The 69540-nt window shown below is 27.2% G+C and overlaps 2 protein-coding genes across 2 annotated transcripts; both read right to left on the bottom strand.

Moving 5' to 3' along the window:
* Positions 1 to 11845: 11845 nt before the first annotated feature.
* LOC135927388 (bifunctional 3'-phosphoadenosine 5'-phosphosulfate synthase-like) lies at positions 11846 to 21169 on the bottom strand. The gene is made up of 14 exons (XM_065463352.1): positions 20994 to 21169; positions 20637 to 20763; positions 18843 to 18947; positions 17811 to 17941; positions 17213 to 17351; positions 16516 to 16634; positions 16280 to 16393; positions 15555 to 15666; positions 15061 to 15284; positions 14665 to 14796; positions 13842 to 13971; positions 13243 to 13385; positions 12602 to 12727; positions 11846 to 12328 (listed from the first exon to the last, which is right to left on the bottom strand). Exons 1-14 carry the CDS (start codon positions 21051 to 21053, stop codon positions 12089 to 12091), a joined length of 1902 nt encoding a protein of 633 aa, XP_065319424.1. The 5' UTR covers positions 21054 to 21169; the 3' UTR covers positions 11846 to 12088.
* Positions 21170 to 31725: 10556 nt separating this feature from the next.
* On the bottom strand, positions 31726 to 50513 carry LOC135927021 (protein HID1-like). The gene is made up of 20 exons (XM_065462957.1): positions 50417 to 50513; positions 50167 to 50377; positions 50016 to 50125; positions 49834 to 49875; positions 47852 to 47902; positions 47442 to 47712; positions 46794 to 47045; positions 46527 to 46636; positions 45697 to 46029; positions 44959 to 45049; positions 43956 to 44122; positions 43501 to 43579; positions 42833 to 42894; positions 42412 to 42514; positions 41874 to 41972; positions 40757 to 40806; positions 40195 to 40293; positions 39720 to 39811; positions 39181 to 39339; positions 31726 to 32089 (listed from the first exon to the last, which is right to left on the bottom strand). The coding sequence occupies exons 1-20, from the start codon at positions 50480 to 50482 to the stop codon at positions 31726 to 31728; spliced, it is 2811 nt and encodes a 936-aa protein (XP_065319029.1). The 5' UTR covers positions 50483 to 50513.
* Positions 50514 to 69540: the final 19027 nt, after the last annotated feature.

Below are 69540 nucleotides of genomic sequence, written 5' to 3'. Positions count from 1 at the left end.
TAATGACTACTAAACTCTCAATTTCTCCAACGCATAGGAATAGCAAGAAACTTATGGCCAGAACTATAAAGGAGCGAAGAGAATAATGGAACCGGTTAATTGCATTCTGGATAGGAGTTATTCAACGCAACTTACAATTATAAGCCCACTATATCCTTCTTATTTGTTTGAAAGAGGGTGATTAGTAATAATTTGGGATTTCCAATTGATAATATCACTATCATAAGAAGGATCAGGTTCTATAAGGTGAACAACTGAATATGAAAGCAGTTAAGTAAGGAAGGAGATTTCATACATAATCCACCAAGGTAAATAGGCTTGTGTCCAAGCTTTCATTGAAAATAAGGTTTACAATATTTTCAATCAGAACTTTGATTCCATTCTCAAAAACACCAAGGGGTATGGGATAGGAAGAAATATTAAAAATTTTCCAAGAGAAAAAAAGCTTTATGAGCGAAGTAGGGAAAATCAATTAGCAACTCAAAAGCGTTTCAAGAGTAGTATGAAGGAAGGAAGAGATTGCTGTGTTACCGCTAACAGGGGAGATTGAAATTGTGTAAATTTGGTTCAATTGACTTGAGAGAAGTAAATTCGGATTCCTCAGGGTTGATAGAGAGTATAATAACAGTCCCAGCCTCTATGATCAAATTCACAGGTTTATTGACTTTTCCATTGGATCAACCAATGATACCATTATCAATATACCGGGAGTGTGAGGATGAGTAACACGTCGAGTTAATGGATTTACTTTGTCAATGAATATCCAAACAGAAAAATAATGATCCAGGAAGATTCCCTGTAAATAGAATTTATAAATATCGAATTGCAGGATACAAGGCTGATGATAACAAGAATGGGAAATTTAGTGTAACCCAGAAAAAGGATACATGAGAAACTCAGGAAAAAATTCTGAGAAAGTGTATTATAAAAACATTGGAGAAGTGAATTTTGATCAACGAATCGTTGATAGGCACATTTTATAAGTGTAATCCAGTTAAATGTACAACTTCATAGTAACCAGAGATATTAATACCTAGTTGAAAAGAGCTGAGAAGAGATGAAGCTTCATGCTTTATTTGAGAAGATATAAATTTAACAACTAGGCGTCGAAAGGTAGAACCTATTGCAATTGGTCGAGCATCATTATTGGGCTTTTGAAATGCAATTAGCCTAGCACCAAATTGGATTGGAAAATAGAAGTTACCTTTTAAAATTTTATTGCAAAGGTCAGTTATTTTCGTAATAATGGGAATTTATGAAGCATATTAAAGGGAAGTGATGCCCTGGTTGAATATATAATGGATATCATCAAGACCATGGGCTGAATCTCTGAAAGGAAATAGCCTTCCTCACTTCTTTGTAAATTGAATGGCACATAAGATTGAGGTTGACACGATATTGGGATAATGGTTGTTATAGGGCGTTTATGGTAGAGTTTAATAGTATCGAGAGAAAGTTCGGCTAGAGAGTTATGAGCGTATACAATCTGATAGCACCTTTTATATTAAGATTGTCAATTTTCTTGGAAATCAAATTGGCTTTAAACTCAATAGGTTAGGTTTTTTTGTTTCTGATAAGCATAGACTTCTTGTTTTCTTGCATATAAGTGGCAACAATAGATGGGCATCCTTTGGTGAGTTAGGGATTTATGTGAAGTTTTGTCGGGGTGAAGCTGTTATATACATAGAAAGGGAATTTAGGCCGTTTATTTTCATTACTAAAGTAATAAGGTAGATACACAATCAGCAAAATATTTAGCAATTCAATCTTGCATCTCTATGGTCCTTAAATTGATATTGGCTTGGAGTAGTCGAGAAAAAGCCTGAGAAGCAGGAATTTAATGTGAGGAAGAGGAACAAAAATTTTCGGAGGAGTAATTGATTGACAAGGAACAATAAAGCACCAGAATGTGGATAAATAGTTGTGATTTATGAACTTGAAAACAAACCATCATATCTAATATGTACTATTTTCATATATGAAGGACGGATTTGTGAAGAAGGCATAAAGAATCAAGGGTGATAACAACAAGTTATAGAGCAGCAATTATAACGACCCGAACGATGGTGGCTTACACCAAAAAAGAACTTATGTCGGCATAAAAAAACAAAAATAATAAAATGACGCATATTCAGTAAAGAGGGAAAGATTAAAAAAATAATATAAAACCGCGCGATAATTTAAAAAAAAATAAAAGCCAAATATAATAACACGATAGTTAAATCACAGAGTAAATCTGATAATAAATACAATTAGAATCGAGTGAATAGAAATGGAATAATATGCCACAAATAATTGATATATGTCTATGGGATATATAACAAGACACTATTGAATAAACTACATTTTACCAGTTAGACATTCAATATTCGATGTATTTAGTATAAAATAAGAAGCGAGTTGATAAAATATAATGTAATATTGTTATAATTTTAGCAGAGTGAAAGGCTAATGCGAAATGTTATAGCACAATTATTAAAACAATCTAAGTGAAAAACCAAGGCAAAATATTTCCAAAATCTAATAAGAATCGAATGATTTGAAAAGAGATAATAGCCGACGAATAATTAATATATGAAATACCCAACGGATTACAAATTAATAACTCTAAGTTTAATCAGAAAGACATTTAATATGAGCAAGTTCTACTATATGTAATTAGTAATGAATGGATAAAGAATAATGTTGTGCGATAAATAAAGCAGAATGGTCAATACGAAATATAAAAGAAGGAAGTGAGGAAAAACACAATATCTCCAACAAGAATGCAATATTATAATATGCCTAAAATATGCAAAGAATATTAATCAAAGAAATATCAAGCAAAGCGCAAGCAAGACGCTCAGAATAAGAGATTTCTAGATATAAATTTTTTTTTAAAATGTAAACTTTGAACTATTTCAACGGCTAATTTAAATATTTGCTAAACATTTTTTTTTCTTCTAAAGTTTATTTAAAATATTTTTTATTTCAATTTATATAATATTAAACTTAATTAACTTATAATTAAACTTGTATCTAAGATACTATATTTTCAAAGGAATCTCCTAAATTCTATTTCTATCTTTAGTGCCCTCCCCTTTATTATTCACCGCTGGCTAGAAAGGTTTTGTCGACTTTCTTTGCAAAAAAAGCAGAGTTCTTAGAGAACTAGTCGTGCAAAAATGAATAAATAAAAAAATTATTAAAAAAAGCAAACTAGTTGGCATTTTTAAAATGGTTTTATAGCTAAGCGGTAATTGACCCATTTACAAGATACCATTTTGAAATTTATTATTTGTGTTTACAATTAATTTGTGCCCACTATAACAATAAAAACCATAAAATTTTATTTAAGAAAAATAATTTGGTTTTGGATAACTAACTAAAGAACTAAGTGTTATCGCATTTTTAAATGTATTTAAAAAAAGAAAAATAACATTATATAATCTATGAAAAATATTTTATAAAATTTGTGTCCATTTTTTTTTAGAATGGATAAACAAAAAATTATCGATTTACGATAGCATAATGATTTTTCTGTCTGGTTTACGAAAATAATAATAATAATAAAGAATTTGTTCCTAAATGATTAAATAATGGACTAGACTTTTATAATTTGCTCGATGAATAAATTTAGTCTTCTTTTTTTTTAATATTTATATTCAAGACCAGAAGAAGCTAGGCCTTGAAGGGGCAGCAGGTGCCTCGTGGGAGAATGATTTTAAATTTTTGAGGGCGGCAAATTTGAAAATCTAAATTATTAACTATTCACTTTTATTTTATTAACTCGTATTTTTGTAGGGCATGTTTATATTATAGTATATAAATATAAAAAAATACAATTCATTCTTCAACGGATATTACTAACAGATGAGGGAAGGGGGGAGGGGGGCGGCTCTAATTGATTTATAAAAAAGTTTCTATAATTTTTTAATCTATATATAATGCTCTCATACCCCCTTTTACCCGGCCATTAGCCGGGATATGTCCATTGATTTATATATTAACTATAATTAAGAATACTACCTGAATACTGCAATCAACAGAATATTTAGAAATGTGGAATCTTATTCAAATGCTTTACTTTCATAATCAATAAAAAATCCTTAAATAACCCCAATCTAAAAACTTTCTTTCAGATTTTCTTATCTTAAATTTTAGAATAATATTTATTTATCAATTTTGTCCTTTTAGTTTGCATTTTTGCCAAAAATGGGACTGATTTTATTGGTAAATAAGCACAACATTTTATATACTCATCTGCCCAATAATGGGTATACCTTGAATTTAAACAACATCAGCATAAGTTTTTGTTTTATTTTGATATGTTGGATCTTTTAATAATTATACTATTTTTTTCATATAATGTTTTGATTTTGCGCCACTTTTGCTGCGAATTAGCGCTGTGAATACAGGCTAAGGCGAATGTAAGGAGATTGTAATATAAAATATTTTAATACCACTAGAAAATATTATTTATTTAAAATAAGCCATAAAATTTATAAGGAAGCTTTAAATAAAATATTAATGTATTTGTTTGAAAAGGTGCTAATTATTTAAAAATTGGGTAGGAATATTTTTAAAAAAGTTGCTAATCCTTTTTCAAAATTCGCAAATTTTGTAAAGGGGGTGCTTTAGCCCTATAAACACCTAGATAACGACACCCCTGGTTTGTGAGTAGATGAGGACGGGGGGATTATTTAGTCAGAGTTATTTTTTTTAATTTTCATTCATTTTTAAAAGCAGGAGATCCAATAGAAATAGGGAATGGACATTATTTCATTTATAGTGGATTTCAATTGAATTTGTTTTCTAATTCTTTCAATGCCATAAATAGTGTAATAATTTAATTTTTGTAACAAATTCATTGCTACAATCATAAAATGACAGCGATAAAATTTATTAATATATGCATGAATGATACAAATTATCTAGTTTGTTTTATGTCTGTTTAAAACATTATTTTAAGGCAGGGTTCTGTACAAGAATTCGGGTTCAGAAATTAAAATAGTTTGGTTGGGCATTTTGAGACACAGACCAAACAGAAAACGATTTATTGGCAACCCATCGAACCCGGGGTAATATAAACCGGGGCTGATTCTCTTTAAAAAAATCGGTTTTTGATAAGTTCCTGTTATCAAAATTTTTGCTGAATAGATTTTTAAATTCTTGAGCCCGAATTCGGGTCTAGAACCCTGTTTTAATTCATTTTAATTTGAGTTCGTTTAATAAAATTTTTTTTTTATAGAATATCAACTTTATTGTAATATTAAATAATAAGTATCCATTAATTTAAAATATAACATATTTATATAATATATATATTAAAAAATTATATTAAAGTAATATTAAAAAAAAAAGAAAAACAAACTATTATATAAAAAGTAAAAAATTAATAAGTATTTCCTGGGTACAAGGTTAGTTAGCATGCTTGTAAAAAAAACTGGCATGGCTATGCGAAGATGGACCTCTGAAAATTTATAATGAACTTCCAATAAGGCGGGTCATGGACTAATGCTTAAATTAAGTAAATGTAAAGTTAAATGTAAGGTTAAAGTAAGATAAAAGTAAAAGCAAAAATTAATATTTAGATTGGCTAATTAGGAAGGGCGTTCCTATGACGCTAATATAATTTGTTAAGCATATGTCTATTGCTAGCCTTTGCTCAAGATTGGAACCTTCCTAGAGTTCGTTGGTAGATTTGTGTGAGCCTAATTAGCCTAAGGATAATGCAAGACCACCATATATGGCTAAAGTAGTGGAGATGATTAATATAAATATTATCGTCGTTTTTTATATATGGCAATTTTTAACTATGCTTTATGATTTAAGATTGTAGGTTAGATTGAAATTAGATAAAAGATTTATACAGGAGGAGTTTAATATTACGAATTTACCCCATTTCTTTAAGATTTTTATTAATGGCATCAGAGTGTTTTCCTTCAAATCTGAAGATACCAGGTGATTCTAAACCGATGGAATCTTTAAAATTTAAGGCACCTTCTTTAATTTGCATTGTGTCTTTAGATTCGTCCTTTGCAAGAATGGCAGTGTGGGTTGTGCCGTTTATCTCGATGTGAGGACTACAAGCAGAGCGGGTAATTGAGTAATTGAGACGGCTACAAGTGGCATGTCTTAGCTCATATTTTGTGAGCTCAAGGTTATTTTAAATGTGATAGTTCATGTTGATTAATGAGCTTTAAATTGCGTGTTTTAGGTTCGGAAAGGTTTGGTTAGATAAAATCTTATTTCACATGTTGAGAATGAGACCTAATAATGAATCGATCTCTTCAATGGCTTTATAGAGATCCTCGGATTTCCCACTGATAATACTGTCATTATTATACCAGAGAACTGGAGAGAACGGGAACATGGGGCATTTCATATGATTGATTTCAAGGTAAAATATAAACAGTCATCCCCTGTTGTATCACTACAGAGAGAATTTTATAAGGATTCAATTGTAAGGTGGAAAGATATTGATAGCAAGAATGGAAGGTTCTTCGAAAAATGCATTGGTAAGTTCGATTTTAATTATGATTTCATCCGTGTAAATATTTTTCTATATGAATTCGGGTCAAGTGAACCGAACCACGAACAGCCTACTACTACTTACATGAGCAATTAAAAAAAAACTCCAAATTGTTGCTTTATATCCTTATTAGGTTTTTGCAGGGCAACGAGTCATGCTCCGAGAAAATTGGAAGACAAAGTTTAGTATATGCTCTTTTAGGATTTTAATCAATGACTCCTCGAAATTAGGTAAATAATTTTTACGGACACTTTCGATAAGATAGGAGGGTCGGTTGCGTTTTATTTTAGGTAATTTTAAGTACAACTTTTTGGTGCAGCTAATAACATTATAAAATTAATATAAAAGAAATAAAAAATTAAATCCCTCCCTCATATAATCAATATATCTGATCTGATAATCTTAACAACTTTGCCTAATTATATTATATTGAATATTAATCTAATCCACATTAACTAATTATACTCGCCCCTTGACAGTAAAATGCTTAGGATTGGGGGAGGGTCAGTTTTTTAATAAAAAACCGTAATTTACAATAGGCCAGCAGAAGTATAACAGAAATTCCCTGTAATTTGAAGCCTCTCTAAAATTGACTTGGCCTATCTGTATGTCTATTAGAAGTCGTCTTTTAGACATCCTAAAAGGAGTTTTTGGCCTAGCTCAAAAATATTATTGCGATACTCGGTACGTTTGAAAAAAGAACGCTTTACCGTCATTCATTATCTTGTAAAGAAAAGGAATGTATTACTCGATATTCAAAAAGTGAAGCGTTACTCTAAAATGCTAAAAAAAATAAATTTTATTTTTATTATTCCCTCCCCCCATAGATAATTGAGAATAAGAGTGACTACGATTTCCAAAGAGATCAGGAGAGCGGTTAGGAATTCTATGACTAGAATGCATTTAGAATCTAGGTCTAGAGGAAGATATCAGGGAGCCAAATGATATCAAGAGCATGGTGAAAGTAGAAACTATACATTCGGGTGAATCATCTGGAATACAAGAAGAGATTAATTTAATGGGCAGATCTAAGAGTAGCTATGAGACCGCGAAACCCAAACAGGACTCTAATGCACATCGTAAGTCTCTTGTAAAATATGATACTTTTACCAAGAAACCTCAGATCATGTATGACAACCGCCAAGAACAACGTTTCGAAGGAGGCTACGACAATTGCCGTGACAATCGTTTCGATGAATTCTACTATATACACGACAACTGCCGTGACAAACAGTACCAAGAACGCTACAATATTCGTCACGGCAACCGCTACGACATCAGTTTCGATCAACGCTACGATAATCGTCATGATAACCGCAACCGTGTTGACAATCGCCACTACAACAATCGCGGGAATAACTACTATGACAACCGCAACGACTGTCGTTATGACCATCGTCAAAGCGATGATTACTATAGAAGCGATAATCGAAACAACTATCCACATCGTGGTTAACTAAGATATAACGCTCAAAAAAACAATTTTTTACCCCGAAATATTCGCCAAGGCTCAACCATTACAACAATGACAACTATACCTATAACAGATCTAATGATTATAAACGTCCTTTTCAATCGAACACCAACAATACTATGAAAATCGAAGAAATCGACGATGAGAATGACACAAACACCAATGTCAAAGAGTACAACCTTCAGAGTCTGGAGGTAAAAAATCTGGGGGTCAATGACGCCAGATAAAATGCATACAGTATCAAAGTGAGCATCAACAATATACCCACTTTGATATAAGTGGACACCGGCACCAGGTATACGTTACCGAGGCACACAGCTAAAACTGTAGGCATAGCTACGACATACAAGACTGATATGAGTCTGACAGAGTACGACGGCAGCGCTATCAAGATTATAGGACTAGTCAATGTTAACGTGAAGTTTGTTGGAAACATACAAACGCTCATAGTGGTGGATAGTGTTAAGTGCCCCCTGCTAGGGCGTATATGGCTTCACGCCTTTAATAATATATTAAAAAGATTCATTGTGGGTAACGTAGAATATGATCTCGAGAATGTGATTTTGACAACGAAAATAGACTTTGAGTCAACAAACCCAAAATGATCAGGCAAGCGAAGATTAATTTAAAGCATGATGGTGTGCCTAGAATCATATCTCCTAGGAAAATGCCATAAGCCAGGATCGACGCAATGTCTCGAGAGTTGAACGTCTGGCTAAAGAATAATATCATAAAGCCTGTATCTCAAGTAAGATGGGGAAATCCACTGACACTTGTTTTTAAGAGAGACGGCACCTTGAGGTTGAGCGCTGGCTTTAAAACCTTAAACCCTAATGAATATCAATGGCATATTGCGTGGCAATAAAACCAGTGAGCAGAGTACAAACCAGAGAAATAGTCGTTGCAAAAACAAAAATTTTGTCAAGGGACCAGTATGAACAATGATTTAACAGGTTGTTAGTCCACTCTACATGTCCAAGGAAAACCTAGGCGGGATTTCTTTGGAGGGTGGAATGTTAATATATATTTTACTTTACAGTCTAATTTTTTATTATTTATTTTTCATTATCCATTAACTATATAGTTTCTTTTATTATATTGATAACACTTCGAGCTATTAACTTAAAATTATTAACATTGATAAATGATTGTTTTATTATTTTATATTAACATATTAAATAAATATCATATATAAAGGATGGTAAAAAGAAACAGAGGGAGCAAAAAAAAATATGTCGCTCAATTATTATAATACTTGAATTAAATATTGTCGATCAAATAAAACATATACATATTCCAGTATATTCTCACCTTATATTTCATTAAAGATTATATAAATCCGTGATTACATTACACGATTACATGGAGTATATATTTTTTTAATATGGGTTATTCATATTTATGATTAAACCTTTATATAATTTACTATATTACATGCTTTTTGTTTATGTCAGTATACGAAAGTTTTTTAAATTATCTTAGCTAAATTTTGGGGTTTGAAGGGCCACACAATCGGTTTTTGCCCTGGGACGTCAAATGTCTATGCACCGCTGGATTTATGACTAAGAACAATACGCAATTTTGAATAATACTACTTATACCTCTTTTTAATTATTAAATGTAAACTCTTATCAAAACGAATAGAGGATGTTTTTTAATATTTTACTTGTAGATAAAAATACCATAGCTTAATTTAAAATCCATCCAAAGGTATTGAAACTTATAAACTATTAAAACCTAGGGTATATTCATATCCTATATATATATACATATACTATATGTGAAGTATTGCGGAGACCCCTCTAAAATCTATCCAAGGATCTTGTAAATATTTTCAGCTATCAAAAATTCTTACTGAATATTAATTTTTTTTTTATTAAATTTTTTTCTGTGCAAAACTGATGGCGGGATTTACTTAAAATACTAGCCAAAGGTCTTGTAATCATATTCTACTATTAAAAACATTTAAATCGACCGAGAACAGGGTGTCCACATTTTATTTATATTTTCTTCAAGATGGTACAGTGCGTAATACTAATCCTGATTATGCTTTACATGTGATCAGCGATGGTTCTTGCCTCGACCTGTCAAACTCGAGCAACGTGTGAGTTAATGTATCTAAACTTCTTTTGTAGGTTTCTTTATATCTTAAATAATAATAAAAATACTTTTCATTAATACATTTTATATTAATATTTAACAATTTAATTATATAAATATAATTTTTTTTTCTCAAATAAAGTAAGAAAATAATATTAAAAAATATTTTAGTTTAAAAAATTTCTCAGGGTAATGTAATATTAAAAATATCTTTTTTTTTACCTCTTAGGTTAAAATATTTCTTGGAAATTCAAAATTTCGCAAAACAATAAAATAATAAATATAACAATGTAGTTCACATGACGTATAATGAAAATAAAACAAAACTACAATATTTTTTAATTTGAATTTAACTTCGCTTTGAATTTTAAATAAAATTTATATATTTTTTATAAATTTAAATAAAAATGAATAAATATTTATCCATTATTCTTCTTTTGGCGAGTCATTCTGCCAATTCGATGGTGAGTAAAATATTTATTTTTTTCAAATTTTACTATATTGTTACGATTCGTAACAATAATTTTTTTTTTAAATATTGAATATCAAGCTTAAAACCTCCCCATTTGGGTTCATTATAATTAGAGCGTAAATGGGTTGATTTTTCTCTTTAAATTTAATATCTTTGTAGAAAAACATATTTTTCGATAATTTTAATCTATTATATGGCTTTAATGTGTATACTGAACAGGTTTTTAAAAATAATATATTACATCCCACGGTTTAAAGCGAATTTACCATTTAACCCTGCTATCAGTTAGCTCGAATTTCACGGTCAATTATAGAAAATATCATAATTTTACATTAATTTTTGTATAATACACCTCGGCGCTAACAGTGAATGCAGGGTAAGCGATGATATATTAAGATTAAGGATTAAAACATCCGTTTTCCATAATAAGACAAGAAATTTTTTTCACCCTTTTTTTTGTTTTTTATTTAATACTTCCTTTTGGAAAATGTAATCTACCAACATTTTATTGCAAATTTTTTATTAATTACCTCATTAGTGTTGTTAAACGGCTTGATTTAAGCCTATTTATAAAAACGGATAACTCAATATTTTATCGAGATTTCACTAATAAATGTCCAAACTTTCTGCAGAATTTTATTTATATTTTCCTCAGGATCGTACAGTTTATAATACTAGATAATTTGATATTTGACTTTACATGTGACCTGAGATGATTCATGACTTGACCTATTAAACTCGAGTCATACAACGTCTCAATTAATGTATCAAAAATATAATAGAATTATACAATACAAAATAATCAAAAATAAATAATATAGGATCGGATCAATTTTTTTTTAGAAAAATCGGTAATATAGGCACACCTCTAAAAATAAACACTAAAATTAATAGGAAAAGAATTTTTTTAAACCTAAAATTGACGCAAAAAAGATTTCTTACTAAAAAATAAACCATTTTTTTTGCTGTTGTTTGGTTTAAAAATTAGTAATTAATAATGAAATTTAACCAGGATGGTAAATGCAAATAAATAACTCGAATTTCATTTTTATATACTTTATTCCAATATTAAAATAAAATAATATATTATTATTATTAATTTATTCGATTTGTATTTGATTAGAATAAATTTTGATTAATCATAATCATTAGGGTGTTCACATTAGTAAAAATCATTGTATTAATAAAACATTATATTTTATATAAATAACAAAGAGAAGAAAAACCTCTCCAAAAAAAGAATATATTATATAAAATACACATTTATACTATAGGAAAGTTATCAATTTATAAAAAAAACACCCAAAACCGTTTTTTAAAAAAAATATATATATATCTTTAAAAATTGTATACAGAATCAGCTTCTCTTATATAATTTACAATATATAAAAAATTAGTTATCTTATCTATTTTATTTAAAAAAAAAAAATTAAGCGCGTAATATTTTAATTAGCTATAATTACTATTTTTTAAATTATTATATATATAGTTTCAGCAATTTTTCCAAAAGAATTTATCTCTTAGTTCTTTATTGATTCGGGCTATTATAATAATCGGCCAAAATTTGCCAAGCTTTCGGGACCATGAATCCCTGTGGTGGTTGAGCCCCGGTTCTCGCCAGGTGTCTCATTTTGGTGCCCGATATGAACTCAAAATCGGTCGCGCGTTCGGTGTCGTAAAAGGCCATAGAGTTTGAGGTTGTATCGTATGCCGCTACTTTGAAAGGGATTATTTCGAGCTGGGTTAAGCCCATGGCCATTTGGAGTACCTGAATAATTAATTTTAGTCCAACGTGTTAAAAAAAGAATAATTTTTATTGTAAAGAATAATTTTTATTGTAAAGCATATTCTTTTTTTTTTTAAAAATGCAAAAAATATGTGTCCTGCAGTCCTGGAGAACGGCCGGTTCGATTTATCGTTCAGGGTAGGTCCGATATATTATAAAAAAAAAGCATGTTCAAGTCTATCAAAACCGACATCTGAAGGGCGGACTTGTATCTTTGATATGATTTGAAATGTAACGTAAAAAAATGTATCTTACCTTTTTGCCATGAGTAGCGTCGTATATATCCTTTTTGGTTTCTGGGTGAGGCATTCCAGCGGGGTCTCGACCAACAATATAAAAATTAGCACCAGCTGACATCCTAGCTTTAGCGTGCCATTGAACCTTTCATATTGGTAAAAATATAATAATATAAAAATAGTGGAATTTTTTTATGTATATGGATACAAGGAAACAAAAACGTGGCTGGAAAAATCGCTACCAGATAGTATCAGTCCAAATTCACATTGGGCGATATTTTTATTATTAATATAACCCTGAAATTATTAATGGAATTTGCGAGTTTAAACAATTTTAAAACAAATTTATTTGAATCATGACTTGATTAGATATATAGATCGAATTAATAAAACGTTTCTAATCTTATTTTAACTTAAAGAAGGTTGGGCAGTATCAGTGATATGTAATAAAGTGGACAAATTTTGATATCGTGCATCCTTTAAAACAAGTATCTTGTATTTTGTAATTAAGATATTTGTTTTTGAATAGTGTCTGTTACTCAATAACATTTTTGAGAGAAATTTCCCAACCCTGATATTTAATTAATTTTTTTTCTCTATCGTAATGTACCAATCTCTTATTATCCTGAAAAATGGTTTCTATTCTCATATGACAAAAACCTCGGTAGGTCCGGCATACATCATAGGAGATGGAAATATGGCTAGGACCGTAGAATCCGGATCCAGCATTTTAGATTCAAGAACGGCAATGTGCTGTTTAATTCTGACGGGCAATGGTACGTCGTCATCCTTCGTCCAACCCCCTATTTTATGAGAAAAAATAAAATAGGTTTTATTGTACTGTTAACCGTAGGTAATGATTCGTGTTGTTAAAACGGCTCGATTTGAGCCGATTTTTCAAAAACAGTTAACTTAATTTTTTTATTGTAATGTATTTTTAGTATTAATAAAATATCGAAATCTTTTGTAATGTATTTTTAGTAGTTATATTCTTTCATTTTTTTAGCCTAAATATTTTGCTCATAGATGGGACTAAGGTTTGGATTAACAAAATCTCGAGGCATAGGCAATCTTTCTCTGGCTATATTAAGTTTGACGTTTATAGCTCAAATCGAGCCCCCTAACACTAGTAAATGATCAAATCATGTAATTAAAAATTTGGGTAAAATATTTTAATCCTTTATTAACAACATCTATTAATATTTTTTATTCATCTTTTCTAATTGATATTAAGAAGTATGAATTAAATTAAAACTTACCCAATGGGTGTAACAATAATATAGGCTTTTTATAGCCCCTTTCTCTCAATTGTCGGTCCGTATCTCTCATTAGTAGAGCGTGCCCATTATGAATAGGATTTCGCAATTGAAAAGCGAAAACTGCATCGGCCTGTAGTAAAAAAATATAAATATAGTTGAATAGTTATAACAAAACGATACAATTTAGCAGGGATCCAAACCGAACCTGAACCGTTAAACCGGTATTTTCTATCGAACCGGAACCTAAACCGCTAAAAAATTCCAGCCAAAACCGCTATGCCTCCGAACCGGTTCGAGTCTCATGATTTTATGCTTATAAAATAATATGTAAGTTGTTATTAGATTTCAATTATATTCGAATTATTTTAATTATCATCAATCACATTTGATTGATAAGTGTCGGTCATAATTTTTATAAACTTTAGTATATTGTCATTTTACAATATTTTTTAAATATTTTAAGCTTATAAATTATAATGCTTTTTTATATTTATAAATTAAATATTATTTTATGCGCAATTAAATAAAAATGAAGGTATTATACATGTGTTTTTTAAATTAATGATAAAATAAAAAAATATTTTCCCTAAACAATTCGAATGTAGGTTTGAATATAAAAGTGTTCAACCCGGTTTTTAGAAGTTCGAACCGATATTTTAATTTTTTACGAACCGTTATTTTTATCCGAACCTGAACCGATATTCGTTTCGGTTTGATCCCTGCAATTTAGATATATATATATATTTTTTAAATAATTAAATATTAAATTTAGACATTGAAAAGATTGTTAAGTTTCAATATTTAAAAAAAAAATTGAATAAACTTTCATTTGCTTGAATTTCTGTCGCAGCTGATTAGGAGTTTGTCTGTAATGATCTAAACCATCATTCCATTTTACCTTTTCAAAAACTTCCAACTCTCCACCCACGAGCCAATCCCCGCTCTCGTATATCATCTAAAATAAAGAAATATTCGAAATTTAATATTTATCACATCATAATAAATATTTTTGGCATCCCTGTCGCTAAAAAAAGGAAAATATAATACATTCTGATCCCCAAAGGGTACCTGGCACTAGGATATAAATGATTATATTAGCAGGTAAAACAACCCTAAAGTGATTTCAAACAAAAAAATGATAAACAGAACGCAATATTTAAGTAAAAGTTTTAATCAGCCTAGCTTATAATATAACACTAATGTATTATACATGACAAACCTTGATATAAGGATGTTCCTTGGATGTTATACCGAACTGTTTACCGCAACGAACCTCTTTAGGATTATGGAAAAATTCAATATCATTTAAAATGGCAACAATTTTGCCGTCATATTTTAAAGCTAAGCTTTTACGATCTTTGCCCGCGTTACTAGCCTCTACCCTTTCTTTGTCAGGTGTGTGCACCGGTAATACTATGGGTATAGATTGGTTTGTGATTCCACCTAATATTCAAAAATTAGTTTCATTCAGAAAACCATTAGTGGTAGATAAATAACGAGTATATATCTTATTATTCTATTTTACGAGAATGTTGATAGATACATTTAAATGAATCATATTTTTTTTTGTTAAGCACGCAAATTTAATAAGGCATAATTAGATGCGTCTTATATACATATTAAATAAAATAAGAATATCTTATTTGACCAATTAGCTAGTAGAAAAAAAATTTTAGGAAATAAATAAATATTCAATCATTTTTTTAAAAATACCATCAATTAAGCACCCGAAGAACAAGGATTGAAGAAATTGTTTTTCTTTCATAAAACCGGTTAAAGGAAATGCCCAACCTTCCGATAGAACTTGCAGCCATTGAAGATCTAACTAATTTATTAAATAAAAAATAATATTATTAATATAAAAATAAATAAAATCTTAATCGCAATAAACTGTCTGCTCCTAATTGATTTGATTAAAAATATTAGGAGAATTAGTGCCGGCATCTTTGATTTCAAGTAAATTAGGTATAATATTAAAGTTTAGAAAAAAAATTTGAGCAAAAATTTTTGACGATTTTTTCTTGAATTGATCAAATTTTACCTAAAAAATGCCAAAATATTTTTAAAAACATCTTTGCATAAAAAATTTTACAAAGAAAATATATTCTTTTCTTAACTCGGATATATCTATGTATTTTTATTTTTCTGAGCGGGATTTTAATAAATATCATTTTTTATAAAAAGCTAAACTTAAAGCATATTTATATATTATAACAATTCTATATGAATTTTTTATTATTGATTATTTATTATAAAATATTATAATCGTGCCATAATATCTACGAATAAATTATCTTCTAGGTATTTTCATTTGTTCTCTTTAAAAATCCCTTCTTATAGCAACTACAATCTTGAATGAAATGAGTTTTATTTTTTAAAAAAAGCAATAATATAGTCAAAATACTGAACACAAATAAATCACAAATATAAAATTATACTTGGGTTATGTCTATAGATTGGAGACTTTGAGCAAACGCCATTTTTGAGTGAATTAATTCGGTTGGAATGAATAGTTCTTTGACTGTTTCGATAGCTGATAACGGTAACACTTTCTAAAACAAAAAAAAATAGTATTTTTGTAAATTTTGATTCTTAAATTCATTCATGTATAATGTATTTTCTAAAAAAACCGTTGGTAAAATTTTCTCAAAAAACGGGCCTTAAATATTTTCACCTCTTTAACCATCATCAAAATGAGCGATTGCAAACAATCATAAACCGTCGTTTCCCCGGCCTTCAGGGTTATGTTAGGAGATGTAGGAATTTCGTAGTCAGAATCGATACCCGTAAATCCTAATTAGTTTTTTAAAATAAGAAGACCATAAAATTGAATATAAATATGAAGTAAATTATGAAATAGTAAATATAATCTTAGCGTCAATGTGTTATTTTTTAAATTTTAAATCAATTTTTTTGAGAGCGTTTTTAATAAATGTTTTTCCAAAAAATCTGATTTAACTAAAAATGTATGCTGTCGTATATTTGGAATACTTAGAATTTCAGATAATTTTGCCATGTTGAACTTAATTTAATATATATATTAGTTTTTTATGACTTAAAAGGTTAACGATAAAATTATCTGCAATTCATAAGATAGGTATTCTAAATACGCTGAAGTACATTTCCGGTAAAACCAAATTTTTAAATTTAAAAAAAAAGGCGCTCAAAAATGATTTAAAGTTGAAAAAACAACACATTGCCAATAACATATATATTTTTTTTTTCGATATGTTGTTAAACTTAAATAATGATTATTTGTTTTAAAAAAATTATTTTATTTTTCAAAAACTATTTTTTATTGGAAATACATTTTCATTCTCCCTTCCTCCCTTTTCTACTTTCTCGCTTCTCTCAAATACCTTAGAATTTACCTTTAATTTCGCCGGCTCGAGCACGTCTGTACAATCCTTTAACGTCTCTTTGTTCGCAGATTTCGAGTGACGTGTCGACAAAACATTCGAAAAAGGGTAGATTTTTTTCATTGAACATTTGTCGGGCTATCATTCTATCCTAAAAAATAAATAATCATTTTATTTTAATATACAAGTTTCTCATAATAAATATAGGGATTTTAATGTAACTTTATAAATAATATTAATTCACAAATTTGGTTAGAAAATTCCTTATAGCGAATTTCACTGAGTAAGGAAGGTGACATAATAATTGAAGGTTTTTTTAAAGGTACAGTATTAAATTTTAAAAAAAATTAAGTTTTTCTAGTATATAAAATCTGTCGCGAAAATAAAGATTTAAAACTTATACAATAGAATTGAATAGGTAAATTTAAAAATATAGCAAAATCCGACATTTTTGTTAAAAAAAAATTGGTACAAATTTAAATATCATCAACTCTTATTATCTTTCATTAACACACTAGTTTTAATCGAATTTCTTGAATTTAAATAAGAATCGTCATATAGCGATTAAAAAAAATTATTTTTTTAAAGGTTTTTTATTCGTAAATCAAACTTTGGTAAATGGGCTAATAAAAGCGGTGATACAAATGATACCCCCATCGGCGAACAATTTAGCCACTTCGGATATCCTCCTGATGTTTTCTTCCCTGTCTTTGTAAGTAAATCCAAGGTCTTTGTTTAAACCTTAAAAAACATGAAAATACAATAAATAATCAAGCCATTTCCAATTTTCTTTTTATTAAAAAAGGCAAATTCTAACCAGTCACGTCGTGACCCATCGTGTCACGCGTAATTTCACAGCCCACGCTCACATATTTATCGTTCAGTTAAAAATTAAAAGTCTAATTCCGATCCAATCAATTTTTCAAAATTCCATGGTAAATTATCTAATACGTTTTCCGGTTTATGATAGATAAATGCCTAAGGCAGTATCTTAGCACTGGCCAAATTTGGTTATAATATATATCATAAAATTCATGATTTTTCGATAATTGTGCCGCATGCCAATCCGATGGTTTAGGATTCGAATCCAGCAAGGATCATCTTTTATTTCTGAAACCAACTTAGTGGTTTCGTCCTTGGGGAGGGGGGGGGGGAGTGATATATAGTAAGTCAGACTCGATCACGTTATTCCATTAATATATATTAAATAATAAGTGCGTCTTTTAACATTTTAATAAATTTTGGTCGGTGTTTAGCAAATTAGGTTGTGTTATTTAGAAAATTGGTATTAAGCACGTTTTTCATTGTTTTGTTTGTTTTGGGGGAAATCAATATTTTAATATAAATATGCAACACCTACCCTACCCCTCTTTCCCATCAAACATTTGTTGTATTTGTAATAGATTAAACATAAAAAAAATATGATTAAATGTGAGTGTTTTTTTTCAAAATAAAATTCCAAATAAATTATAAAAATAAAGGATAGAAGGAAAAAAACATTTAGGAGTTATAATTTATATTTGATATTATCAATCCCCTAGGGATAAGAAAAATGTGAAGTCCGCGATTTACAAAAATAAAAATGGTGGTGGGGAATGTAAAGTAAATCAAATTGTAAACACATGATATAATAAATTAATACCTTGTCTAACATTGTCACCATCTAGAACGTATGCCGGAAATCCTTTTGAACACAAATAATCCTCCAGGGCAAAAGCGAGGGTAGATTTACCGGCTCCAGAATAACCTTTAGGGAAATAGAAAGTTTTGCATTTTTTTAAAAAATAAATAAATGTTAGTTTGGCCCAAATCTACCATTTTTTCAAAATCAAATAAATTTAGAATTTGTGTTTTTTCCTGTTGAACCATATTCAAAGCTTGAGGGTGATTCTAACGCCAGAGTCCGGAGTAGAACTTGAAATAAATTTTAACCGCAATAAGCTTTGGAATAACGAATTAAAGTTGTGGGCAGCTGTTAGAATCAGGAAGTAACAGTTAAAACGATAATTTAATTATCCCTGAGGGAGGATTTTGAATGATATTTAATACAGCTTATCTAAAATACTTTCAACAGTCAAATTTCATCACAAGTGTGTGTGCGTGGTTTTCTAGCCCTCGATTTTTACAGATAAAAATTTCAAAAAAAGGAGTCAACGGTAAAGAGAGACTATTTAATTTAATTTATACGAGTATTCATCGAAAAATAATTTGTTAATGGAATGGTCAAAATGGAGTAGTTAGTTCAACAGCATCTCCTGTGTACTGGGGCAAAAGGTAATCAACTTTTTAATTGTCTCGCATAAGTCTGCTTAGAAATAAATGGCTCTCCTTAGAATTTGATTGCACATTTAAGGTTAAATTTGTTAAACATAAAAAAAAAATTTGCAAAGAGCAAGAATATAATATTTAAGCTATAAATTTTAAATAGAACAATTTTTTTTGTTGTTTATATTTATAAAAAGCTAATGCATGCTGTCATTTCAAGTGGCTAGGGTTCAAATAATCTTAGGCTTACCTGAGAAAAAGTAAGACTCCCACTGTTTGTAAAAAATTCAATGATTTTATTTACTCTTGACCTAACAACAGGAACCTCCAAAGGAATGGGAAGGGGGTTACAATCCAAGATTGTTATTGAAATTGTAAGGGGGTATGTAGTTATGATGACACTGGTCATTTGAAAAAAAAATTGTAGGAGGATAGTGAATGTGATTTAGATTTATTAATTTTGATGCTTTTGCTTATTTAGTAGCATGGAATATTGGGGGAAGGCAGAAAAATCGTTGTTGGTGTGGGGCATCTATTTTGGCTTGCCCAAAAACAATTGTAGAATCTCTTATCAACAGTTATGATATATGCTGAGGTTTTATTTAAATAAAAGAATTCTAAAAAAACATTTTAGTATACAAAAAATGTCTATTATAAAGGAGTAAAGTTCTTGCCAATTATTAAAGTGTCTCTCATTCCTTGATAACCCATCATCATTACCTTACAAAAAATTAAATGCCATTAGTGGGTATATTTAAATTTAAAAGGAGGATAGCTAGGCTAATTGTTGCATTCAAAAATTAGATTAGATATATTTTTAGGTTCCCATTCTAAATCACTAAAGCAAAAATCATTAAAAATTGGGAGCTTATAACTTCTTAGAAAAATTTAAAAATAAATTTACACCATTATTTTTTATTTGTTTGTAAAATGATCAAAAATCTGATTATGTTCAATGCAAAAATCTAAAGGTAAATTAAATAAATTCAGGCCAGTCTGGGTGAACAAATTTGTTTATGTTCAATGCTAAAATCTAAAGCTACATTAAATAAATTCAGGCCAGTCTAGGTGAACAAATATTATTAAAAGATTAAATTCAAATAATAAACAAATTAATTTGGATATTTAAAAAAATAAATAAACATTTTATAATATAAATCACATAAGTTACCTGTTAGCCAAATACAACAGCCCCTAAAACCACCACGCAATCCCATGATTTGGCCTCTTCTATTTCTAGAAACATGATGTTGCTGAGAAAATAGGTTAGCATTTCCTATTAGAGAGACCTTGTCTGACTAATTTAAACATAAAAATTAATGTTATAAATTTAATTAATAAAAAATTATGAGTTTTTATAAAAATATAACTCAGTTTTTATTAAGTGAACAATATATTAATTTTTCAAATATTTTAGATTATTGAGCAAATTTTAATAAAGTAAAATTTAATATAAATTCTAAATATATTTTATTTAATATAATAGGCTTGTTAATTTATTAAACAAGATTAAATTGTTATATAATACATTTTTGTGATTATGTATTGTTGAGTCCCCATTGCTATATGTTTCATATGGACAGAACATAAAGGATGGATATTGAATATATATTTACGTCATTGTGATTTTAGATAAAATTTTCAACAAATTTAACATTTATGGAATAAATTTAACATTATCTAAAATGAAAACATAATTCACAATTCCACCGAAATCATCATTTTTATGACTGATATTCGGGTGTCAATAATTATTTGAGGTTCATGATGTAATACATAAGATTTGTGTGAAATGAATATGTTTAATTTAAATATTTAATTTAATTGCCTAAGATACATAGTCTAAAATTATATACGCAAAATTGTAAATGATTAGTTCTTATTATAATTATTATTAAATTAAGTTGTGAAAAATTAATTATTATTAATATTATTATAATTAGTTGGGAACCTCCTCCCCCAGGGGCGTCGTTAGCCTTCACAATCTCAGGGGGCTCAACTAAAAAAAAATTATGGGGGCTTTGCCCCCCCATACCCCTTAATTTTATATATATTATACTTTTTTAAAATTTGTTAACTCTGAACAATTATTCTGATTTTAATATTTGGTCATTTATTATATTATGCATACAAAATAAACTAGCATAATAAAAAATCACATAATGCTATAATATAATTCTTAGCAACTTACATTGACAAAAGTTATCAAACTAGTATAATTCTCTCCATTTTAGACAATGTTTTATAGAATAGACTAATAAGGAAAAATTTATAGGCCTAAACCAAATCAACAATTTTTGTAGGAGAGAGTATAAACGAACAATCCAAATCATAAAACTATAGGTGGTTAAAGCTTCCTCTTAGATAGATGACATTATAAAGCTAGATAAGTAATCGAGAAAATATTGTGAGATATTAAATTTCTAAAAGATTATCTTCCATTTTAAATGGTATATAAACGACTACACAGTTGACCATTATTGTTTATCTAAAATATGCAATTATATACTCTCAGCCGTTATAGTAATAATCTTAAATTACTTAGCAACACAAATAATAGATGCTGGATAATTTGGCAGCAATAGCCATGACACTCACGATGTAAACTAATATCAGAATTTATTATGTTGGAGAAATTCATAAAATAAAAACACTAAAAATCTTGGGAAGAAATAATTATGCAAATATATTGAAGCCTGGTTACACGGCAATGCCATATTAGAAGTGAAACATTTTTTAACTATAAAATAAGGACCAGAATGATATGATGAAACAATTAAGGTTTTATATATTGTCGCACCACCTTGGTATATTATATCTTAAAATAAGAGTAGTTTGTAATAATATCAAAAATATACTTGTATTTAAAATTTAACTCAAAACTTTTTTTCGAAAAAGAAAAAATAGCTTTCAATACATAAAAAAATAGAAGAAAAGATATCAAATTTATTACATCTATTGCAGGATGAATAATAAAATGTTTAATTTTCAAAATTATATATAACTAAATAGATGGCGTTAAATAGTTAAATGCAATTTGTTATTATATTTATTATCAAAACCATTTATTAGTAAAATTTATTATAATATTAACTGTAATATATTATATAACTGTCAAATCTCAAATACGTCTATAAAAGTGTCATTATATCTAATATTTTATAAACAACTGTATATAGTAGAGGATTATAAACTATATGTTTACTAACTTTTTATAAAAATCTCTTATACTTATTTGAACCTTGAAAATATTTTTAAGGTATGATAATAAAATTTCAAAATAAATATACAGTTGATAAGTCATTTTGAAATCGGCTAATTACAATATTAAATTTGTTAATTTTCAAATAATATATGTTTATATTTATTTAATTAGGGTTAAATAATAATTTAAATAATAAAAGTCAATTAAACTTCAACTGTTAAAGCTAAATTAATATTTAGTGAGTTATTGATATTATATTTTTAATACAGAATTTGATTGCTAGCAGACATAGTGAAAATATAATTTATATGTATTAATCTAATCTAATAATTAAAATAATATTCATTTAATAAAAATTTAAATAGTCTTGTTAATTTCTAAATAATAAAATTATATCTATATATTACTTAATGGAATTATAAAAGAAATCATTCAGTGGGGAATCAAAAAAATTTATTTTTTAGTTCAAGGGGATATTAAGGAGCCATTAAAAAAAAAATTTTGCTTTAGGGGGGCTATTCAAATTTTTCAGGGAGCTCAAGCCCCTGCGCCCCCCCCCCAGCGACGCCACTGCCCCCCCCCATCCCCACTTGATATATGTATCTCTTTACCATATCTCTTTCTCTTAGCTAACGCATCTAATAGGTTAAAAAAAATATTCTCACAAGGCGGAAAATTAAGCTCCAATTTTATGACGTTAGTCATAATGTGAAATAATCTGAGCCACGGCTATCATTTAGACACACAGGGATAATTTACAACTATCATTATTTATGAACAGGTGCTTTGCATCAATCATAAGCTACATCGGGATTTGTAAAAACCAGAGTGGAAAGTGGGAGATGAGGAAACAAAAGAGTCTTAGCATACTTTGTAAAAATAATTAGAAGTAAATACTTGGCAGCTATAAAAAAGAAAAGCTCTGAACGAGAAAAAATTATAACAAACCCAAATAGCAGAACAAAAACCTGAGTTCCTTAGGAAGTATAGTAAAAGGAAGGTATGATGCTAGATTTTTGAAGTAAAACAGGCTATTATTGGCGACTTGATGAGCTAAATCATGGATAATCTTTTATGGTTTTTAATTGTGGCTTAATTTAAAATGGAATGCCCATAAAAAATTTCCATAACTTACTAAGTTAGTCAAAATTTATTAAACATACTTCTCAGAGTGAATTTAAAATGTGAGCCGATTTTTAAAAACGGCTAACTCAATATTTCATCCAGCATAATATTACGCAATCCTGACAATTTTTCTCATAGAAAGAACAAAGGTCTAAGACATATATCGAAATCTCTAGGTTTGGACAATGTTTTTCTGGCTAAAATATTGAGTTAGCCGTTTTAAAAAGTAGGCTCAAAATGAGCCGTTTAACAACACTTAATGTTGTGAGATAAATTTGCTTCTTTGAAAATCCGGTTCTATTTATATATTAGATTCCGGCTTTAATTATAAAGATATAAGATGGGCCTTAAAAATCTCGATCAAACAAAAATTATAATGGTAAACATTGGCGATAATTAGGAACTGAAATTAATTCAAAAAAATTAAATAATGTATATATATGAAATAAGAAGGGCTCCTATACCCTCCCAGCCCCACAGGCTCACGAAGTAAAGTAATACTCTGAAAGAAGCAGAAATATTAACAAAATGTGTTCCCCCACCCCTTCCATTCTTTTAATCACTCAAAAATCTTTAAAATAGCCTTTATTGTACAATTTAAATTAAAATATAGTTAGAAATAAATTTAAAAATATAAACTTTCAATTTAAAATTATATAAAAATAATATATATTTAGCAAATATATTGCAAACAAATTGATATCTCTAAACTCATAAAATAAAATGTTTACAAATTTTAGCCTTACCTGTTCACTGTACAGATGACGTATATCTTTTATTATTTATTTAAGTTTGAACTATACATGACGTATATCTTTTATTATTTATTTAAGTTTGAACTATACTCTTGCAAGGATATTGAAGAATTAAAAAAATATATATTTTGGAAAAAAAGATATAGCTACTAGGTAAAATAAAGAAAAGAAATTAAATATTTTCTTTAATTTCTTAAATTATTTAAAACAAGATTCTTCATCATGTCTCGAGTCGAAAATTAATCAGTTTGATATACTTCTTTCTTTGTTATATTAATGGCATCACCCAGAGGATATGTATTACTTTTTCTTTAGCATACTTTAAAATGGAAGTGAATCACGTCATAATATAAATTAAAACATTTTCTTCTATAAATTTCCATCATTAAGGTTCTTTTTTTTCTTGAATTGAGTCTTATACCATTCAAGTTAAGATTAGTAGCAGACAACAATATTATTACTAAATTTAATTAAAATAAAATTTGACATCCTGCTATTGTATTCCAAATGGTAGCGGAAAATAATTCCCCGGAAAAATATCTCATATCTTTTTTAAGGTAGGGAGAGTTTGTATTTGGAAATTTAAAAAAAAATTTAATAACACAATTTTTGTAAAAGTTTAGAATTTGACAAATTTAAGTCTTTTTTTTCATAAAAAAAAGTCTATGAATAGGACCGAAAGAGCTTGTAAAAAAATATTTAAGAATCGGACCTAAAGACACTTTTCAAAAATGGTCATGGGCCGTTGTTTAAATTTTTTTTTTAAAAAAAAGGAAGTACCACAAAATTAAAATTAATTAATATTATTTAAATGAAAAAAATAGCGATTTTTAAAATTTTTGTAAAATAGACTAATTTGACAGGAAATGTATTTCAGCAGGTATATAGTATCCACACTGTCAATTTTCAACCGTTAACTTTTTAAAAACCAATTGATTTTCATATGAAATTTATTTTATAAATTTAAAAAAAAAAATACGCAAATTGTTTATAGCAAAAAATTGCGCTCGATTATAGAATTTAAAATCAAAGGATATTCCGAATCCCCACCACAGATTGATTCTATTTCTTTTCGCTTTTAAGTTCTGCCTGCTGCGTAAATATAAATAAATAAAATTCTTAGATAAAATTCACACTATTTCAAAGCGTAGGGCGATAGTTTCTTGGGTTTAGTGTTGTTCTAATTCAACAATTTAGCCAGAAAATATATTGCCTAAGCCTCGAGATTTCGCTACTGGATGCCAAATCTTTGTCCCATATATGACCAAAATCTTTAATCTTACATAATATTGTTCTGGATAAAATATTGTGTTAGCCGTTTTTAAATAACGGTTAAAATCGAGCCATACACTAGATGTTGTTTTATTTTGTGCTGTTTTTTTATATTTTTAATCATTTCTTGAGCGCGTTTTTTATTTTCAAATTCAAAAATCTTGTTTTGCCAGAATTGATTCTAATATATGTACAATACTTACCTAATAGATTTTAAGCCATTTTATAATGAACTTCTGAAGTATTTGCCCTATGAGATAATTTATCATCATCAAATTTCATGTTATTTTATAATAAATTCAATCGTATTTTATTAGTTCTCGGGCTAGCATATGCTTTTGCATGTATTTTATTATGTTTTAACTTTTCACTATTTTTGTGTTACGATTTCTGTCCAAATTATATACGTTTCATTCATTTTATTTTTTATGATTAGGACTGTCATTTTTATTCCTAATAATATTAATTTTTGTATTTTTACGCCCATAGAATGCCAATTGGAATTATTATTTTATTTTAATAAATAACATAAAATAAAATTTTAACTAAAAATTTACCTTATTTTGAAAACTTATTTATTGAGAAAAAAAAGTTAGATTTTGAAAGGGTTAAGAAAATAAAAAGTATGAATAAATTAATTATTAATTAAAATTCCTTCAAAAGTTTGTCATAAAATTGTTCGAAATTTATAGTGGTTGTATTTTATATTGCAATACATTTCCAGCAAAATAAGATTGTTTTTTTAATAACAAATAACGCGCTCATTTAGATGATAATATTAAAAATTAATAAAAATAATTAAAAAAACTACAACACCCATCAAACAAATTTTGAGCAAAAAAATCTTCAAAAATAATTTTGAGCCAAAATTTCCAAAAAAAATTCGAGTTAAAATTTTTCAAAGAGATAATATTTTTGAAGATTTTTTTTTTGAATCTAAAAATCCCAAAATCGTTTATACATATAGAAAAATCTTTAATAAAAAATTTAAAAATTTTCAAAGATTTTTTGAATATTTTTCAAACTCAAAATGATAATGTGGATAAAATAAAATATATAATGGGTTTTTTTTACCTTATTTTCCAAATCGCTTAGCAACTGATAACTTGGCAAGACCATATTCTGTTTGTAATTTTAATGATATATTATACTTCTTTAAAAGGTTATTAAATTGATCAAATTTTGATTAAAATTTATTAAAATACAATTATTCTAACGAATTTTTAATATACCTTTACCAAAATTATTATTTTAAAAAAAAATTATATAATGATATCTTTTTTTGTATAATTTAATATTTTATATTATTTATGATATTTTAGATATTCATCTAAATAAATAAAAGGCCTGCGTAAACAAGAAAATTTTATATAAATTATATAGCAAATAAAGCCTATAAGGAAGGAACTTCCAATATCCTCTTCGATGTCGTAATAGTATCGAGCTTTGATATTTAATTAATATTTATTTTAAATTATTATTGATTTACAATTGTTTTTTTTCTTAATTATATAAATAAATGTCGTAGTTCTCTACTTGAGTCATTGAGACTTATAAAACACATTTAATCGTATGCAGGAAGATATAAAATAATATAAATTATTTATATTTTTTAAAAAAAATACTTGACTCTATATCTGACCTTTTATATATAACAAATATATTATAACAAACTTTGTAAAATACCTTTATGGAAAAGAAATTTATGCACTAATCTTTTTAAACGTTTTGTTTTGTTTTTGTAAGATGATTTGATGTGGATGATATACATTTTTATTATTTTGGTATTAATCATTTTTTTTTTCTCTCTGTTTCCTTAAAAATAAATTTTGCAATTATAGATTAAAAGGGAAACCTGTTTATTTTCTTTCAATCTTTCGCACACTTTAGTGTTGTTAAAAAAAGCTCGATTTGAGACGATTTTTCCAAAACGTTCCGATTAAAATATTATGTAAGCATCGAGATTTGGCAGATAGATGTGCAAGCATTTCTGTTGCTTGCTATGAGCAAAATCTTTAGGCTTACATAATGTTATTTATGGTTATAATTTCTTAATCGTGCCGTTTATTAAAATCGATCCGAATCGGGTTTTTAACAACACTATCTCACACAATCATTTCATTCTTCGGGTCCGGGTATCCGTTAAAAATGGTAAGATTTGAAAAAGTGATCCAGATCAGAACCAGGAAAACAAATAATAAATAACTATCCAAGACCGAATTTAGAAATAAAAATAAAATTAAAAAATGAAAACTGATTTTTTTTTTTAAATAAAAAATAAATAAATAAATTTAAATCAAAATATTTTTTTTGAGCAAAGATGTTTTTATTATTTTACATATTAAAATTACAAAAGCATTTCAAAAGATATTGGCATTTTTTAAGGTAAAATTTGATAAAAGAAAAACTCCTCTTCTTTAAAGAAAATTTAAAATTTTATTTGCTTTCAAACTTTGATAATATCAATCTTAAACCAATCTATATACTTAATCCTAAGATTTATTTGCTTCGCTTCCCATATTACTCGTATTTATCTTTGAAAACATTATACAAAATAATAGTTAACATTTTCATTAATAAACCCAGGTTAGAAAAAAAAATATACCCAGGCTGGATTTTTTACCCGAGCCTTATATTTTAAAACCAAAAATTTTAAATAGCTATTATTAGCTATAAAAATTAAAATATTGCACGGCCCATGTACCCGAACTTAGTAGGTCTCTGATTTAAATAAAACATAAAATAAGGTAGGGGGGGTGCGGGCTATTATATGCAATATATTTATTTCGATCCTAATATTCACATAATTTGTATAAACATATACGTTGTGAAGACTTAAGAAATGTACATCCTTGATTAACCAAAACAAATTATTTAACGATAAATTAGCATTTATCTGACAAAAATTAAGATAAATGTTTTGAATTTTTTTTCAGAAGAATTTTAATATTAACGATGAATACGAAATCATTAAGGAATTGAAAAATAAATTTGAAACAACACATTTAAGAAATGAAGAAATTCAGAGACTGTTTTATCAAATTCTTGGACCTTAAAAACAAGAAGAATTTTCTACTACTGAATCCATGGCAAGGAGAGCAAAAAAATTGGTCAAGGAGAAGGAAAAGGGTGTTTTCAATCCAAATATTATAAAAGGCTATTATGATACTATTTTATAGATAATTTATAAAATTTCATAATTCCAATTAAAAGGGGCGTGTATGATGCCTGATTAAAAACGTTTTATTTTAAAAGGTTAAGAGAGAGAACAAATCAAAGAAAATATTAATTTTATGTTATCATATAAAATTATATTCTAATTTTAAAGGAAGATATAAAAGTGAGCTTTAATAAATTTGGAAATGAGACCAATTTTTTTTTCTAAACTAAAGTTGATGGTTTTATTAAATTAAAAAAAAATTCTGATGGTGTAGTAATCAATATATGAATAAAATTAATAATTTAAACCATTGTGAGCTTGAAGTTGGAATCAAAGAGGAATAACATTTTTTCGTAATATCCCATGGCAAATATTACCAAAGGGGTAGGATAAATAGCTACCTTTAGCGTTCTTATTAGAATCAAATATTAAACACCTTATATTCATTTAATTTTTATAAAGCAAATATCACTGGAATTAATTACGCACATGTATAAGATGATGAATATGAAAAAATATCTTGTTTAAAAGATCAATCCCCTTCCCGGAATCAGTATTCATGCTTTTATGCCACTTGGGGAATATTAAGTTAAACTATTTTCATATTGTAAAAATTATTATATGAAAAAAAATGTTTGTCCTCAAACAAATATAATCAAAAATTGATTTGTATTTTTTATTATTTTTATGAGAAGAATTCAATTCATTCAAATAAATTAGCAGAAGATCCCCCCTCCCCTATTTTTTCCCTAGGTCAAAAACTATTCTTTTAAATATTAAACATAAAATATTTGATAGTTTCTGACTTATATTACAATTGTTGATTAATATCAAATATTTATTTAGAATATTTGCAATAGACTAATGATTAAAATGGCATATCTCCTAAACTTAAGCTCGGCCCAACTTGAAAATTTGCTTATTTAATTATTAATCCTATAATCTATACAGGAAAGAAAAAATGCCGATTTAACATTATGACCATTTCAGGTTTTCTATTTCCAGTTTTTGACATGACATTTATAACTTTTAAAAAATAATTAACGATGTATAACTTTAAAGGTCTACGATTAGGCTACATAAAGAAATTTAAATGACGTTTCTAGTTTAATCATATCTGAAGATATTTAAAATGAAAGGGAGATCATTATGCCCAAAATGCCCCGTTTTTTCGACATTCAGAGGCTTGTAACTCAGCCCCTGCTTGGAATTGGGGGCTAAAATTTTTATTTTTCTCATAGTTATAATATATACAAACTCATGTAAAAATTTTAGAAAAAATCTGAGGGGGTTGGGTTGAGAATCGTGTTTTTTTTGTTGATCTGTTGTCATGTTCCCCATATATATGTTAGTGTCAATACGTTTTTTACCGGCAATATGTTATTTTTTCAATTTAAATCATTTTTTATGCGTCTTTTTTGAAATGTATTCCAGAAAGCTATTCCGTAAAATTAAGGGGATAAAATAAAAAGAGTTTTGATTCTGAGTAATTTAGTATGAACGAACTTATATATATTTTTTCTCTCAGAATAAAAACTGAAACGCTAAGAATTTTTTTCCCTTAATCGCTCAGAATTTAAAAAAAAGGACTTATAGGCTCAAATTTTTTACTTGAATTTTCACTACTTGAAGACGATTTTCTGTGCTTTTCCTACATTTTTTAGTGCGGTACATTTTATAGATCTGAGCGCCTTATTTTTTACACCTATGATATTAGTATTATATTTTTTCTGGGTAATAAATTTTTTTTATATAAGAATTAAGAAATAATTCATAAGTCTCTATAAATTAATACTGAGAAACAAAAATATATGAATATTTTTAGATTACAATTTGTTTCATTCACATCTTATAGTTATATTTCATTTTTTTTATATATCTGATTCGGTTCAATAATTTAGTTAATTTTTATTTTTACGATGACAAATATAACCTATTTTTTGTTTTAATATTCCTTATTAATTTTAATTTTTCCCACAAAAATTAGTAATATTTATTATTAAAATTGGAATATTCCATATTAATAATTAATTATTTCCGAAAGAAAGAAGAAAAAAAACAATAAAATTGAACATTGGTGTGTGGATCTTAAGGCGTGTTATCGGTTTTATCCGTTTTATTTCTGTTGCTTTCTTTAAGATTAAACCGTTCGTCAACCTGCATTCACCGTTAGCACGAATTCGCGGAATTTTTGTGGATTTCTATATACTCCTTCACTATATACACTACCGGCCATAAATGATTGCCCACCCTGCATTTTCTTAACATTTTTCTTAAAACAAGACAAATAACACACAATATGAGGTTTATCGAATTTATTTATAAGTTTAAATATTATTGCATAAATTACAAAAAATAAAAGACATAGCAATTAATTAAGATCAAATTTTGTTCTCATCAATATGACCACCTTTATTCTTAATAATTGCTGCAAAAATTTTTGGTAATATTTCGATGAGATTTTTTAAATATTCGGAAGTGATATTGTTCCATTCTCTCTGAAATACTTTCCAAAGGTGCGAATGAGAGGTTATTGGGCTTTTTCGCGCTTGTCGAACAAGGTGATCCCATAAAAGTTTGATTAGATTGAGATCGGAAGACTGGGATGGCCAAGTCATCAACTTGAGAATACCGTGCTGTTGTAGATTTTGTAATTAATCTTTGCATAGGCTGGATGTATGCTTTGGGTCATTATCTTGTTGAAATAAAAAGTTATTCCCGATCAAACACTTTCCTGATGAAATCACATGGTCCTCAAGGATTTGCCGGTATCGCTCCTTGTTAAGGATTCCTTTAATTTTGACAATGTCGGCGGTTGCCCCGGCACCAAGCACCACCACACCATAACAGACCTCCCCCCGAATTTGACTGTAGGAATTATGCAGCGATCGCTCATTCGCTCTCCAGCTGAGCGGCGGATATATCGCCTTCTTTTAGAACCGAAGATTTCGAATTTTGACTCATCACTCCATAAGACGTGGTACCAGTTTGCAGATGTCCAAAATTGATGTTCTCGTGCCCAATCTAATTGCTTGAGTTTATTTATATTGCTCAATAGTGGCTTTTCGACCGCTACCCTACTATAAAGTTCAGAGCTCCTAAGGCGCCTTTTCACAGTTGTGACATTTATCGAGATTTCCCGAGTCAGAATAATCTCCGAGCTATCTCTGAGGCGACAAGGCGTCGATTGCGTTTACTGATCCTTGCTATATACCTATCATCGCAAACTCGTTTTGCGGGGTCTTCCAGGCCTCTTTGGATTCGACATTGTATTATTGTTGCGTAATCTTTTAAATATACAATCGACTGTTCGTTGAGCTAGGGTTAATTCTCTGGCAATTCGGCGATTACTTTTACCACTTATGTGTAAATTAATTATTTTGCATTTAGTTGGAATAGAAATTTCTTTTCTTTTAATCATTTTGGTCGAATGTTCGTTAAAATATTTATAAAGACTGAAAGTTTCTTTAAACATTGATTTAAAACAAAAAAAATCTAGGAATTTTTTTTTTAAAATAATTAAAAATAGGTATTTATAAGCAGATTAGAATGTGATTAATGACTTTCTTCCAAAAAACAATGGGCAACTTAAAATTGTTGCTGAATAAAACTAATGAACCCTATTTTACCAAATTGGTCATTTTTGACATGTTATTTTCAAAGGCTAAAATTTCATAGAAAGATTTATAGAAATTCCCAGATTTTTATTTCTAAACATGTCTAGACATCTTAAACTAATTAATCAATTTGCTTTTACCCAAATAAGTTAAAAAGTATTAAGTTATTAATTTTTTTATGTAAAAATGCAGGGTGGACAGTCATTTATGGCCGGTAGTGTATATATAAACTTTGTAAGATTTAAAAAAAACAGATTTTATATAAAAGAATTAATAAAAAACATGTTATTAAAAACATATTTGTTTTTATTTGAGGTAGTTCAACACCCTACAAATTTGATTAAATATCTTGATTCATCTGACGATCTTTGACGTCATCTTTCGGTAAGTGATTTTACAAAATATTATTTAGGTATGTCATTAACTATTTATCTTCTTTCTTCTTTTTTTTAAAATTAAATTTGAAGAAAAAAAAAATTAAATTTACCAACTAACTTGTGTAAACGAAATTATCTTTTACCTGATTAGTTATATTTTATTAAATTCCTTTTTATCCATTTCTTAAAACTAAAATTTCGGTAATTTAATACTTTGTCTGCCAAGGTTACAAAATAAACAAATTAAATAAATATTAAAATGGCATGGTATTACCTCGCTTTTTATAGCCAACTTTATTTCTGGAATCATGTACTTCTAAACCATATATATCAATTATGATATTGTCCCTTACCCTCCCTCCCTTATACCATACCCCCTCTCCCTAGGTCTTACTACTACCCTCCACCTTATCCTCTTACTTCCCATTTATTTCCTCCATCGCTGTTTATGAAATTTTCTGCTTTCCTTAAAAATCTAATCTTGTTAATGTGAGGCTATTAATTTTAATAGTAATATAAATCAAATATTAACAGATAAATAATTATTTACCAATGGACTATACATATATTTTAGAGGGAATACAACTCAAACAAGTGTTCTATAAAATGTAAATTGCAACTTTTCTAAAATATAACTAACTTTTTTTAAAAAAACTAATTTTTGAAGCTACTTAAATTCACATATCTTGAAAAATGTATAACAAATAACTGGAATCCGTTACTTGTTTGATGTAACATAGCTGTAATCTTAAGTTAAAAAAAAAACTTAAATTGAACAACGCTAGAAATAATTCTGCGCTCGATTTCGCGGCAAAATATACAAAAATGAATGTTAAAATTATTCCATTAATTTATCATGCCAATTCGCGCTAACTGCGAATGCAGGATAATATTACTCTTTCCTCAGTCCATTTTTTTTCTGTCCGAGAGAATTTTTAGATTCATTTTTAAAAAATTCAAATCTTGGGGGACCTAGAAGACAATAATTACACATTTGGTATGTGCCTATTCAGGTCATAGGTGTCCATATTGTTCGAACAAACCCGAGCATATGTATATCCCCTAGGATCTTTTTAAAAAAAATTACTAATAAATCCTATTATGGGAGCTCATTGTTTAGGCTAATGTCTTTTGATTTTTTTTCTTCACCGCCTTTTATACTTCACTAGAACTCATTAGTCGATATTTATTTTTCTATATAAATACAGATATCATCGGGACCAGGAAATTTTTTAAAATTAATGTCTTATATAATTGTTAATTAATATTTATAAGTTATATCGTTTTTGAAAGCTTAAAAAAATGGCTGTGATTTATTATACTGTTATGCCTTAATTTGACAGACAATTTATTTATATGGCAAAAATAACGAATTGAGCAACAAACTTAAATTAATATTTAGAAGCTACATTATTCTTATATCAATATTTAAAAACTTCTACTTATTTTATGGCAAATATAATTAATAGTGGATATTTCCCTACACTAATTAAATTCACTATTTGCGAAAATAATATCAATATATAATTTAACAAAATGATGAAATCAAATTTTAAAAAAATATACAGAAATGTGAAATAGAAAAATGTTCATTATTATTTTAGTATAATATTTGAATAAATTGATTTGGAAAATCCTTAATAAATAGCAGAGACCTACAGGCCCGTCCCTAAGCCCGGCCCGCGTATTTAGACCAAGCCGTATTTTATATTTTTTCAAATAACCCGGGCTGGGTCTAAGAAATTTTTTTTAATACCCAGGCCCATCTAAAAAAAATTAGGGCTAGCCGGATAAAAATATAAAACTCGGGCCAAGTCGGGGCCAAAAAAAAAATCCAGGTCGGGCGATTCAAATGGTACCTCTGAAGGTCTCTGATTAATAGCAACAAGAAATGTGGACCTGGGAGTATGAAGTTGGCTGTGCTACAAAATATTTATGATGATTTTAATAATGACTTATAATATTTGCTAAAATGACCCCATCCTAGTAAAAAAAAAAAATTTTCAATAAATCTTATATTTGGGAAAGGGGAGATCAAGACAAGAAAATTTATGTATCGATTAATGCGGTCTGAGCAGCCCTGCATTGAATCAATTTCTGTCTCTAGCTCAATTCAAAATGTTTGACTAACCAAAAATTTTGTTAAACATGAAATATTGGATTGGAGAATCAGTTTAAAGGAAGGGGGAGAAAAAAATAATTTTTTTTTAAGAGTTAGAAAGGTAAATACTAATAATAATTCGGTGTTTTTTGAAAAGAATATTTTATTAAAAACAATTAGTGGGAAAAATAAAACAATTTAAAAATTTTAGGTAAGTTTAAACTATACGTGGTTGAATCAGACAGTTCCCTTGAGAAACTCTACTATATCCGAATTTTAATATTTATATCATATAAACCCCCTTATTCTTTTAGAAAATTTAAGCGAATTGAGCAGTACATTTTACCTTTGTTCTAGAGATAATTCATATTATTACAATTTTTTGGTGGTAGATGGAAAGGAAAGCGAAGGGTTATAAAAAAATAGAAACTTTGAAATTTATCTATAATTTTTCAGAGATAAGGAGGTCAAAGAAATTTGTAACACTTTTATTTCCTTTAACTTTAAAAATGGGTTTAATTTATATGTATTTTTTTTTATTAAAAATTTTAGGTCTGTCTAAAGAATATTATGATGGATTAGTGGGGCGGGCACCTAAAGTAAGCAAAAGAAAAGTGAGAAATTATGACAATTTTTGCGGTCGAACCTCGCTATTCGACTTTAAAGCATGTATTAGCTCTAGAATTACCACAGTTATCCATGTGATTTGGTACGATCTAATAAACCATAACTGATTTAATGAGCCATTCGCTGTTTCACTTTGAGTAATTATACAAAGAGGGCATAATCTAGATAAAGAAGATTTCGTAAAAAAATTATTAACTTCTAGTTGGTGTTGTTAAATGGCTCGATTTTAAGACGATTTTTAAAAACGGCTAACTCAATATTTTAGCCAGAAAATTATTGTCTAAGCCTCGAGATTTCGTTAATATATGTTCAAACATGTGTGCCACCTATGAGCAAAATCTTAAGGCTTGCATAATAATTTTCCTAATAAAATATCGAGTTAGCCGTTTTTAAAAATCGGCTCAAAATGAGCCGTTTAGCAACACTTACTTCTATAGTCTTTTAAAAAATGAAATAAAATTATTATATTTTTCAGAAAAAATAATAGGTGTAGTATGTTATGTACGTGTATAAATTGAAGATAATCAATATTTTCTTTTGACGTAGAAAAATGAGTATTGAATTATTTATAATAACAAATAATATATAATATATAAAATTTTAGGATTTAATAAAATGATGCAATTTGCTTAGGTCAACAACTATATTTATTTTATTATTTTGATAAAATTTGAAAGAAAAAAAAATTAATTTAAAAAAAAATCAATTAAAAAAAATCTAAATGAAGTAATAATTTTTTTTTATAAGTTTTATATTAAATTTATATAAAAAAAATATTTTCGTTTTTACTAAATTTATGCGGCAAATAAGAAAATTTTTATATAAAAATTAAAATAAATAGACATTATATTGGTAAGTTGTTGACACCTAGAGATTACATTAATGATTGTAAAAAAACAAAAAAAAAGGGCCTTAAGCCATTTTATTAGTAATTAATAGAAAGAAAGAAAATATTAAGAAATAATGCATTATAATTTGATTTTTTTCTTTCCTTTTATAGTAGGTTAGGGTGATCCAGTAATCGCTTAGGGCTTTGAATGTATCATTTGAATTTAATAAATGTGATTATAAAAACCGTTAACTCAATATTAGAACCAGAAAAATATTTGTCTAAGCCTCGAGATTTCACAAATGGATGTCCAAAAATTTGCATCATCTATGACCAAAATCTATTGAGTTCCGTTTATAAAAATCGGTTTAAATAGATCTGCTTAACAACACTTATTAGAACAAGATTTTGGGAAAACTAATTAATTTTATAATTTCATCAATAGGTGTACTTTATATTTCAGACAAATATATATTTTTTAAAATTTACACAATAAAAAAATCTTAAGCTGTTTATAAAGCCCATCCTTGAATATCTTGTGTTAAGAGATTCAATTATATCATCTATAAATTTATTCATAAATAAAAATAAGATAGGGATTTCAGTAAAAAAATAATTTTATTTCAAATAGTTATCGAGTAACATAAATTATATAGTTTAAAAATTTATTATGTGAATTTTTATTGGCCATTAAATATTAAGTTTTGCTTTTATTTTATTCAAATTTTACTTTATATTTTTACTTTATGTTTTCAGTGTAATATATCACTATTTGTATGGTAGAATGGATTTGGATTTAATGTATATATTAAAAAATTGTAATATAAAAAGTCATAAACTTGTATAGCTTTTACAAACAGGCAAGCTAAAAATCGGTGAGGGCCGGCTCGACCCGTGAAAATTTTTTATTGGGTTTAACCAGGCCGGCAAAAATATATCTTATTCACGTTGTTTGGCCCCGCGCGTTATAATGTTTTTTCTATGAAGGAAAACGTCACTAATTTTTTTTAATTATCAACTTTAAAACATTTTCAAAACTTCATCCTAACTCGCCAAAATATTTTACACGAATTATTCGCCCCAAGCTTGGGTTATTCTTTTAGAAATAAGTTTATTTTATTATTTCTTAAAAACCAGAGACCTGGAGCAAGGGCTTTTTTGCGTTTCTGCTACTTTCCGGTTCTGAAAAAGTTCCTGAATTAAATATCTGATTTTATATTTATTTATTATCGAATCGGATAAAATTTTTAAGTAATAATAATACATTATTCTTTAAAAGATTATCCCTGAATTGTGAGATGGGCATAAATTATGGAGTGGTGAACTAATTAAACAGATCGAATTTTGTATTTAATTTATTCAAACAATACACTAGAGCTCTGAGAAATAGGACCGAAAACAATATTATGCATCTCTGATTTATTGCCTAAATATAGGATGCTAAAAAATTACTTGCATTCGTTACCCTATACAGTTTTGCGCTATTTTATAGGTATATTTTTGGAACCTTTGCAAATTGTTCCCGAGATATTTCTGGGTATACCATTCTCATTCAATCAATTTAATTATTCCAGGTCTCCCTGATATAAACCAATATAAACAATATGAGAATACATGTTGATCTTTTTATACCGGCATTTATATTTCTTACCATATTGAATCCATATCTTATCTATTTTTTTAAATCTGAAACGAAAAAGATAGATGTTTTTGGAAAAAAATAAGTATTTAAGACTATACAAGTATCTTCTAAAAAACTATTTCAAGGATATATTTTCTGGTATTACCCAAGTCAGAGAAAATTAAAGATTTTAAAAAAAGGTTCGAACATAATAATAAAAGTATAAAATTTTATTCTTTATTTATTTAAAAATTATATGACAATCAAGTGTAATTTGTATAATTAATTAATTTATAATTATATAAATTGTAAAACATAGTTTAAAAATAAATAAAATCTTTATCCTTCTACCCCCTATTTTAGGTTTAGGACAAAAGTATACAAAATACCCCCAACCATAAAGGAATCATTTAAAAAAAAACATTTTTTAAAATATTAAAATTAATATATAAATAGTTAAATATTAATTGATGAGTCAAGTGACTTACAATTATCATGATTTGGGATTTATTAAATTAACATAATATTATTAGATAATAGTCAATTTTTTAATACTGTAAAACATTGATATTAAAATTTACTAATTCAATATGACAGGAGCGCGACTATGAAATTTATACTCATTTTAAAAAAAAAATGTCATAATTTCTTGATTTCAAATAATTTGATATCTGTTTCGAACCATATAGGCGGATCCATATTCCTTATTATACAAATAAAAAAAATAAATACAAGTTATTTTAAATACAACCGTAAATGCTTTAAATATAATATATTTTAGATGGGGTCGCTATCATTGAAGATTCAGGCTGCATCAAAAAAATAGCCAATAAGATATTAATCAGTCCAGTTAAATTGGTATTCACCCAGCCTAAAAGCCCGTTTAAAAAAAATGGCCAGGTCTTAAACACTCGGTTGTTGGACTTCATTAGTCGTTGGGGATAGAAGAAAGTATTACTCATAAATATAGCGAGTTATGCCTAAAACAATTCTAATAAAGCAACTGAGATTTATTTTCTTTATTACTTCAAGTATATGAATCCCCATATATATGTGAGGAACCAAAGACTAGTGGATCGGTTCGTTTGATATTTTCGAATGAGTATAGGATGAGGAACGGGTAAGAGTCCTACCAACGTACCGTGATGCAAAAATTTCAGTATCTCGCTTTCGTCGTTTGATTTACTTTTCAAGTAAAGCATAATATACAATTTATAAAATATAAAAACAAATATCGTAGCTATAAAGGAAATGCTTTTAAATTCTCAAAAAAAATTTATGAAGTAATCAGGGAAGAAAATGGTAAAATAAAAATTATTTAAATAATTACTAAGTCTAAATTTTAACGTAGAGATAGATAGATAGGTAGATGGATGGATGGATATAGATATATAGATAGATTAGAGATATATAGATAGATTAGAGATAAATAGATAAAGAGAAAGAAAGAAAGAAAGAAAGAAAGAAAGAAAGAAAGAAAGAAAGAAAGAAAGAAAGAAAGAAAGAAAGAAAGAAAGAAAGAAAGAAAGAAAGAAAGAAAGAAAGAAAGAAAGAAAGAATATTACTTTTCAATGCATATCCTCTCTATCTGAGGGATTAAAACTTGCAAAAGTCGTAAAATTGTTTGTAATGGCATCTTTTGTTTTATTGTAGAAGCCTGAATTTGTAAGATAGTTCATAAATACTTATAAATATATCAAGAAAGAGGGAGAAAATAATATTGTACCTTCAGTAACTCCGTATTGAATGTATCAATTATCTAACAAACAAATAAAATTACATTGTCTTAAAATTGTTCATAAACTTATTTTAAAAATAAAATGGCTTCAGGTTGATTAGAAAAAATCATAAAAGTTCACGGTTAGAGAAATTATAAAGATTCGTTCCTGCTCAGCTGTTAAATTCATGCCCGAGTAACTCTATCATATAAACTCTTTATAAAATAAATAACGATCACTATGCTTTTTGCGGAGATAACGTTCATTTAAATGGACATACAATTTATTGATAGTAGTGTAATTAGGAATAAGAAAAATATACCCAAGCAGAATTAGGCTTCCATTTGATTTTGTTATTCCCATTAAACGCGTCATTGGCATCATAAAATGAATCGTTGTTCATAAAGTTGTCCGAGCAGATCTTAAAAAAATTTTTTTAGGGGTTTATGCCCATTAAATTAACGTTCGTCAATGAATAAGAAATAACCCTCATGCAATTATGATCGGTGGTAGTGGTAGAATTCTCGCCTAGCCCCTCATGCAATTATAACATTATACATTTTTTTTCAAATTTTAATTCGCCCCCCCCCAACCAAGGAATTTTCAATTGGGTGTAGAATTTTTTTTTTAAATTATAGGCTAAAATTTATTGCAATGTACAGACTTTTAAAGACCATATTTATTGTACTACTGGTTAAATATATAAATTTTAGAATAAGAATCAGCTAATATTATTGAGCATAATGATAATATTGATTTCGATAATTGTTGTAAATTGATGAATTTTATATTTATTAGACTATAATTTACTTTAAATTGCGCTATATATTTCAATAAAAAACAATTTCAAAATTACAAAAAATAATGAATATATATAATTATACCTTCGATGACTTAATTCCATTAGGATCTTGGACTTCCTCTTTCACTTTATCTAAAAAACCAAAATTATTTATAGATATACTATCTATTCGGGTGGCACTTAAATATAATTTATAATTATAGATAATCTAAAAAGAAATAATTGAATGCCTAGTATACAAGGAATAAATATACCAAGTTAAATATTTTAAATCAGATCAGTTAGTTGGTAGATGGAGGGCGGGTAAAAAAAATAGCAAATTTTTTATATTTAATTCGACTTATTATGTTATTTCGCTCAAAGTTAAAACTGAAACGCTTTAAAAAAATTTTCTTAATTGCTCAGAATTTAAAATACATAATTATCATCATTCTAGGTCCTTGGGTCTAGGTCAAGAGATGGTGGGTAAAAACTTTTTCTAAATAGCCATTAGAGTAAATAAAAATATTAAATTGAATTTATTCAGAAAGGTTTGGACTCCATTTACCAAATATCGAGGCCTACATAATATTATTTTGACTAAAATCTTATCCGGGGTGTTTTTACAAATCGACCCAAATCGGGTGGTATAACAATACTTAAATTCATCTATCTTTTATGCGAATGGGCCATATATCTAGAAAACAATAACAAAATCTGCGAAAAAAAGGAAATATTTATGGATTTAGTTTACTATTATTTTAAAAAAATGTTAAATGTTGACATTTTGATAAAAAATTAAACTGAATCGAAAATTCTTTTAATTAAAAAAAACATTTTCAAAGTGTTTCAAGAGGAATAATTAAAATATTTCGAATGTTTAATTTTATCTCAATTTCATATAACCATTACCATATTTAAAAAAAAATGATTCAGTTTTAAAAAATATATATTATTTTAACCAATAATTGTGGTCCCGAAAATTTATAAATCATATTTAAAAAAAAATAAATATAAATAAATTTTAAAGTACTGAGAAAAAATATTTTAAAACAATTAAGCGACTAGTTATTAGCATTTCATTTTCCTGAGAGATTCATCAATTTGATTTTTCATTTTTATTTTTGTTTTTTTTTCTAGGCAATAAGTACTATTTTTTTCTTCTAAAAACGATTATATTAGGAGCCTCTTATTTATGCTTAAAAAAATATATATATTACCATGCAAATGATTCAATAATGTTTGATCCGTGGGCAAGTTCAACAAATTGTAAAATACTTTTCGTTTTTTGATAATCTGATACACTAAGGTGGAATTTCCTAAACAAAAAATGTATATACAGGATATGGAATATCGATTTCAAGAAATGGTGAGAAGAAAAAAAATTATTGTTCTAGAATCCGATAATCCCCCCGCTCTCAGAATTATAGGCAAAATAGTTCCTATTATTTCAGATATTATTCTTTATGATCGCGGGCACGTCCTCTTTTGTAAATAGAAATCTGTTTAACCGCCTATATAACTTCCTCTATAATAGAATAAAAAAGAAAGAGATTTATTTAGATTTAGCGCACACACTTAATAGAAAACAGAATAGGGTGTCCTAATTCTAAATCTGAATACATGTCTAAACAGAAATAAACTTCAAAGGTAAGACGATTCAGGGCATATCTTCTGCTTTATTAGTTAATATTAAAATATTTTTTTAAAAAAAATATATAAATATACAATTATAAAATTATAAATAAATGAATATACCATCGAATTGATATTGGATCAAATTATTGAGCGTTTCTAAAAGGAAAAATACTAAACGGTAATTGTACGGTTTGGCATAGATGAAATGCGGATCGGCGAATCCCTATTGTCAAAACATTTACGAAATTTAATTTGATATATATATACATAGTTTATTAAATAAATTACGTATTACGTTATTTTATTAAATAAAATCTTATGATAACTTTCACTGTATCAGAGTTTGAAAAAAAAAATACTTAAAAAAAAGAATATTTTTGATCAAATTTTGCCTAAAAAAATGATGCCATATATTATTTGTGGAAAATTTTTATAAATATTTTGTAATTTTAATTATAAATTCTTTTTTCCAATCTCTAGAATTATCTATGTAGAATTTAAGAATTTTTTTTAATACAAAAAATTTAATAATGAGTCATACTTCTAAAAGGTGCAAAAGCTTTTTGGCAGTGATCATGGATAAACCTTTGAGGTATGGCGAAACTATATATAAAAAATTTTTTTTTAAAGTTTTCGTTTTTTCTTCCTTTTTTTTAACTTTAAATTTTCCGTTGTTATATTTAATCAGAGTTTGAAAACAGAAATTGGAAATCATCTTTTAAAAATTTATAGGAACCATTTAAAATTTACAAGATGGTTTATTCTTGGTTTAAATGTCTTTTTTTAAAAAACTCATATCGTTAACAAAGTTTGACGGAAGAAGATCCTGGAATCCTCCCGAAAAATTTTCAAAAATATTCAGAAACGGAAGAACCATAAGTTTTAGTAACAAGTTCTAAACTCTGTATTTAATGTTTTTTTAAATACAATATAGTAAATTAGTCAATATGCGAATTGTTTTTGTATAATAATGACTCCTCCAAGGTTCATGACAAAATTATTTGAGATTTATGGGATAGACATTCTTCTACAGATAATTGAAATACATTTCCGGTAAAATTTCACAATAGAATCAAATGCTTCTTGTTAATATTAAAAAATTAATGACTTTGAGAGGCCGCCAAGGATGATTCTAAGGCAATTCCGATCAAAGGTAAAATTGGAACCAACTTAATATATATATCAAATAAATAGCGAATATAAATTAACTGTTAACTATGATGATGAGCAGGCTCTCGTAAAGATTACTTAGCTTGTAATGTCCTCTCACTATAATCTCGTGAAAAATCTGTATTTAAAGAAAAATATATATAATATATTAAATATGATAGACATTTTATTTTTTTTATCAGAGCTTGGAAACGGAAATACTCTTTAAAAACTTTCTAGAAAACCGGAAGAAAGCAGATTTTTCAAAAAAATAAAAGATTTCATTTGTATAACACTTGATGCCTCATTTTAGAGAAAAACTTTAAAAGTAATCTGGAACAAATATGGTTCAAAAGTTTGACGCGCGGTTACAAGAGTTTAGGTCCCAGGTTATTGCGCCTAAAGATTGGTTAATTAACTTTGCCTTTTAGGAAGGACTAATTATGAAAATAATAATAAAACAAATTAATTTAAAAAGAATGAATTTCTTAAATATATACATAATATATATGTACCAATAGCAAAATGTCGGCGTGATTGAGTTTGTTTGTAGCCGTGATGATAGGAATCTCATTCTTGAATAAATTACCAGAATATGGTTTATTGAGTCGTACTCCTAAGTTTCTTTCCCCACTTAAAACAAGCAAAACGAATATACCGACGTGTATAATACCCATTTTTGCTTGATGAATATGTTTAGTAATTAAAAAAAAAAAGGTTAAAAATAATTCTAAACTTTAAAGATTATTTCGTCATATGAATTGTGTAAGATTTATTCCAAAAATCGAACAGGTATAACGTTTACATTTTTCTGGTGAAAAATCTTGTATAAGGGTTCAAAAATTAATTTCAAGCTTTAGGTATATCAATTAGCTGACAATTTATTCTCTCGCACATATTTGGAATCATATGGAGAAAGTTATATTTAAAGTCTTGAACTGGCGTCCCGTAAGTTCCTACTAGCGCGGTAAAGACAAGATGTTGAGAAATGAAGAGATAGGTACTCATTCTCACTAACTCCTATAACGTTTTTTAAATAGTATATTATGAGGGAACCAATTCAAAACGTCTACCGTATTCTTATTATTCATCAGACCCAAACTGAACTCAAGCCGCTAAAAATGTTGACACCCGAACCTTCGCCGAGCCTTTAAAAAGTCGGCGAATTGGTTTAAACGTTTTAATATCATAACTCTTTTAAAGATTATGATCAATCAATCTAGAATGGGCGATCCATATCGGTTCCCATTTTTAGATTAAACAATTCTATTATAATTAATAATAAATACTGTTAATTTGTTATTTATTTATAAATTATGAATATTTTTAATATCGACAATAATAAAATAAGCGTTAGTTTCTTCATATATGGGCTGAAATTTGTAGGTGAAAGCGTTCGAACCGACTTTTAACAGTTCAAACTAAAACGATAATTTTTTATAAACCGGACCTAAACCTAACCCCGATATTTGGTTCTGTTAGGATTCATGAATAATATTAATAATTTGTCGGCCTTACATTCATCCATTTTGGATTCATTCAAGTGGTACAAAATTGGCAAGATTATGTCCAAAACTTTGTTTGTTTTCATGAGATGTGAAACGAATTTCTAAAAAAATAATAATATAATACAAGTTGCGACGATACCTTGAAAATTTTAAAAATATAATATGCAATATGGCGGCTCTCTCTATAAATGTGAATTTTAAGAAAAAAAGAAATTAACTAAATCGGGGAAATGTCTAATCAAACTAAAAATGATAAATTCTGATGTTAAAATTTCATTTGTCATAGACCCTTCAGAGGTCAAAATTTGATACACGGCCCGAATATAAATTTTTATTTTTTAAATTTACCTATCCCGGGGTTTTAAATCATTTTCAGACCCATTTTGAAAATTATTTCTCCAGTTGATTAATTGATATAATTTAAATTCATCTTTTAAAAAAAAATCAGCCTAGTCTCGATTTTTACTTTTTTAAAATCCGGTCAGAATTCTTACCGTACTAGGCTCACATCCGCGGACCTGCAGATCTCTGATTTTTTAGAGATGAATTAGGTACCCCCCCCCCCCACAAAATATTTTACAATTGGAGACCAGGTGCATGTATCTGTAAAATGTTGGCGTGTCTCAAACGCCTCTGTTATTCCCCAACTATATAGTTACTCAATTGATAAAAATGGCTTAACCAATATCTATAAATGTAACGACTTCCTAATTAACTTCCTAAAAAATTTTTTTAAAACAATATAAACTTTGTTGAGATCGCAGAAAAGCCAAAAAAGAACCATGACCTCTTGATTGAGTTGACATATCTTTACTGCTCCTTTGCCGGAAAAGGGGTTTAAATGCAGGGCTTCCAGGATTCCACCCAAACCATTAACGCCACCATTCTTTAAACCGTTCGTCGTGGTATGATTGACGGGATTGTGGCAAACATTCGAAACGTTGTAGGAGTTACTGAAATTCGGATTGTAAAACGGTAGCGATTCGTTGAGTAACCCAATCATCCCCTTAAGCACGAAATCGAAATCCTCTTCATGATGAAGGCGGCTGAGGTAGAGTGAAAATAAATTTTTGGAATTTTCCTTGTTGCAAATAAAAAAAGAAGGTAAACGATTATTTAATGTTATAAGAATGAAAATAACCGATTTTTATCATTTAAAAAAAAAAAATTTTTTTTGTCAGGAATAAATATTTTGATTTTTATAAATCAATCCTAAAATGAGGATGAAATGTTATTATGTATTAAATACATTTTTAAGCTAAACCAATATGCTTGTAAATAAGGAGTATGCAGCAAAAATATATAAATTAATTAAATAATAGAGTGATGTGGTGTTTAAGCATGAACGAAGGACGAGAGATGACTGGGTGAAGAGACGTTGGCCTCGAAGAAACCCCACGACCAGGATGAAGGGTATATATAACAGATGACATGAGAAAAATGGATTTTACAAATAGCGATTTCCAGAACTGTTAGGAATTAGAGGGGAAACTGACCTATCCGGACAAACCTGGAAAACCGACACTAAACGGAGGAGAAAATGTCTAATTTTAAATAACAAATGTTGTGGCTGAATACCGTATTTTTTGTTTCGGGTTCTTCTAAAGATTTTAAGGAATGTGATTCATAGGATAAAACGACAAGTAAGATATGGAGGCATAACTCTACCAAGACATCTCGATCTTTATCTGTAAGTATTTTATTTTTATTATGGACCAAAATTAGTTGTAAGAATTTGAAATCATCGAATAAAAAAAAATTCTCGCAAACCGTTAATTAAAACTAAAGTAACGAGGATGATAAATTATACCAATAGAATTTATATTTATTTATTTTTCAAAAAACTTTGAGATCCGAATCTGAATAGATTAGCGTACCAATGCGAACTGGAGGCTTGATTACAGAAGCATTCCTTGCCCCTGTCGCAAACTACGTTAAGGAGAGAAGTGAATATGGAAAGTGTGTGCCTGTTAGCCTGACTCGAAAAGTATTCTATCCAGGGATCCTTGGCAGGGGATACGAAATTATTCGCTTCTTCGACAAAGTAATTGTAGTTGTAATCGTCGCTAGGAAGATCGTTGGTGCAACCATTATGGGCTAGGCAAGGAAAAAAAGCATGAGTTTGAAGATGCAAATTTATTATTGAATCGATATCGGTAACATTATCTCTTTGAGTTAAAGGGTGAAATTCAATTATATTACGCGCATGGAAAAGCTTTACAATGATCAAGAAATATAAATTAGATGGGGAAACGGATTTTTAAAAAAAACGACCAGGAAAAGATAAAGGGGTTAACCTAAATTCTATCTTTTCCAATTGCATAATCAGAGTTTAGAACCGGAAGTTGAACTCACGGGATCGAGAAAATTTTAAAAATAAGAATCTACTTTTTAAAATCTTAAATATTTGGAACCGAAACAAGACCCCCCCCCTTTCCTTTTATAAATTAATATGATCATAATTTAATTTACACATAATTATGATAGTGATACCTGTATCTCCCAACTCTAAACTTTGATATCCTCCTGTGGTCTCTTCCGCTCTCAAATCGTTGCCTTCGTTACAAGTCGTATCAGTCCCGCAATCAACTGAAGCCACACAATCCTTATATAAATTTTGGGATAGACAAGTCAGAAGGAGCCTCAATATTTCAACCCTATTGCAGTCGTACTTGAGGCATTTGTTTTGGTTCGAAGAAAACCCCACACCATTTTCCCATATGTATTCGCAACTATCCAAATTTGTTATATCCTCTAATCCTTCCTGCAGAAATATGAACATGTATATTTTGTAATTGAGTTGCATTTTTTTTAATTAAAAATTAAATACATATTTTTTATCACAATATTTAAGTTTACTTCTCTTATACAAGAAAAAATATACCATTAAGTTAAAGAATTACCGGAAAAATTTTGTGAGAACCAACTGTGAAATCAGGACAAAACATTAGATCCTTCAATTTTTTTTTATAAGAATGTAAATAATTAAAAATAAATATGCTTTGTGTTTTGTAAGAGCATAAAGGAAATAATTAATAAGGACAATTAAGTTATTGGATGACATTGCCATAAGACGCTTAAAAATTTAAAAAGAATAATAATTTAATCAATTCCGATATTTCATTTAATGTTTCTTTTTTTTAAAAAAAAAATAATTATGTTACGATATCTCGAATTTTAATTTTAGGCATTTTCGTTATTTAAACTAAAGCTTCCTTTCCATAGGTCCTTCCTGAATGTTTTAAATTCTTTAAAATTTTAGGTTTAAAAAACGATAGTGTTAATTGATGAGAACTATGCATCCCTATTTAAAATTAGTTTTAATTATCGAGATATTCTTATTCATCTAGAATGCGTTGAACGCAAAGTATGGCTATATATATTTCAGCTAAAAAAAAGGGTGTTTTCAGAAAATATAATGGCAAGCATGTTAGGGGGGGGGGGGGTTGATATTCTTTTCAGGGTTTAACACTATATAAGGTAGAGATCTGCAAAAAGTAGGCCCGGCACAAAATAAATCTGGTTTGGGCTGGATCGGGCCATTTTTTAAAAAAATTCAGGCCGGATTGGGTTGGGCCTCAGAAATTTTTTAAAATATATCTAAATTATCAATTTCATGTTGAATTTTATGTAAGATAAAAATATTTGATTCTATCTATAGAAACTAGACGCTGTATAACATATATCGTTTATTTCGAGTTATTTATAAAAATTAATTTCTACATTTATAATAAATTCGGGCCGGGCCGGTAAATTTTTTCAAAAATAATTTCGGGTTTGGACAAGGCCGGCAATAAAAAATTTTAAGTTCGGGCTGGACCTGGCAAAACTTTATTTCGGGCCAGGCTGGGCTCGAAAAATTAGGCCCGATGCAGATCACTAATATAAAGTATTACAACATGCAATTAAATGTTTAAATTTTGAAAATTTGGTTTTATAATATATTTTTTTTATTAATAAGTTTTTACCCATGTATATAGAATCTCAAATAAAACAAACTTTTTCTCACTTTTAATACAAACTTAATTTGACTAAAAGGTTCTAACACCACTTTTTTTAAAATCACTTCAATTTAAAAAAAAATCAGTATATAATAAAATTTTAAAATATGATTTGTTATAGTTTAGGTATATATATCTAAAATTTAAAAAAATTGTCCAAATATCTTAATTTTTGCTAGAGAGCAGTGTTTCTTTTAAAATCACCCTAAAAAATGGATCTGAATGGGTATGGAACTAGGGACATGCCAATGATTTTTAAAAAAGGCTAAGACTTTAGCCAAAATAAAATTAACCAAGTGTGAATTTGCTCACATGTTATAAAAATGTTTGGATATCTATGGGAAATTTTGAGGCCTAGGTAATAATATTTTGGCCCTTAATCTAGTCTTTTTTTTAAATCAGCTAATCAAGCCATAAAAACAAAATACAGTTAATAATTTGTAAATATTAGTTGGTTTTTTTATTATAAAATAATGATTTTTTTATGAAATTGTTTCAAAGATGTAAATAAAAAAACAATATAAATATTGGATTAGTTATCAGATAAGTTTTATTATATGGATCAGATCGCATTGTTGAAAAATTTGAGGATGAAGGATCCTTGTAATATCAGACATCAATATGTATTTTTATTAAAATAAAATATGAAATAGAGAACCCTGTTTATTTAAATTCCCAAACTAGTAATTTGTAAGTGTGCATTTTTTAATAAAATGTTAAAATGCAATTATAAATCTTTAGGTAGAAATATTTAATTCTTTAAAAAAATATATATACATTTAAAAGATTTTCTCCTTTAAAAATCAATATTTAAAAATAATTTCAATATTTTATATTGGTTTTTATTTTACAATCAGTAGTATATTATTAAAATAAATACTTACACATAGGATAGTTAGCAATGTTTTTCCAAGTGGTAAAGGTATCTTAATAATAAGAGATATATATATTTATTTTAGTTATATACAAATTCTTATCTTTTGATAAACAATATTATAATTAATTAGAATCATATTTTTTTTGAAATAATAATTTCAAATGTTAAATTTTGAAAAGAAAAATTAACTTCAGAAATAATTTTTTCTTTAGATGAATTTGACCAAAAAAAATCTTGCCAATCTTCATCTTGAAATATATGAGGCAATATACGAGTAAGCATTTTTAGGCAATTTAAAACTATAATAGATTGAGAAAACATATTAATTACAAAGATATACCAGCCTTCTGATCTAGATTATTTTGACATGATGCTTTAGCAGCAAGATAAATTCTTTCTATATTTTTATAAAACAAAGCAGCTAAATTATAAGGACTCAATTCCTTCATTTTTTTCAATTCGCCAGCAGTAAATAATATAAACATATCTTGAATTTGAATGTTATGGGTTGTCCACAACTGTTCCCAATATGCTTCATCTTTTAATTCAACCTAAAAATACATTATTCATAAAATTAAAGTATGCAACACCTGCGTTTTAGATAATAACTTTAAAAATAGCTTTCTTATAGTCATTTTAACATCATTGCTTTGCATACTTTATCGATTTTTTAAATATTTTTTAAATTTATGAATGCTATGCAAATTATAAATTTTTGCAAATATCATATGTTTTTAATTAAAATAATATAAAATAAAAATATTATTTTAAAAAAAGAGTGACATCTAAAACATTTTTAGTCCTGTCTAGAAGAGTTTTGGGAGGCATTCCTAGGCAATTCATCTATCGGATAGACCACTCTTTTGGCTAAAAATTTAGCCCTCTTTAGCAAAATATACTTAAAGCAGACACACCTAAAGTCAAGTAGTTTGCCAAAAATATTTGCAATTTACAAATTTTAAACATAAAAAAATGTTATAAATTTTTTTAATCTATAGTTAGATGAATATAGAGCATACTATGAACTAAAATTAATTATAAATTTTAAGCATCGAATAAAAATTTGAGAACATTTATACTCGACCAAAAATAAATTTTACATTTCATTTCGTCATTTTATGAAAAAAGTTTAAAACACTTTTAACTAGTTTAATTGCCCAAACTAATGGGCTTTAATCATTCATCTAATGTCCCGTATTTATCATTAATATTTAATTTTCTAATTTTAATAGGATAATGGATAAATACTTTTTCCAATAGAGCATGAAAGTCGAATGGTAAAAAACCATGTTTCCATTAAAATCTAGAAATTATATTTTAATTCTAACATAAATTCAACCATAGTTAGGGATTGCTTCACTTTAAAAGTTTATTTGATTATTAGGCTATAATTTAATTTTCAGTCTAGATCTATAGCCTAGGAGCAGCGTCTGGGAGGGGGGAGGTAGGAGACAAATGCCTCCAAAATATATTGGCACTTTTGGGGGTAGGTATTGATTTTTGGGGGTTGATATTGATTTTTTGGGGGTAGGTGATTAAGATTTTATTAATTGTAAAACTTCTAAAATAAGAAGTGGCAAGATACATGAACATTATAAACATAAAAATCCTCCTATCAAGCCATATGATATGAAATTTACAAAGGTAGCCATCAAAAGAGATAATAATAATTGGGTATCCTTAAATTGTGATATTCCATATAATATCACAAATGGAGTTGAAACCCAGTTGCAAAAAAAGACAATAACATCTTACTTCCAAAAAGTAATATTTTTTATTTATTATTGTAACTAAAGACAATAAATATTATTGAAAATATACCTTAAATTTGTGAATTAATAGAAACTGATTTTTAAATATAATATTTCTTTTATGTTTTATACCTCTCCTCCTGCCTTGATGAAAATTGAAAAACATTTAGGTTTTTAATAAAGGGGTAAAAAAAATAAATATCATGAAGATCTTTGAAGATCGTTACACAAAATTTTTAAAAAATAAAAGATCTCCAAATTTTACGATCTTCAAAGATCTAGATCTTCAAATTCTTCAAAGATCTAGATCTTTTAAGATCGTTGCTCAAATTTTTTTATAAATAAAAGATCTTCAAATTTAACCATCTTCAAAGATCTTGCTCAAATTTTTGAGCTAGATCTCGCTCAAAAATCTTCAAAGAAGATCTTTTGTACAACTCTGATCTGCATCTATCATGCCTATGAATCTTTCAAGTATATTTTCAAAATGTTTTAACATGATCTTCCTAACAAAGACATTTTATTAATGTTTATGATTAACGCGTTCAAAATTTGTGAATTCCCTTTATATTCTATGTTAAACAGTGACACTCATGTATTTTATCTTAACTTTAAAAAATTGTTTTTTTTACATCCTTAAGCTATTTATGGCGTAACTTAATATATTTCAAATGTAATAAGAATTGTTTCTTTCTTTTTGTTAAAAACAACTTTTATATTTTAAAAATCAATTTGTTTATAAACTAATATTAAATTTTTTATTTTATAAATCAATTTACTTAATAAACTAATGTTCAATTTTTTATTTTTAACTTTTAAAAAAAAGATCAATTTATTATAAACTACATTAAATTAAATTGTCAATATATATAGGAAACTTTGAATTATGTGATCAATATATTTTTTAAATTTAAATATCAATAAATTGACGTAATATACGTTTATAACATTTAATTTCTGCCTTTGATTTCTGCAACCTTTTCATTCTACATTCACTTGTGCTGTACCTATCACTTGAATCATCTTGCCATTGTAACCTAATAACTTTATGTTGGACTTCATAATATTTTTAATGGCTGTTTTCTCAATCATGTATTCTTGTAGAATTAATACATATATTAAAAAATTATAATGTAGTTAAGAAAAAAATTACCATTTGGCTAAAATTTTATTAAAAATATAGTTTTTCATAAGTAAACAAATTATATTCATTATTTATAGCAAATCTCCATTATTGAAGATTCACAAATTGTATTATCTCCTCATCCAATCCCCAGTTCCAGTGAGGCGCTTACTTTGTATCATAAGGTATTTAATTTAAATACAAATTATATGATAACTTTTGAAGAAAATAAATTTTATTAGGATTGAGGTATTTTTTTTAAATAAAATTTATATAATAACTTTTGAAGGAAATAAATTATGAGGATATTCAAAGTCCAAGTCTTATTTAGCTATACAAGAAGGAACCAAATGACCCATTTCACTTCATATTATTTAGGATGACAAATATTTTGATTAATTTCATAATTGCTGTAGGCCCTTGTCAGCCATGTACAAATAAATTTCAATATCCTGTTACTCTCAAGAGGTTTTATATAATATATATTTTTATTAATTTTTACCCATTCATTATTTCTATACTGTTATATAGGTGATAACAGTGGTAAAAGATAACGTGGAGAATTTAATTTATAATAATTTTATTCTAAAACTAAAATGTTACTGAAAAATAAATATAAAATAAAGTATATATATATATGTATTATAAAAAAACAATTTAAGCGAAATACATAGTTAAAGGCTATAATAACAATTTAAGTTAAATAAAAGTCAATCGATCAACATTCCCCTTCTTCTGAAAAGCATTTCCATTCTTCTGAAAAGCATTCCCACAATCCATCTGAGCTGTCATAGCAAGCTTGTCGTCCAAATGATTTATCATTTTGATTGTCAAGTTGTTGCATATGTCGTCTTAATCGTTGGGCTTGTTTAAATCGTAAGCTTCATATCTCAGTGGTTATCATTATCTATGTTATTAAATATATATGAAGATTTTGAATGATTTTAGAATGTAGATATTATTGAATAACGTCGTTATAGAATAAGATTCGTCGAGTAAACGAAATAAAATTAATTTAACGAATTTGATTAAGAATAATAGAAGCAGAATAAATTTATCAAATATTGAATATTTGGAATGAAATAAATAATTGGTCGCGTTTTATTTTTATTTTATATTATATATATTTTGCGTTTTAGATAATAGCGATTTACGTTTCTCAATTTTGCGTTTTAGAAGTAGATTTCATAATATATCATTTATTTTTTAATTCCGCGTTTTTATAATATATCATTTTATATTTATTTTTTAATTACGCTTTTTTTTCTTTAAAAAATATTTTTTTTTATAAATGATATGTACGTCTGTACATCCATCTCTCTCTTTAGAAATTTAAACTTTATGCCCTTATTTTTTAATTTAAAAAGTATTTTGAAATAATAATTATTCATAGGATTGCTTTTAGTAAAAAATAATTTTTTGAGCCTCAAATTTTTAGAAAAAGATTTCTTCATCACATTCTTGAGTATTATTCTAGAATGAAGACGTTTAGTTTTTATATGACTTATCTTAGTGATACTTTTAATTGTCTTCAAATTTATATGTCTCAATTTTTTTTTATCGCATTTAGTGTTACTTATAATAGTTTTTTAATTTTATTATTTTCTTTAATTTTTGTTTCATTGTTTTCTTTAATATTTATTTCCTTATTTTCTATAATCACGAATATTTCAAATTTTATTATATAATTTATCTCTTTTAGTTTATAAGAATCTCTTTCATTTTGAATATTTGGTTCTAATTCAATATTTTTCAATATTTGTTACTAAGAGATTTACAATTACAATGATAATTTCTTTTATTATAATGTATTATCATATTTATTGTCTAATTTTCTATTTTCATAATAATTCTCATTATTAGATTTATTAAAATTTTTATTACGAACATTTTTCTTATTATAGGATTCACAGTTATGACATCTAAGGTTAAAATTTCCGCAGTCTCTACAATTACAATTTCCATAATATCTAAAATTATTATTATTGCAATTTTTATTACAATTAATATCATATCTTTTAACAAAGTTTCGTCCAAAGTTGTTTTTAAAATGCTCATTAGGTTTATAATCGTTATAATTTCTTTTGTTATAATTATTATTTCTATTATTATCATAATAACCTATATCACTAGTATTATAATTTTTTTTAGACTGAATTTTGTTAATATGAAATCTATAATGATCCGGGAATTGAATTAAATATGGCCTATCTACATAATATTTTTTAATTATAGCTAAGAATTTATCTTTAGGTAATTCAGTTAATTCCCACATTTGGTCATAATCCCAGAAATCTAAAATACGAAAAATATCAATGGGTAGGTCATCAAGAAATTTAACTGTTAATTCATTATTAAGTAAATATTTTCTAAGGTTATCTAAGTATTCATATATGTCCATTATGACTGATTTATATTTAATTTATGAAGTTATTTTATACAACTCTTTAATAACTTCTTCTTTTTTTTAACTTGGATTTAGAATATTTTGTAAATCGTCATTGGTTTTACTCTATAGAATTCATAACCTATTGTCTAACTATCATATTGGTTCTTGTAATACCCACTTTTAATAATCATTTCCATTTATAACAAATCCATTCATTTCAGTGTCATAATTTTGTGTGTGTCATTTATCAGCATATGCACAATATATATGAAATTTTTTTATATATCATTGTGAGTTATCATTCCGGGGCCGGGGCACCATGTTATATAGGTGATAACAGTGGTGAAAGATAACGGTGGAGATTTCAATTTATAATAATTTTATTCTAAAACTAAAATGATACTTAAAAATAAATATAAAATAATAAAATAAGGTATATATATATATGTATTATGAAAAAACAATTTAAACGAAATACATAGTTAAAGGCTATAGTAACAATTTAAGTTAAATAAAAGTCAATCGATCAACATATACCAGTATTTATTTTTTTTACTTTTTAAACAGGAGCATGAATATAATCTATTATAGAAAGGTTAATATAGACGGTTCCCTCAACCCCAGAAATTGGCTATCTTATAGCACTACTTTAGACAAAGTCTTTTGTCTATATTGTATTATGTTTGGTGGCCCTAAGTCCAATACTTTTTGGACTCAACTTGGAGTAAATAATTGGAAATACAAAAGCGTGACTTAGAGAGACACGAAGCAATTTCTCTTCATAAAGAATATGAATATGCAAACATGACTTAGCTTGCAAATAAACGCATTCAAGATCATTTGCTATCAAATAGGCTTGATATAATCATGGATAATCGTAATATAGCTCATAATATTATCGATGCCATTATGTACCTTATAAAGTGTAATAGAGCCTTTTAGGGTTCTAATTCGAATGAAGGTAATTTTATGTGTCTCATAAAATTAATGGCAAAATGGATAACAATGTAAAATTGCGGAGAAAAAATAAGATAAAATTTCGAGACCTTATATAAATTTACTGTCATATGGCCACGTGAAAAAAATAACTGAAATTATTAAGATAAAAATAACAAAAAGCATTATTCAAAAAATTAAAGAGAATCGTGCCTATAGCATCATATTAGATGGAACATATGATGTGTCTAAAAAATAATGCATAGCTTTGTGTACGGTATATAGAAAATGATCTGCATCCACATCCTGTAGAAAGGATCATACATGTTTTTACAACATCAGAAACCAGTGGAGAAAATATAAAGAAACATGTTTTTTCTAAGTTAAATGATCTTGGTCTTCCTCTTGATTATTTGGTTGGACAAAGTATGGATGGTGTAGGGAATATAAGAGGAGTATACAAAGGAATGCAGGCTTTAATATTGAAAGAGGCTCCAAAAGCCATCTATATTTGGTGCCATGCACATCGGCTAAATTTAGTAGTTGCTCATGTTTGTGGATGCAAAATTGAAGTGAAAAAGGCAATGGGAATATTAGATGAGTTATATAATTTTATGAATGGAGTTAGACGTCAAGGTGTGTTTTTAAATATCAAATGAGAAAGTCCAAGAAATCTCTTAAAAGAATTAAAAACACAACAAGGTAAATAAAATATTTTTAATGAAACTTATATATTTTCAGAAATTGGTCATCTTCCTACAAATCTGTAGAAGTCTTTTTAGATGTTTATGAACTTATTTTAGCATCATTAGTTGAATTAAAAGATTCTAATGAACTAAGCACCTCTTCCATTGCCGGTGGATTATTATCAAAAATTAAGGATGGAAATTTTATATTAAGTCTATTTATTTTGAAAGAAATATTGAAATGTACACTTGAGGCTTGTATTGAAATGCAGGCAGTTGGTAATGATTTGGCTATGGTAACCAAATTAATACAACATACAAAAAATAAATTACAAGACTAAATGGTTAATATTAGTTACACTATCTATAAATAATTTTAAAATATAGCTAATGGAGACAATATATTTTTAAAATTACATTCCTTATCTAATAGTTTTTTGAAAAAGAATAATGTAATAACTGATTTGTATAATATGAAATCAATATTCAAATTGGATCAAACAGAATCCAATAATTATGTTGAACAAAAAAAAACAAGTTGAATAAATTAAAAAAATTAAATTATTATTTATTGTTATAGATATAGAACGGAAATATTTTTCCCTGTGCTAAATGCAATAATTAACCATCTAAATGATCGATCTAATTATGATTGTTTAAATTTTTTATCACAAATATCCATTTTTATTCCCGCTGGAATTATGGATAATGAAAAAATAGAAGGATGACAAATATCCGAAATTTGTCATACTTATCAATTGGATGTCCAAAACATTGTTGATGAATATAATGATTTTCACTCTTTATATTTGGAGTCTCAATCAATCATTTTTTGCGAAGATCTTTTGAAAACTAAAAAGAATGACGCGTTATATATTGATGAAAGTAATTTATTGATATTTTATTTGTAATTGTATATAATTAAAGGTATTGCAAACGATCAAACTACCGAAGAAAATATCAACAGCGAAATCATGACCAAAATAAAAAAATGGATAAAATATTCTTTTATATTACCATACCGACTTTTAAATCAATTAAATTCTTATTCTAATTTAAATTTATTATATAAATATTTATTAACCCTTCCTACAACTTCCTGTTCAGCCGAAAGAGCCATGAATAAAGTAAAAATTAACAAAACTCGAATGCGGAATAAAATTTCGGACCCAATTTAGAAAATTTGCTATTAATATCCAGCGAAATTAATGTTTTTGAAAATTTACAATTGATGATATTATAACACAATTTGCATTAACATCTATAAGGTTATCCAAATTATTAATAAAATAAGTAATGTATCTTTTTCACAGCGAATATATACGCTTTTAAAAAATTTAAATTTAATTTAACATTTATAATTTCAATGCAAAATATACTATAATTCATTTTATTCTAATATTTTATACAATAGCTCTATTTACAATACATGTTTTTAATTAATTAAAAGGTAATATAGGTATGTGGAATCAAGCTAAATATACCTCTTTAAATTTATTCGTCTTATATTTTTTACACTATTTTAGATCTTTTTTATAGAAATATTAATATGTTATCCATTTAATTCACTTTATATATTTTATGAAAATAAAGTGAATATCAACCAAAATATGAAAAGATCGCATGATTTTAATATAAGTTGATTATCACCTTCAAAATTTTAAAAATTTTTTCCTAAATAGGCTTGAAAGATTGTAAATAGAATTATGCTGTAAGGTTATAAATGGTGGCTTATTATAAGATTTTTTAAATAAAATCACTATACCATCGTAGGTCTGTAAATTTGGCGGCCGAAGGCCGCGGGATTTTTTTTAGGTGGGTATGAGTAGATTTTGGAGGGGTTTGCCTCCATCAAATTTTCTGCCATGTAGACGCTGCCTAGGAGAATGTTTTTTTTAAAAAATAGCATTGTATAAAATATTAATTAATTAAGAAGCATTTCAATGTCTAGGAATTTGATATGCACTAGATAAGTAAGAGACAATAACTAAGCCGAATTTATGGTTCAGATATTACTCATATTCTAGCTGTCAGTTTTAAATGACAGATATAGACGCTTGTATTTGTTAAAGAGCCCGATTTGGATCGATTTTTAAAAACGGCCCGATTAAGATTTTAGCAAAATTATATTGTGTAAGTCACAAGACTTGGCAAGTAGAAGCCCAAACCATTCTGCCATCTATAAGCAAAATCATCGGACTTACATAATATTATTTTGGTTATAATCTTAACTGGGTCTTATTTAAAAATCGACCCAAACCGAGCTTTTCAATACTAACTGGCAGCATCTACATGAGCGGGAGGGGGGAGGAGGAACAGTTCGCATCCAATTTTCTTGAGGGGGGGGGGGTGGTAGAGTGTGGGTTCTAATGGGGGTAGGATAAATTGGGGGAGAGGGGTTATCTATTAAATTTTGAGATGAAATAGGACAAAATATATTGCTGTAAAAATTAATAATTTTATTATAGAACTATTATAATACTATGATATTGCTGATCATCAACCTAATCTATATTGAAAACAATCATAGATATTATTTTCCAAATAAAACTTACTGATATCCTTTTAAATGTAATTTAAAATATTTAGACATTCTCAGCTAGCTCATAATACTATAATAAGGCATTCATTATAAGAGGGTGTTTTTATTGAATTTAATATTTAAAAATAACTACTTTATATTCACAAAATTTTGATAGTCGGTAGGAGATAAAGTAATTTAAGTTATTCTTTTTAAAATTTTTGAAAGGAGTATCATTATAATTAAAAAAGTGTAATTAATAATGAGAAAACGTCGGTGCCGAAGGCGGTGTTTTTTAGGGGGTAGACATTAGTGTTGTTAAACGACTCATTTTGAGCTAATTTTTCGAAACAGTTAACTCATTATTTTATCCAGAAAAATATAAAGTAGGTCTGAAGATTCTGCTCATAGAAGGAACAATGGTCCAAACACACATTATCGAAATCTCGAGGCTTAGACAATATTATTCTAGCTAAAATATTGAGTTGGCCTTTTTTAAAAATCGGCTCAAACCGAGCCGTTTAACAACACAAGTAGGAATAAGTTTTTGAGAGGGGTTTGCATCTAGTAAAAATTCTGTATGTAGGCGCTTCTAGCTGGTATATAAAATATTTTTGTTATAAAAGGAATTTCGTTGATTTTAATGTATTGATTTTGTATTTCATTTATATACCGATTTTTTCACTTATCATTGCAATTTTATATATTTTTTTTTGGTACAAAAATTATTATTATTAGCGTATATTTTGTTTTTAATAAAAATTTAATTCAGGGAAATAAAATTAATTGAAAAGGTAACTCGGTATTCATTTTTTTTAAAAAAAAAGAAAGAAAAGACTATTAAGTTTAGGGTAGAAGTTAAAATACAATAATAGCATTTAAATGTTTAATTAATAATTTGAGGATAAAAGTCTTCGCAGAATTTTTTAAATGTAAAATCCATAGTAAAGAACAAACTTAAATAATAAAAAGAGCATTTAAATACTTTTCATTTTTCATAATATTGGTGCCTGGAATGTTTTTTTTAGAAACTAATCTATGTCTTTGTTGCATGGCCATAAGTTAATCCATGTGGTCAGCTTACTATCAGTTTTTAACTTGAACCATGTTGTTTCGTAAAATAAAAGATACTAATTGGCTGCCTCGCGCTGCTCCAGCTCTAAGTGATTCTTAGATTTTAGCAAATATAACGGTTTAGTGTCTAATAAGATTAACATATCTCGTAATTTATTCACGTACCGTTATCTGTATTGCATAGCTATAAACTGACCCCTAATTTGGTCCATGAGCTTAACATTAGTCTTTAGACTTATAAAATTTGTCTATTATATTTTACCAAATGTAGTCTCCATTAAAATACGGTATTTCCTATATTCTAATATAAACTCCAACCCTTATTTTTTAGCAGAGCTATAAGCTAACCACTAAAGCAATTAACGAGCTTAGTATTAGGACTTAACCTGAACCGCATAATTCGGTAAAAAGTAAAAGATATATATTGAATACTCTGCACCGCTCAGTAGCCGTAAGTGCCTTTCGGATTTTACTGAATGTGGGTTAGGGTGTCTAATAACATCAGTATTTCTCCTGATTTATATAAACACTAACCCTAATCTTTAATGCATACTAATCTCTCCCCAAATGCGTTCACAGAGCTTAATATCCCTTAACCTGAACCTCGTAATTTTGTAAAATCTAAAAAATATCTGATAAACAATAGAATATTTTTTAATATTGTGCTTAAATTAACCCTACATCGCTTCAAGTCTCATATGACATAAAATATAACCGTTCGTTACACAAACATGGAGGGAAAAATTTATTTATAAAAAAATTATCTAGACACTAAATATAAAATTAGCCTTAACAAACCTAATTTCTGTTAAATTAGAAATCATGTTTGCCCTGATAATAAGCTTATATACACAAGTATAAACGATTTTAAAAAGCTAATTACCCCCCCCCCAACCTGCAGCAACCTGCATATGAGCCTGATGTGCAATAATTATTTTCTTAAGTCACATATGGTTTTTTTTTATAGTTTGAAAGAAATTGCTATATTTTTTTAATAGAATAAAATATATTTTTTTCAAAGTTGTGATTTCTTTATGAAACATTTATCTTATACATAAAAAATGACAAGAGATTCACGTATAAAAGATTTTTTACAATAAAGGGAATTTGATCAAAAATCCTGTTTTGAGCAAAATAAATATTCAGTAATGAACATTTTTGAATGTTTTTTTTTATTTAAAGGAGTATTTCAAATTCTTGTTTCATAATAGAGGCATTAGTGACTGTGATAAAAAGAATTTAGTTCATTTTTTAATGCCTAACTAGATAGAAAAACATATATATAAATATTAAAAAATAATATAGCTTCTAGGTAAATGAAAAGCACTATCTAAACCGGGTTCCGAAGTCCCCACTCTTCGAATTCCCGATATATCGATCATTATCAAACTCTCCCCACCTCATCATTTTTTCAGTTATTCAGGACAAAACATTTTATTTTGTATTAATAATATGCAAATTTTGTCATGGTTGTTTAAATGTTCTTATGTTTTATATTTCTTAACTTTTTAGAAATTTGTTTTAAGATTTTTTAAAAAATATATGAAAAATTATAAAATTTTAAAGTTGGGGGGAAAAACGTTTTGGCGGGCAATTTTGTCGTAAATCGATAACCTATAACCTATCATAAAAGAGAGGAAATATTGGGGCTTCTATAAAATAAAAAGTATGTTCATAATTTTGGGTCATTTTATAGATAAAAATTATTTATTATCACCTGCTTAAAGGCAAATTAAATGATACGTCAAAATGATATTAACAATCAAGCTAAACATTATTTATTATAATTAAATTATTTATATTTAAATAATATAGTAATACTTTTAAAATTGTAAAAAAAAAAAGATAAGAAAATTCTTAAATAATTCATCGGTGAATGACGGATATTTTATTCTAAATTTAGGAATATGGCCGCTGATAACGATGCTATGATACTCCTTTTTCCTTTTTTATTCTTTTGAAAATAAATGTAAACATTAAAAAAAAAATATACAAATAATAAAATAAATTATTTTTACAATTTCATTTAAACGTAATAAATACAATAAATTCGTGAAACATCAATACATCTGTTTAAATAAATCATTTAATTAAATATAATATTGTAGAAAGAAAAATGGATATTACAACAAATATCATTATAATATTAGAGTAAAAACAACATTACTCAATTTATATATAAATCAAATATAATAATGACTAAAAAAAATTTATTAACCTAATTTCCGATCCAACCTAACACATACCTCAAGTATAGTTTAGAACCAAGCCTTAATTTATCACGACTATCTTATGGCTCTAATATATGCATCATGTAAATTTTTCATTTTTTCCGATATCAAACTACGGAGCGTGGGATTACAGAATGCTATTAGGTAAGGATAGATTAAATGTTTAATAATCATAAGTAGATAGGTAAGCATGAAGTATTCAGTAGTGCACATTGATTCAGGAAGCAGGAACTCCTTTTTAAGGGTTAAAAGTAAGATAGCTGGTATTGAGAAAAAGAATGTCATGGTACTTAAAACGATAGCCATCACTGCAAAGTTATGCGACTTATTCATATTATCATTTTTTACTTGGCTATTTCTGGGTGAGCTTATATTAAAGTCATTTATTGGAGAGATATTAGACGCCATTTTAATATGAAGGGGAAAATTATTTAAGGAATGACCTACAGCAGGAATAACTTTCGATGCTCTAGATTTATCTTTTTTATATAACAGATACCAAGTCTGCAGATTAAAGATCACTATGAATATGCAAGGTATTGTGATTGAAATCGTTGTCAAATATGAATAATATACTTTGAAAAACGTTTTGAATTTCTGGTTCGTCCGAACATAGTATTTACTTGTCCAAAAGTGTGGACCAATTTGGGAAATATAAATATTCTTGCTGAGAAGAAGAGGTAAAGCAGTTATTAGGGACGCAACAGCTATGAATAACATTATGAAACCGTCAAAATTGGATTCTTTATCTAAAAATTTGATTTTGTAAAAAATGGGATATTTAATAGCAACAAAGCCTCTCATCGATATCACAGCCATGAACCAATGTGACAAAAATAAAAGATTGAACAAAAAAAGTTGCCTGCATTTAGCTATATAAACAGCTTCAAAAAAATTTAACTCTGTCAGAAAGCAGTTTCTAGAATATTTCATGAACTGATAGGTCCGCAAGACGCTATAGATGCATACAAATAGACTTATAATATGAATCCAGATCAAGTAATATCTATTATGGATGTGGTAAGATAACTTCAGGACTTTTCCATAATTACCTTTGGCCATAGGTAATAAACCATAGAGAATCATAGCATTTCCTAACATTCCGAAAAGTATCAATAAGCCCATAGTGATACAAATAATATAAATCCTTTTTTGAGATAAGTATGAGGTTTCCCGAACTAAGTAATTAGGGTCCAATTCTGAAAAATTTACTGATAACCCGGTATAGTTTAAAATGGGTAATATGTAAATCATTAATTTTCTTATATTTATAATGAAGAGATTTATTAAAATAAATTTGAACGTAAAAAACACAAAAGTAATTTATAAAAAAAAATGTTACCCTATATATTGCATGTTTCGATAAAATATATATATTTTGGCTACTAAATTTTAATTTAATTATAGTCAAATTTGGATTTATTTTTGAAAATCGCTAATTTCACTTTGCAGTCAATATTATTATTTTATTTTTTTTAAAAAAATCGTTTATTTTTAATGTGCCAAATATCGCAAAAACAACATTAATTGATATTTTATTTTATTATTCAAATTTAATATATTAATAAATAATTAAATTATTATATGGATTTTAGTGAATTAAAAAAATATATAAACTTAGTTTTATTATTATAAATTTAATCTGGCCTTATAACAGCTTTTAGGGGGATGAATTTCCATTTCAAAGGAAATTTTAGGCATGGCTTATGTGATTAAGCTGAGCTCAGCGACGGGCATATTTTACCCAACTCGGACAAATCTCATATTTGCTACCTGCCGCCACCCTCATTTTTTAAAAAAATATTTTATTTATGCTAGCTAACAATAATTATTGTAGAGATGCAATATATTTTTATATACCTCTGGTTTATGTAATTTTTAATATAATTTTGAGATTCAAAGAATAAACTTTTCGTGAGATACAATAAATGTGGCAAATAAAAATTTAAATTTTCACTAGAAATTTTTAAATTTGTGCTAGAATTTTTATAAACACAAACACATCACCTGTCAGATTGGCAGGTCAACAAATAGAAATGACAAATGTTAGATTTATTAAACAATTTATTAAATATTACGAATAATTCGTTTTATTCGAATAATTCGTTTTATTCGAATCGAATAAATGAATATTCGTATTCAGGTAAAACAAATAATTTATTATTCGTATTCGTAATTATTCGATTAGATTTGAATTATTCGAATCGAATATTCGAATTATATTTGAATAGGCCTAAAGATTAGTAATTAAAGATTTTTTGATAAAGCCTGATTAATATTATCGTTTAAGAGGGAAATTAATTAATATTATTTCAATTCCTAATGAAAAAGTTATTAATATTTAATAACATATTTAATTTTAAAATTCACAAATTTAAATTATAGTCATTTTTTTTTACTTGTAAGTAAAAAGAAGCACACACTAAGAAGTGGCTGCAAAAATAAGAAGAGAAAAGTATGGAAAGAAATAAGGGATCGAAAAACAAGAAAACGTGCTTATAAAATATTTGGTAATAGCAGCAAGAAAATGTGAATAATATTTAAATTCTAATATAATTTTGGAATGGAAAAATATAGTAGATAATGCCTTTGAAAGATTTATTTTAAGAAATTCTATTATTTGAGAATGTTAATAAAATTATTCTTTTTCAATCATATGGAATGATAGAGGAGAATGCTTCTGATGAAATTAAGCTTGATGTTGAAGATGAGAAAATTTCCTCACAAAAGAGAGCAATCATATGGGATCAATATCAAATCATTAAAGACGGTGAAAAGGCTGTTGCAATCATTGCAAGAGTATAATAAAATGTAAAGGCAAAACAACATCTCCTCTTATTAATCATTTTAATATGTTTCATTCACACCTTAGTAAAAAAAATAATAAAATTGACATTTTTTTAAAGTCTACACCAAATTCTTCAAAAAACAATTAATTTTAAGGATAATTTATTAAAATTATTGATAAATAATAATATACCTTTTAAAATTATTAATTCAAATGATTTTAAAAATTTTATAAGTGATCTTGATTGTTCTGTAAAATCAATATGCTCCAATACTCTTAAATTGCACATGTACAATATATTTGCAGAAAAAGAACAGTTGGTAAAGGAAAAATATAAAAAAATAAAAGTCAGATTAATTTTTCATCTGACATTTGGACTAGCAACACAGGTTCCTTTATTAGGGCTAACAGCCCATTTTATTGATGATAATTTAAAAATAAATAACATAATTTTGGATTTCAGTCCAATAAATGAAACACATTCAGGTGAAAATATATTTAAAGCTTTTGTTAAAATAATTAAAAATTATAATTTAGAGAATAAATTTTTTTATATAACTTTAGATAATGCAACTAATAATAAAACATTTATTGATACATTTTCTTTAAAAATATCCATTAATAAAAATAGGGCACATCCGATGCTTTGCCCATGTAATTAATTTAATATCCAAAGAAATTTTAAAAATTTTAGATCCTTCAATTCTAAAACTAAGAAACATTATTAGAATGATTCGTATGTGGTGGAAGGCAAATGCATATCGGATCCCCATACTCTCGAAAATGGCAAGGGATTATCTATCTATACAAGGAACATCAACTGCTTGTGAAAGGCTTTTCTCAGTTGGATTTGTCAAAAAACCGCATGTCATATAAGGAAGAAAATAAAAGAAAAACTCTTTGCCTTAAAAATTGGCTTGAATTATAAATTAAATTAATAATATACATTTTAATTTTGTTTATAACTTGATTATATATTATTTATTATCAGATTATTGATTACATATTATTATAATTTTTTCTGTTTAAAATCACATTTGTAATAAAAAAATTTGTCAATATATTTGAGTATGATTTATTTTATTAAAAAAATTAATTAATCGAATACAAATAGTAGATTTTATTATTCGTACGAATTCAAATAGTAAATTATTCGATTCGTTTAAACGAATCGAATATGAATAATGCACTATTCGATTCGAATTCGTTTTTGAATAGGCCTACTAATCTTAAGTTTATTTTCAAAAATAATAAGGTTCACAATTGTCAATGAGCAAACTACCTGATTGAGCCCAAGCACAACACAAGACATTTGATTATTTTAAATAGAGGTCTGCATTGGGCGGGGTTTTGGCCCGCCCGCCCATGCCCGCCCATCTAAGTGGGCGGGTGGGCTGGGGGCAAAATTTTTTTAAGAACGGGCAGGCAGATTAAAAATTCTTAAATCATTTAAGTAAATATTCATAAAAATTTGTTCCTATGAACTTTTTGGGATATTAAAAATTAAAATGTCCTTTTTTGGTATCATAAAAACTTTTTTCTTAAGATAAATATACTTTTTTGACTTTGGTGGAAACGATAAGAAAGAGATTTGCCAAAGATATCAAGATTAGCAAGAAAAATATTGGCAATTCCTGCAACTAGTGCATCTTCTGAACGAGGATTTAGTATAACTGGAAGGTTTTTAGAACAAAGAAGACATGTTTGAATCCAGACAATGTCGATTCATTATTATTTTTGCATTATTAATTTCATATTATGCATTATTAATTTCATATTATATCAATTTTATATTTATATTATTTTCATAAATATTTTATTTGATCAAATAAATTATACAAAATTTAAATTGAATATTTTTTTATGCTTAATATAGTAATTTCCTAAAAACATTTTGTAGTGGTGTGATGCTGAAATTTTTTTTATTAGATGCTTAAAAAATTGAAAGAATGGCCATAATTAAATTTTATAATAGCTGCCTTGGGTTAAAAAATTTTTATAAATAATGGGTGGGTGGGAAAAAAATGTTAGACTAATGGGCTGGCGGGCGGGTATTTTTTTAAAACTATGGGGGCTGGGCGGGCGATTTAAAAACCCTCCCAATGCAGACCTCTAGTCCAAAAGGTGTTCTCAGGGATTAATATCCCTTAACCTGAACCTCGTAGTTTTGTAAAATCTAAAAACTATCTGATAAACAATAGAATATTTAATCGTCTAATATTGTGTTTAAATTTAACCCTAGATCACCTCAAGCCTCACACTACATAAAATGTAATCGTTACACAAACTGGGAGGGAAAAAATTTTATTTATAAAAAAATCATCTAGACACTATAAAAGTTTGCCTTTAGTACACTAATAATCATATTTGCCCTGATAATATAGACACAAGTAAAAAATATTTTAAAAAGCTAATTACCCCCCCCCCCCCTACATAGAAAATTCTCGCATACGGGCCTGATGTACAATAATTATATACAGGTTTTCTTAAGTCACATATGGTGTAGAGTTTAAAAAAAATTGATATTTGTGATTTATTTGTTGAAACATTTATTTTATTTGTAAAAAAAATGACCGCAAAATTACATTAAAAATTTTTTTTTTACATTAGTGGGTAAAATTAGATAAAAAAAATCCTGTTTTGAGCAATCTCAAAGAAATCTTCAGTAATAAAAATTCTTGAATTATTTTTAATTTAAAAGAGCACTTCGAATTCTTGTTTCATGATAGAGACATTAGTGACTGCCATAAAACGATTTTTATATGAATATTAAAAAATACAATGTTTCAGATTATACGTAAATGGTCAAAACACTATCTAAACCGGGTTCCCAAGTTCCCACTCTTCAAAATCCCGATATATCGATCATTATCAAACTCCCCTACCTAATCATTTGTGGTCTCAGCGTATCCAGCCCCAAATATTTTACTTTGTATTAATAATGAGCAAATTTTTGGTCATGGTGGTTTTAATGTTCCGAATTTTTATACTTATTAAATTAATAGAAATTATATTTTTAAAAAAATCATAATTTTTTAATAAATTTATGAAAAATTATAAAAATTGAGGAGAGGTTGTGATGGATAAACTTTTTTGAGGGCCAATTTTATCGTAAATCATTTATCCTATCATAAAAGAGAGGAAATAATGGGGCTTTTCTAAAATAAGAAATATGCTCAAAATTTTGGGTGAATTAATAGATAAACATTGATTATTATTACCCTCTTAAAAGGAAATTAAAAAATATATAGAAAAGATATTAACAATCAAGCTAAACACAATGTATATTATAATTGAATTATTTATATCTATATAATATAGCAATACTTTTGGGATTGTAAAAAAACTCTTGTAGAGTTCATGAGAGAATGACAAATATTTTATTCTAAATAGTATCACCGCTGATAACGATATCTTTTAAATAATTTGCAATGTATACTCTTTTTCCCTTTTTATTCTTTTAAAAATGAATGAAAGCATATAAAATATATTAATAAAGTAAATTACCTATACAATTTCTTTTAAACGTAATAAATATAATCAATTCTCTAGAAATTAATACATCTGTTAAAATATATCATTTAATCAAATACAATATATGTAAAAAAATGGAAACTAAAACAAATACCATTAATAATATAGGGTTAAAACAACATAATTCATTAAATATAAATAAAATAATTATGACTAAAAAAATTTTATTTTATTCACCTAATTTCCAATCCATTACATACCTTAAGTATGACTATCTTATGGCTCTAATGTATCTATCATGTAAATTTTTAATATTTTCCTTTATTAAACTTCGAAGCGCGCGATTACAGAATGCTATTAGGTAAGGGTAAATTAGATGTTTAAGAATTATCAGTAGATAAGTGAACATGAAGTATTCAGTAGTGCAATTTAATTCAAAAAGCAGGAACTCCTTTTTCAGGGTTAATAGTATGGTGGCTGGTATTGAGAAAAAGAATGTCATGGTACTTAAAACGATGGCCATCACCGCAAAGTTATGCACCTTATTCATATTATCTTTCACTTGACTAAATCTCGGTGAGTTAATATTCAAGTCAATTATTGATGAGATGTAAGACGCCCTTTCAACATGAATGGAAACATTATTCAACAAATCGCTTGCAGCAGGAATAACTTTCGATGCTCCAGATTTATCTTTTTTATATATCAGATACCAAGTCTGCAAATTAAAGATCATTATAA

This window comes from Gordionus sp. m RMFG-2023, chromosome 3, assembly GCF_954871325.1.
Source record: "Gordionus sp. m RMFG-2023 chromosome 3, tfGorSpeb1-WG-v2, whole genome shotgun sequence".
NCBI classification, from domain to species: Eukaryota; Metazoa; Nematomorpha; class Gordioida; order Chordodea; family Parachordodidae; genus Gordionus; species Gordionus sp. m RMFG-2023.
The sequence above is the reverse complement of the archived record's forward strand: the minus strand, read 5'-3'. Positions and strand labels throughout refer to the sequence as shown.

What these genes read in the sequence shown, in the direction of transcription:
- LOC135927021 (XM_065462957.1), bottom strand. Translation starts at nt 50,482, where the DNA reads ATGCAAAGCAATGATGTTAAAATGACTATAAGAAAGCTATTTTTAAAG. An exon ending in TTTAGAGTTGGGAGATACAG is followed by an intron (nt 47,046 to 47,441) that starts GTATCACTATCA and finishes TTCCTTGCCTAG; the next exon opens with CCCATAATGGTTGCACCAAC. An exon ending in ACGCCGACATTTTGCTATTG is followed by an intron (nt 43,580 to 43,955) that starts GTACATATATAT and finishes CTTTAAATACAG; the next exon opens with ATTTTTCACGAGATTATAGT.
- LOC135927388 (XM_065463352.1), bottom strand. Translation starts at nt 21,053, where the DNA reads ATGTTCTGTCCATATGAAACATATAGCAATGGGGACTCAACAATACAT. An exon ending in TCGAGCCGGCGAAATTAAAG is followed by an intron (nt 16,635 to 17,212) that starts GTAAATTCTAAG and finishes AAAACTAATTAG; the next exon opens with GATTTACGGGTATCGATTCT. An exon ending in ATTATTGTTACACCCATTGG is followed by an intron (nt 13,386 to 13,841) that starts GTAAGTTTTAAT and finishes CTCATAAAATAG; the next exon opens with GGGGTTGGACGAAGGATGAC.